Source organism: Bubalus bubalis, chromosome 21, assembly GCF_019923935.1.
Source record: "Bubalus bubalis isolate 160015118507 breed Murrah chromosome 21, NDDB_SH_1, whole genome shotgun sequence".
Classification (NCBI taxonomy): Eukaryota; Metazoa; Chordata; class Mammalia; order Artiodactyla; family Bovidae; genus Bubalus; species Bubalus bubalis.
Window position 1 is genome coordinate 52,809,560 of NC_059177.1, and position 70,726 is coordinate 52,880,285.

A 70,726-nucleotide genomic window follows, 5' to 3' on the forward strand; every position below is an offset into this window, starting at 1 on the left:
TCCCGAAGGGCTGCGGACAAGTGGGAAAGAAAGAGCATCCCCCAACTAGGCAGCGCTGGGGGACTTGAGAGGTGGGTGTGGGTTGGGTATTCTCTCCCCGAGCGCCAAGCCCCGCCCGGGCACCTTTCCCTCTCCCTCGGTCTCCGCCCCTCCTCTCCCCCCTTCCCCCCGATTTTTCCCCTCTAGGAACTTGCAGACCTCGGGAGGCGGGAGGAGGGAGGCTGGGGCGCTTATAGGACCACAGGGCGGGGCAAACCTCGTGAGGTCACCGAGCCCTGGATAAAGGGACGCAGAACGAGCGCAGGTGGCAGAGCCTTCGTTCCGGAGTCGTCCCAGGACCCCAGCCATGAAGCTCTTCGTCCCCGCCCTGCTGTCCCTTGGAGCCCTTGGTGAGTGCAGGTATGGGTGGGGGCAGGGGCATGCCCCTCCAGGTAGATGTCCCGGTCCCCACGCCCCGCTGTGGGAGCATCCCAGTCCCCTCACCCCTCAGTGTAGGCGTCTGGGTCCTCGCTCCCCGCCGATTGGGCCTCCTTGTCCCCCGCAGCTGGCAGTTTGACACGGGCACCTGCCGCAGAGGAGGCGCCCGGGAGCGGAGCGGGGCGGATCCCGCCCATTCGCCTGGGGAGGAGCCCGGAGCTGGGTTCCGAGAAGCCGGCGGGGTCCGTGCCCAGAGCTGCCGAGCTCCCCTAAGGGTCTTTCCCGGTCCCTGTCCCTTCTGTCCTACCCATAGCACTGGTGACAGGAGTATACAGAGGGAGGCTGGGGTGGTAATGAGATTCCGAGAGGGCGAGTGACTTGCCCAAGACACTCAGGAGACTGCAGATGGGGTTCCAGCCCCTGCAAGAACTGTGTAACTTGGGCAAGAGACAGTCTTTCTGAACCTCAGCTTCACTGAAAAATGGCTCAACCCTTTTTCCACAGGGCTGTGAGGAGGGCGCAGGGCCGCCTGCCCTGGTAGACGGAGGGGCACACAAGCCCTCCCACTGCAAAGGGGCGGGGGTGGGGGGAACAGACCCTGCTGCTGGGCCCCTTCTGTCAGAGGGTGCGAGAGGAATGCCTGGTGCCTGGTTTTTAATGTACCTGGACTAGAAGGGGACTAAGCAGAAGGAACTAAACCACCGTTCCTTCTGACCGCACCCCCCACCCCCTCAAGTGTCTGAAATGATTCCTGGAGTGCTCAGAAAACTCACCTGTGCTGGACGTTAGTGATGTAAATGTGAGTGCCGGGCTTCCAGCAGCGGAGGGGGAGGGTCCAGGACAGTGGCGGCAAGGGCTGGAGAGTGTCAGCGGTGAGATAGGGTGTGTGCAGGGCTCAAGTGAAAGCCCAGGTGTCACCCTCTGCAGCCTGTCCTGCCAGCAGCTCAGTGCAGCCTCCTTCTGTCCTCTGGCATCTACTCCGGGCTGGGAGCTTCCTGGATGAAAAGAGGTGTTTAGAGGATAACCGTGCGCTTTTGTTCCCTAACCTGTCCCTCTTTTCTGGTCCTCTTCTCCAGTTTCCCTCCCATGTTGCTGTTCAGTCACTCAGTCATGTCTAACTCTCTGCAATCCCATGGACTGCAGCATGCCAGGCATCCCCTGTCCTGTGGTATCTCCCAGAGTTGGCCCAAACTCATGTCCATTGAGTCGGTGATGCCATCCAACCATCTCATCCTCCCCAGGGCTGTGGATTATTTCTCTCTTCTCTAAGGCAGGACTGGACCTGGCCAGGACCACCAGCTCACGACTACCCTTCCTTCTGCTCCCTGACCCGTGGCCTCCTGGGCCCATAGCACAGGGTCAGGGCCACCTAGGAGAGGCCGGAGGGGCAGGAAGCCTTGCTTTCTTAGAAGTGGTCATGGGCTGCGGTCTGGAATCTGGCTCAGAGTTGCATCACTGGGTTCCATTCTCACTTGAATCTTTGGTTGTCTTGACCCCCACTGAGGTCTGCAGTTTAAATCCTGCTGTCCATGGGATGGTGGCCAACGTTCCAAAGTATCACTGAATCCCTTGTCCTACCCAGTGGAAGGACCGGCCACTGGCCTAGGGGGTTCCTGCCCTGCTCCCCATGGGTGTCATGGCAGGAAGAGGCTGGGTGGGCCGAGAAGAGTAACTCCACCCCAGCCCCTGCCTTTGAGAGACGGGCACTGTGTGTCCACACAGAAGGAATCTGAGCATGTGTCCTTTCAGGAGGGTGCCATCCAGGCTCAAGTGGGCAGCATGTGAGTGACTGAGACAGATCAGGGGCGGGGCTGGGGATACCGGAAGGGCCAGACCTAGATCTGCCTCGGGGAGCGTTTTGTCTTGAGAGAGACACACAGCTTCAGAGCTGGCTGCTGGGAGCTGTGGAGGGGAGGAGCAGAGCGCTGCATGCTGCACCCAGCACTGGTGTTTGGAGGGGCTGGGGGCAGTGCGTCTCAGAAAACCTCACAGTGGTGCTTTAGTTTCCTGGTTCACCCCTCTCAAGGGAGCACACAAGCTCGTCCCCTGGTTCCCTATTCCTGCCCCTGCTCATGCCTTCCCTCCAGCTTGACACACAGTCTTCGTTTTGCTCTCTCCCTTCACCCCCATCTTGTGACCCCCCCCAACTCCTGATTTCTGCTGTGTTCTCCCTCCTCGATGCTTTTCTGCCTGGTTTCCAGGTTTCAGCCCACCTGTCCCTGCCCTCCTGTGAGTCGCCGCTCCACAGCTTCTGAACGAGACCTTCTAGGACCAGCACGGGAGGCTTTCCATGACCTGCCCCCAAACCCTTTACCATCTCCACGGCACCCCGTCTCTAACCAGTCAGCTTACATAGGCAGGGCGCTTGGTGTCTGACTGCTTAGGTTCAAATCCTGGATCCAGACTTATTAGTTGTGAAGCCTTGGGCAAGCCATAAGTTAAAGCCACAATTTTCTCACCTAGGAAACGTGGATATCAGCAAAACTCTCAATAAAAAGGGATTGGGTGGATCGAGGGGGAACGGAACACATGAAGGGCTGAGGAAAGACCTGGCACAGATCGGCCTTGCAACCGTCTCTGTGCACAGGGCCCATTGTGCCCACTTCTTGGATTGCCTCCCCGCCCCAATTACTGGCTGAGGTCATGGGGACATCACACCTGGCTTGGCACTTGTTCTCTTCTAGGGCATTCATCACACTTGGTTGCACCCCTGGGGGCTTTTTGCCTCTCCCGATGAGACGGCTGCTGCCGTCTGCTTGCACGTTCCTCTGCATATCACCCAGTGCCGTGTATACAGAGGGCATCCAGGATACCCTGCTATATCCCAGTGGCTAAATCGGATAGTGCTGATTCTCACTTCAGAACAGATCCAGGAAGGCTTCCTAGGGTAGATTACAGCCCTAGAAATTTCCCTGGGACGGTGGCTGGCGAGGGGAAGGGTGTGGCAGCCACATCCTCGCCAGCTGTCTCAATACAGGTGCAGGGGGTGCTTATTAATAGGAGGTGGCAGAGAGCTGAATGCAGCCTCCTTCCCCACCAAATCACATCCAAAAGGGGAGTGGCTTTTGTAACCAAGAGGCTTTTTTTTTTTTTTTTTGGTAGCAGTTTTACTGATGTATATTTTTCTTATCATAAAATTCACCTCATCAAAGTATACAATTCAGCGGTTTTTAGTAACTTTATCAAGTGGTACAACCATCGTGGTAAATCAATTTAAGAACATTTCCATCCCTCCTTGAGAGTCCTCTTTTCGGTGCCGTGGTGAATGGTGTAACTCAGGCACACTGACCCATTTGGTACAGCACCTACGGCAGCTCAGCTCCCGACAAAGGGTGGGGTGTGTTTTCCTTCATTCCCTTGGCATCCTCTGGGGAGATGTCTGAAGCCTCAACAACCTAGAGGCACCCGGATTCCAGGCTGGACGTTGCCACTGCTGAGCACACTGTCACTCAGCCACCCTCAAGAGTCAGCTTCCGCACCAGAAAGACAGATGCAATACTTTCTCCCTGCCTACCTCCTGGGTTCCAGGGGATCAAAGCAGGTGGAAGAACTCCCTTAGCTGATGCAAGGGAGCATTGCTGGCTTTTTGTCGGGGGTAGGAAGTATGTCAGTCAGAGGAGGGAAACGATTCCAGAGGCTCTGATCATGTCCTCAAACAGCCCTCTGGCCAGCATGGAGTGGTCATTAGGCTAGCGAAACACCTCCATTGGAGGAGAGTGGCCTGACTCAGCCACAGAATGGAGAGGGAAGGGGAGGGCCCCTGCTTGAGAGGGCAAGGCCGTCTCTTCCACGGACAGTGATAGAGCCCTCGCTCTTTGGCCTCTTTCTCCCAGGACTGTGTCTGGCTGCCCCGAGGAAAAACGTTCGATGGTGTACCATCTCCCAACCCGAGTGGCTCAAATGCCACCGATGGCAGTGGAGGATGAAGAAGCTGGGTGCTCCCTCTATCACCTGTGTGAGGAGGGCCTTTGTCTTGGAATGTATCCGGGCCATCACGGTGAGTCCAGGCCATAGGCTGGGTGGGACCAGACTGAAAGGGAAGGGATCCAAGTGCCATGGAAAATGTGCTCGCCCTGCCCCCTCTGCTCTTCTTCCCGAGCGCCTGTAAGTTGGGAGCTGTCCTCTCTCCTAGGACACAGTGCTATTTTGGAAGCAGACGTTGCCATTCTAACATTTGAAAACCATCTGTAGGGAAACTGGCATCACCACACAAATTGAGAATACTGACGGCACAATGATGGTAGCTCAGACGGTAAAGAATCTGCCTGCAATGCAGGAGACCTGGGTTCAATCCCTGGGTTGGGAAGATGCCCTGGAGAAGGAAATGGCAACGCACTCCAGAATTCTTGCCTGGAGAATCCCATGGACAGAGGAGCCTGGTGGGCTACAGGCCATGTTGTTGCAGAGAGTCGGACACGACTGAGTGACTAACCCACCACCACCACACAACGAGGTGACAGGAGCGGTTGTATTGGGTGAATATGTAACACTGGCAAAAGTCAAGGTGACCCTAAAAGAAAATCTCCAGAGAAATTACCTGTGAACTTGCAGAGGAAAAAGCCCAGCCCATCATAGTCAGCACATCACACGCTGGGGCACGGCCTGCCAGGCCACACTGGAAAGACACTTGTCTAAGACGTTAGCAGAGAGAGAAAGGAAAGGCAGTCATGACTTGTGGATAACTTCAGATTCCTTTTGTTTTTTTCAGATGTAAAATCTATTGCCATCATTTTTATTTATTTGTTTGACAAGTATGTTGTGTGTCTGCCGTGTGGCATGGTAATGTGTATGTGATTTTAGCACAAAGTAGGTAATGTGTGTAAAGTTCCCATTAATATCTAGGGTTATTGGAACAGTTGCTGCTCCTGCCGCCAAGTCGCTTCAGTCGTGTCCGACTCTGTGCGACCCCATAGACGGCAGCCCACCAGGCTCCCCCGTCCTTGGATTCTCCAGGCAAGAACGCTGGAGTGGGTTGCCATTTCCTTCTCCATATTGGAACAGTACTTAAGGGAAAAATCTAGTTTGAATAATGTTTTAGACTGTTATTTTACGACTATGGCCTGTGGACAAATAACACCAGCATCTCCTGATGGCTTAAAATGCAGATTTGTAGGTCCTATTCGAACTTGTTCCATATCTGTGAATAAGACCTCAAAGTCTGCCTTTTTAATAAGAGCTCCATTTCAAATCAGTACTACATACCACAGACTTCCCTGGTGATTCTGTGGTAAGGAATCCATCTACCAATGCAGAAGATGTGGATTCAATTGCTGGGTCAGGAAGATCCCCTGGAGAAGGAAATGGCAACCCACTCAAGTGTTCTTGCCTGGGAAATCCCACGGGCAGAGGAGCCTGGTGGGCTCCTGTCGATGGGGTCGGAAAGAGTTGGACACAACTGAGCGACTACACAACAACAACTACATACCATACACCAAAATAGAGATAGATTAAATGCTTAAAAATGTGTATTATTGAAAACTAGAGAGGCAGATTCATTAGCAGAACTGTGGAGGGAAGAGAAGTCTCTTAGCTTTTAAAAAAGCAATGAACTAAATGACGAAGTAAAATGAATGATTAAAAATTTTAATTTATAGCCATTAAAAACATTTAAGCAAAACATTTGACAGCATTGCAAAGCAATTATCTTCCAATTAAAAAAATTTAGAAAGCACTGGAGTGAATACGCACCAGCTCTGACAAGTGACTGTATTCTATAAAGAACTAATTCAACTGATAAGAAATGCAAGATCACATAAGAAAAACAATATGGGGAGATGGAGGTAGTATTAATAAAAATACTATGAAATGTTCCCCGTAATAATCAAGAGACATACAAATCTAAGCAATTTGTTAGCACTTGAATTTTCTAAGTGATAGCACTTAATAAAATGAAAGCCTCTCACACTGGTGGTTCTATAGTGAGACTGGTCCTCACGGTAGGTGGCATTTCAAATTGGAAAGGAATGGCCTGGAAAGCAGGATGGCAATAATGGCCAAGGCCTTGAAGACAAAATGCCCATTGTCTGGGTGATCCTGCCCTCAGATGCCTGTCCCAAGGCAACAGGTCATCAGAAGGGAAAAAGTCTAAGAGGACAAAGCTGTCCATGCAAGTGTGATTTTAATAGCAAAAAGTTAGAAGGAGCCCAAGTCCCAAGTGGTGAACATTGGAGGGAATGTTTCAAATTTAGCTTAATAAATTAGAAACAGCCACATTATGATAAAATATCATGAAGTCAATACAATCAATAAAGCTGCTACAGGAGAAAATGTAGGCAGTTTTAGATGAATAAAGCAGTTCGGAAAATATTATTTCTACCAGGCTGCAAATATGAGAAATAAGTAAGCATAGGTGAAGTAATATGCCAAAGAGGATGAACATGGTTTATGATGATGATAACTTTAAGATATATTAATGGTTAAAATTTGTATTCAATAAAAACAATAGCTTAAATATAGAGGAAAAACAGGGGGGAAGCATCTGGAACTTTTTGTTTTTACTGAACTTTTAATTTTGTATTGGGATATAGATGATTGACAATGTTGCGGTAGTTTCTGGGGAACAGCAAAGGGACTCAGCCATACATATATATACAGGTGTCCACTCTCCCCCAAAATGCTCCCACCCAGGCTGCTATATAACATTGAGCAGACTTCCCTGTGCTGCACGGTAGGTCCTTGTTGGTTATCTGCTTAAGATATAGCAGTGTGTCCATGTCCATCCCCACAATTTATAATATAAAAGACAGTGAAGGATGCCATCGCGGAGTGATCTGAGGCATGTCTTGTGAAAAAGTGGCCACCTGGTGACTTCAGGAGTTACAGCAAAGGGGCTGGAGCTCATTACCCAAAAAGAGGGGCTCCGGGCTCATACCATCTCTCACGGCAACTGAGTGGGATGTGACTGGAAGCTGACCCTCTGGAAGATCCTTCCAGCCATGGAGCCTTCTGACATCCTGAGGTTCACTTGCCTGGCTTAGGGTAGGTTTTCTCCTGAAGCTGGTCTGGCCTGTGTTTTCAGGAAAAAAAGGCAGATGCTGTGACCCTGGATGGTGGCATGGTGTTTGAGGCAGGCCTGGACCCCTACAAACTGCGGCCAGTAGCAGCAGAGATCTATGGGACGAAAGAGTGTGAGTTCTCCCTGGGGACCCAGAAGTTGAGGTGGCCTGGACCTGGGCCCTGGGCTCTGTGGGGTCAGAGTGGACAAGGCACAGAGCTGAGGTCTCAGACAGTGTCACACGTCCAGAGAATGATGTCCCTGGGCTCTTTGGGCCGGTCACCAACACACTGGGGAAGCAGAGGAGGCTCTGGGCTGCAGTGACCAGATGGAATTCCCCTCCCACTAGGGGCTCATTCAGGGAGGGCTGTTTCTCTCTCTCTCTGGTTCAGGCTAAGAGCTCTCTATTGTCTCTGCCTTTTCTGCAGCTCCCCAAACCCACTATTATGCTGTGGCTGTCGTGAAGAAGGGCAGCAACTTTCAGCTGGACCAGCTGCAAGGCCGGAAGTCCTGCCATACGGGCCTTGGCAGGTCTGCTGGGTGGAACATCCCTATGGGAATCCTTCGCCCGTACTTGAGCTGGACAGAGTCACTCGAGCCCCTCCAGGGAGGTAAGACGCGTAGGGGTTCTGGTGATCTCAGGCTGGGGTCTCTACTCCAGTGTCACGTTCACACGCCACTTCGGGGTGTCCTAGGTGAGCATGTGGGGTGAATCCAAGGCAGGGGTCAGGTTAACTACTGTGAAGCCTGTGGGGATGGGGTCTTCTGTATCAGCAGCCCTGGGAGGTGGTAGCTGAGTCTGCTGCTGCTGCTAAGTCGCTTCAGTCATGTCCGACTCTGTGCGACCCCATAGATGGCCTCCTACCAGGCTCCTCTGTCCCTGGGATTCTCCAGGCAAGAACACTGGAGTGGGTTGCCATTTCCTTCTCCAATGCATGAAAGTGAAAAGTGAAAGTGAAGTCGCTCAGTCATGTCCGACTCTTAGCCACCCCATGGACTGCAGCCTACCAGGCTCCTCCATTCATGGGATTTTCCAGGCAAGAGTACTGGAGTGGGGTGCCGTTGCCTTCTCCAGGTAGCTGAGTCTAGTCTCAGCCAATGTACATCTTCTGAGCTCCTGGCTTTGCAAAGGCTATCAGGTGGGGGTGGACGGGAGGGAACACTGGGGGTGCCACTGGCTGTGGTCTAGTGAGCTCACACCTTGGTTCATTTCTCTCTGTTCAACAGCTGTGGCTAAATTCTTCTCTGCCAGCTGTGTTCCCTGCGTTGATAGACAAGCGTACCCCAACCTGTGTCAACTGTGCAAGGGGGAGGGGGAGAACCAGTGTGCCTGCTCCCCCCGGGAACCATACTTCGGTTATTCTGGTGCCTTCAAGTAAGTGAGACTGTCCTCTTCTCCCCAGTGGCCCACGTGTCCTCGGGCTAGGAGGCCCTTTCTCTGGGCCCAAATAGAGCTCAGTGAGCTAGTGGGGACCATGGAGGAGGTCCAGTTCTCCTGTGCAGAGAAACTGAGTCTGAAAAAGGTGCTGGCTCTGCCCAGTGCACGATCTCCTCCAGTCCCCTAGCCCCCCCGCAGGGCCCCCTCACCACTGCACCAGCCCAGCGAACAGTCACCTCGTCAGAGCCCCCTTCATACCTCCCCAGAGATCCCTGAATCTGGCTTTGTCCCTCTGCCGTCCTGGGCTCCTCCTGCTGACGGGTGTCCCCTCCCTAACTACCAAGGGACTGAAGGAGTCTTGTCATGAGCAGACCAGCCCCAGACCCCTGGCCAGGCAGCCGGACAGCCTGGTCCCTCTCCCTGGGAGGTAGTGATCTCTGCCTCACTGGGGAGCTCTCTCTTCCACCCCAGCTTCGCGCTGAAGCTGATGTTTCTCCTTTTACCCCATTTGCCTCTCGGACTCAGGCATTTTGTGTGTGTTGGGGAGGCCTCCCCGATTCTCTGCTGCTCAGGGCACGTTTGCCACTTAGCCCTGGGAGGGGAAAAAACCACGTGGCCGCATGTACTGCTTTTACCCTTTGGTGCAGAGGCTTGGAAACTCTTTTACATAGAAAGATGAAGTTTTGCCCTCTCAATCAACCCTTAAAGGGGAAAGTGGGGGTCTCTAGCCAGCATCCTCTGGTTCTTTCTTCCTCAGAATCCATCTGCAGGTGGCTCCTGATGCCTTCCCAGTGGGGGCCCCAGAGCTTCAGAGACCTGTCCTCTGCAGGTCAGGAGCCCACAGAAGACAAGCCCCAGGGCCCCGTTCCACAGGCAGGCTCGAGGAACAAGCCGGGCTGGCCGCTCTGTGCTGACCCTTCTGGTGCTTTCTCATCCCACAGGTGTCTGCAGGACGGGGCTGGAGACGTGGCTTTTGTCAAGGAGACGACAGTGTTTGGTAAGGGGAGGGAGAGAAGTAAGGGTACTGCCTCCTTTGCTTTGCTTTCCTTTCATTTCATTGTAAATCCAAGTAGTGAGCTAATTTGACTCCTCACTTCCTGGCACACGATTATCAAAGTTCTCTGTAGAGCACAGCTCTTATTTTTTTGTGACTTTATATTTTAAGCAATCAGTTTTCTTTGAAACTCCCGTGCCCGCTATCTTTCGCTTCTGCATCAAAGACACCCATGTCAAGGTATCTGACACACGTCCTCCGAGACAGATGTAGTCTTGCAAAGTGTATGGTGCTGATCTGTGTTTCTGGATTCTAAGCTCACAGAAGCTTTATTGATCGTTACTGATTATGACGTGATCAAGGTTTCCCACTCAGCATTCTGTTTTAGAGATTTACGTGTTGTTGTGCTGTACTTGTCTGGTTCAGTGGTTCTAACACTGAGACGTGCTCTGTGGAGAGCACACGGTACATTTATTATCTACGGTCGTAAAGCAGTAGATACGTCACTGTTGGTTTATCTTGCATTTCTCTGGCATCTGGTGAGTTTGATCATCTCAATATATTTGCTGGTAGTTTGGGCTTCCCTTTCTTCCTTTTTTCACCTTTGACTATCTTTCTATTGATTTTCATGCCTGTTTCTTCATGATTTTGATTCAAGGTGAGGCATTTCTCCTCTCTAGATAACCAGCCATGGTTGGTTCTAGACTTTAGGAAAATCTCTTCTCAGTAAAAAAAAAAAAATCTGTCAGTAACAGGTTTGTTGAACAGAAGTCCTTGATATTGATAAAGTCAAACTGGTCACTTTTGCCCTGCTGGCATATGTTTTGGAGTCTTTTATTTATTTATTTTTTAATCCAATAGCATTGACTTTTATTCATTCATGTTAAGTCACCTGAAATGGTATCTGTTGCATTCAAATGCTCATTAATGTAAATGGCTGAACAAATCCATTTTAATGGATATTCAATCCATTAAAAAAACTCAATATCCCACATAAAGTCACTTCAATATAGCCTCATGACAACTCCCACACCAAAACAGTACTTTATTTTGTAAATTTTGACCCATTATTACTCCCATGTTATGGTCTTTTCAGCTGTTAAGCGAACAAGGTGAAGAAAAGATTTAGTTAGATGGGGGTTGCACCTGGAAAATAAATTTCTTAAACTCCATATACGTGTTTCAAATCTGCTGGGTCCCAAGTGCATCTATGAATTCCCAGGCTGCCAGTATCATGTGCAGCATACTAAAGCTGCACTATCTGAATAGCTTATTAATTCTGCATAAATCAGGTCAACCAATGTGTCAACCTGTAACAGACTGCGCACTTTTAACTGAACATGGCAAAATATTCACTCTCTTGAACTTTACATCATCTTTGATATCAAACAATGAGGCAAATCCCAACAGTATATACAAAAAAACAACTTTGCATTTACAAAAGATTGTTTCCCATACTGATTAATCCAGGCAGCTAACTCATTGGTTTATGCAACTTTATTGAAGAAAAATAAATCAATTACTAGCAGAGCTATTAGTTGATCACTCATCCATGATGTTATTTTCCATCCAAATCATAAAGATTTTCTACAATACAATTTATAGACTCCCCTCCCTAACACATTCTTTTCTGTTCATATGTACCCTACCTAGGAAATTAGGTAGGGATTCCACTTCATTATTCTCCCCCTTTATAGTGAGACTATTTTCCTTACAATGCTGACTGTAAAAAATTCTACCGTTTTCCTACTGCTGTGTGGAGCCGTTTATACATAAAACTTGTTTATAATCATGGATTCTGAGCTATTTTGTATTACTCAGTTCAGTTCAGTTCAGTCACTCAGTCGTGTCCGACTCTTTGCAACCCCATGAACCGCAGCACGCCAGGCCTCTCTGCCCAAACTCATGTCCATTGAGTTGGCGATGCGATCCAACCATCTCATCCTCTGTTGTCCCCTTCTCCTCCTGCCCCTAATCCCTCCCAGCGTCAGGGTCTTTTCCAATGAGTCAACTCTTTGCATGAAGTGGCCAAAGTATTGGAGTTTCAGCTTCAGCATCAGTCCTTCCAATGAACACCCAGGACTAATCTCCTTTAGGATGGACTGGTTGGATCTTCTTGCAGTCCAAGGGACTCTCACGAGTCTTCTCTAACACCACATTAATTCTCTGGCGCTCAGCTTTCTTAACAGTCCAACTCTCACATCCATACATGACCACTGGAAAAACCGTAGCTTTGACTAGGACCTTTGTTGGCAAAGTAATGTCTCTGCTTTTTAATATGCTATCTAGGTTGGTCATAACTTTCCTTCCAAGGAGTAAGCGTCTTTTAATTTCATGGCTGCAATCACCATCTGCAGTGATTTGGAGCCCCAAAAAATAAAATCTGACACTATTTCCACTGTTTCCCCATCTATTTCCCATGAAGTGATGGGACCAGATGCCATGATCTTTGTTTTCTGAATGTTGAGCTTTAAGCCAACTTTTTCACTTTCCACTTTTACTTTCATCAAGAGGCTTTTTAGTTCCTCTTCACTTTCTGCCATAAGGGTGGTATTATCTGCATATCTGAGGTTATTGATATTTCTTCCGGCAGTCTTGATTCCAGCTTGTGTTTCTTCCAGTCCAGCGTTTCTCATGATGTACTCTGAATATACGTTAAATAAGCAGGGTGACAATATACAGCCTTGACGTACTCCTTTTCCTATTTGGAATCAGTCTGTTGTTCCATGTCCAGTTCTAACTCTTGCTTCCTGACCTGCATACAGGTTTCTCAAGAGGCAGGTCAGGTGGTCTGGTATTCCCATCTCTTTCAGAATTTTCCAGTTTATTGTGATCTACACAAAGGCTTTGGCATAGTCAATAAAGCAGAAATAGATGTTTTTCTGGAACTCTCTTGCTTTTTTGATGATCCATTGGATGTTGACAATTTGATCTCTGGTTCCTCTGCCTTTTCTAAAACCAGCTTGAACATCTGGAAGTTCATGGTTCACGTATTGCTGAAGCCTGGCTTGGAGAATTTTGAACATTACTCTACTAGCGTGTGAGATGAGTGCAATTGTGCGGTAGTTTGAGCATTCTTTGGCATTGCCTTTCTTTGGGATTGGAATGAAAACTGACCTTTTCCAGTCCTGGGGCCACTGCTGAGTTTTCCAAATTTGCTGGCATATTGAGTGCAGCACTTTCACAGCATCATCTTTCAGGATTTGGAATAGCTCAACTGGAATTCCATCACCTCCACTAGCTTTGTTCGTAGTGATGCTTTCTAAGGCCCACTTGACTTCACATTCCTTTGTATCACTGGTCTGTTTGTATTTTTCTACTTTTATTCTTCTGGTTTGTAGTGATTCTTAATAGCTATGGAGGTGGAAGTGGGAGGGAGAGAAAGAAAGAGAACCTTCCCCAAATAGTTTGCTATTTATTTCCTAACTAAGATTTTTGAATTATTTTCTTGATTGTTTAAAACATCATACTTTAAGTAGAATTGTATTGAATTTAAATTGATCCATGAAAAACTGATTTATGTCGAATTTTCTAATCCCTAAATCATAATAAATCTCTCCCTTTTGATCCCACCTCTTTTTAGGTTTTTTAATAGAATTTATAGAACTTAACCTTTTTCTGTTAGTCTCCTGCATTGTTTGTTATTGTCTTACTTTGGCTGCGCAGAAAGGCTCACGGGATCTCAGTTGCCTAACTAGGGATTGAACCCAGGCCACCACAGTGAAAGCACTGAATCCTAACTACCAGACCATCGGGGAGCTCCCTCCTGAATTTTTTTTTTTTTTTCTGCATTGTTTAAGGAAACTAATTGCAGTCACTCAGTCGTGTCTGACTGTTTGTGACCCTATAGACTGTAGGCCGCTGGGCTCCTCTGTCTATGGGATCTCCAGACAAGAATACTGGAGTGGGTTGCCATTTCCTACTCCTGTGGATCTTCCTGACTCAGGGATTAAACTCATGTCTCCTGCATCTCCTGCATTGGCAGGCGGATTCTTTACCACTGAGCCACCCGAGAAGCCAATGAAGCCAATTACCTGCTATTTAATGATTTTACCTGCTATTATAGTATATTATATTCTGTATTAGTTTCTGCTCTGTTGTTGCTAATGCGGGTAACACTTGATTTTTGTAGTGTTGCCTAGCCGGACTTTCTTGTTAGTTCTATTAGTTTTTTCTTGGTTTCACTGGCTTTTCTATGTAGGTGATTACATCATCTTTCAATGATTAAAATTTGTCTTTTTCCCTCCAGTGTTTATATCTCTCACTTCTTTAGTAAATTGTGAAATACAGGTCATCTGGTATTGTGTTGGCAATGTGACAACTGACATCTTTGCCTTGGTCCTGATTTTGAAGTGACTTTAAATTTTCTTCTTTTAGTATGATTTTTCTGTAGATATTTTGATAACTAGCATTTATCAAGTGTAATACCTTTGCCAAGTTCTCTATATTACTGGTTTTCCAAAACTGAAAAAAAAAAAGCACAAATAAATGTTGAACATATAAGTGCTTTTCTCTGTAGCTATTAAGATGATCTCATTGTTTTCCTTTAATCCATTCTTGTCATGAATGTCTTTAGCTTCTTTGGCATTCAGTCATTCTTTTGTGAATGGAATAAACCGATAAATGTAAGAGTCTGACCTATTAGTTTAAACATGTTCTGTTATATTGAGTTAGCTAATTATTTTAGATTCTTATGTTCATAAGTAAAATAGGTCTGTAATTATTCCCTCCTGTACTTCTTTTTCTGATTTTGAGATCCAAATTATACTAAGCTCATAAAACAACTTAGGTCAGTTTCCATCACTTAATGTATTCTGATGCAATTTACATGTGATATAGATCAACAGTTCCAAATCTGGATGGACTCACTCATACTGTCTTTCCTCCTTTTTTGGATACACCCAAGTGTTGAGAAGTGATTCAACTGTATTTTTTGCTTTAAAATTTTTACCATTTTTATTGTTTCTAGAGATGGGGGTTAAGGCAGCAGTCTCTGGGTTGTTTCCATCCTGCGTCCCTTTGTAGGTGGGGTTGTCGTGTAAACAGATAGGTCTGGTTCAGCCTCCTTGGCTTGCCAGGCAAGAGTTGCCACAATCCCAGAGCCTATATGATCCAATCAGAGGAACATGGGCTTGCCCTTAAGGCTTCCTGGGCACTGTCTTTACTTTTCTGCATGTTCTGGAGCAATCCACTGCCCTTCTGACCCCCAGTTTTGTCAACTGCATAAGATGTCTCCTCCAGCTCAAATTCTATGGGGAGAGGAGGGCCATGGCTCATGGCTACTGACTGGGGTCTGCTCATCTGGACCCTCCTCTGCTCCACCTCTCCCTTCCCCCAGAGAACTTGCCAGAGAAGGCTGACAGGGACCAGTATGAGCTTCTCTGCCTAAACAACACTCGGGCACCAGTGGATGCATTCAAGGAGTGCCACCTGGCCCAGGTCCCTTCTCATGCTGTTGTGGCCCGAAGTGTGGATGGCAAGGAAGACTTGATCTGGAAGCTTCTCAGCAAGGCGCAGGTACCCCACCCTCAGTACCCCCACCCGCTTCGGTCTGGTGGTGGGGAGGTTTCCTTCCTTCCTTCCCTAACTCCCTGCCACTCTGGAATATTCAGTGGCCTGCCTGTCTAGGCCGTACTCCATACAGCTGAAACAATGATGCGTCCTCTAGCATGACCCACTGGCGGTGTCTCCTGGGCTGGAACAGAAGTAGGTGGAGGATGATGCAATATTCTCAAGACTCTAAGGTGCTCAGACCCCAGCAACTTCATAAAGACGAAGCCATGACTGAGCTATGTCTCAGGGAGGCCATGAGACCCTCTACAGGAGGAGGTCAACCCAGGTTCCTGCTCTCAGAATCATCCCGGAGTTGCAGATACTCTGTTTCAACCTGGTGTTTCGGTTTCCTGTCTACCACTGACATCATAATTCTCTTTCCCTTAATTAGGAGAAGTTCGGAAAAAACAAGTCTGGGAGCTTCCAGCTCTTTGGCTCTCCACCCGGCCAGAGGGACCTGCTATTCAAAGACTCTGCTCTTGGGTTTTTGAGGATCCCCTCGAAGGTAGATTCGGCACTGTACCTGGGCTCCCGCTACTTGACCGCCTTGAAGAACCTCAGGGAAAGTGAGTGAGGACCAGGCCCTCCCTAAGGGCAGGCCAGTGTGGGCAGTGAGCCTTGGCTGGGGCCTTCGGGGAGCACCTCCCCACCCTCCACCCCCGCCCGCTATGGGCAGCTTGGCCCTGCTCTGCAGTGGTCCCTTGGTCACCTTCCAGCCCCTGGAGGTCTTCACCGTGGTAGGTGGGATGCGAATGTGAGCATCTTCTATGGACCAAATCGGGTGACAAGTGTCTCCAAAGGAGCATGTCGCCTGCTGATAATACTGCTGTAGGACGCCGTGTGCGTCAGGTTGCCCAGCCCTGGTAGAGCAGACAGTTTGCCTCTGGGGAAGTGAGAAGTACGAAGACACCCCGAGAGAGCCAGGGCCCTTCTGGGATGAATCCAGAGCCCTGGGCCCTGAACTTGGCCACGATACCACCCTGGGCCAGCTCAGCCGTGGCTCTTCCTCTGCTGAAGGCTTCAGGCGGACTCCGGGTGAACCGGGAGGCTGCACTGTTGTTCCAGCCTGTTGACCGCTGTGTCCCCGGGCAGCTGCGGAGGAGGTGCAGGCACGGCGCGCGAGGGTCGTGTGGTGCGCGGTGGGACCCGAGGAGCAGAAGAAGTGCCAGCAGTGGAGCCAGCAGAGCGGCCAGATCGTGACCTGTGCCACGGCCTCCACCACCGATGACTGCATCGCCCTGGTGCTGGTAGGGCGCCTGCCGCCCGCCTGCGAGCCGTGCGGGTGGGGGGCGCAGGTCACCGCATCTGGTTGGAGGGGAGCAGGGGCTTAGCGGTGCTCCGCCCCCAGGGGGGCAGGGTCTGCTTGTGCTGCCTGCCTAGAGTGGGGACAGACAGAGCTTTCTGTCCTCCAGAGTGTCTATTGTGGACTTACCACTCTTCTGACCTTAAGAACAACTCACAATGAATGCAGGTCCTTTGGAAAATTTAGAAAGATGTGATGTAAAAACAAACAGCAATGGAGACTCATACGGGGCTACCACAGTTCAGTGCGTGTTAGTCACTCAGTCATGTCTGACTCCTTGTGGCCCCATGGACTGTAGCCCTCCTCTGGCCATGGAATTCTCCGGGCAAGAATACTGGAGTGGGTTGCCATGCCCTTCTCCAGGGGATCTTCCCGAACCAGGGCTTGAATCTGAGTCTCCCCCATTGCAGACAGATTGTTTACCATCTGAGCCAGCAGGAAAGCACCTAGCACATAGTTAAAAGTTTCACTAATTCCTCACCCTAGGATTCATCAATTCATCTCAGTTTAGCCTCGAAACAGTAGTGGATTGTTTCGCTTATGTTGTTTTGAGTCCTTTTCACTTAACAGTATATCTTGGCTATTTTCCCATATGACATATGCTTTGAAAACACTTTAAAAAATTATTTCAGTGACTTTGCTGGTGGTCCAGTAGTGAAGAGTGCAGGAAGGCCTGTAGGGGGCCTTGATTTGATCACTGTTTGGGGAAGATCCCACGTGCTGCATGGTGGGGCCAAAAAAAAACTATTTCAGAATATCTTGTATATGGATGTGGTACAATTTAGCCATGACCCTATTCTTCTTTGTCCCCTTATTTTGATGTTATCAATAACCCTGTGCTGTGCAGCCTTGAATAGAAATCTTCATCAACATCTCTAATTACCTTCAATACAGTTGTAGAAAAGTTATTAGTCAAAGAGGGAGTTTCACAGTCTTGCTGAATCCATGTTCCAGTGCTGGAGTGAGGGCTTGCTCATTCTGATGGTGAGCGAATTTAATTGGTTCTGTTCACTTGCTGAATTCTTTGAGTGTAGTGCTAATGAGTGGAGACCAGACAAGACCAACCATTCCCACCTGTCTCCTCAGTGAGGGAGGCTGGTACAGGAGTACGTCCCAACAGTGCTCAAAGTACAGAAGGAGTTTTTGTTCCCAGTCTGGGGTTAAAGAATCCACCTGCCAATGCAGGAGACGTGGGTTCGATCCCTGGGTCAAGAAGATCCCCTTGGAGGAGGAAATGGCAACCCCCTCCAGTATTCTTGCCTGGAGATCCCATACACAGAGGAGCCTGGTGGGCTACAGTCCATGGGGTCGCAAAGAGTCATTCACATCTTAGTGACTACACAGCAGCAACGACTGGGCTGCCTGTTCCCGGTCTTTGCAGTGGAAGTGACAGCGTGAAAGGCATGCACGGCCGGTAGAGAAGTAATAGTGCACGTGGTGTTTCCTCGGGCTGCTCAGATCAATCTTTGCTGCTTCACTGGGGCACCTGACGTCCGTTCTCTTAGAGCTGTAAAGACAGGCAGGATGGGAAATAGCCTCACCATGGTGCTGAAGATATGCTTTGTCTTGGCAGAAAGGGGAAGCGGATGCCCTGAGCTTGGATGGAGGATATATCTACACTGCGGGCAAGTGTGGTCTGGTGCCTGTCCTGGCAGAGAACCGGAGTAAGTGGAGAAGAGTACCCTCTGGCTTATTCCCTCTGGGCTTCGAGGGCGGGGTGGAGAGCAGTAACCCCACTCGGTGGGTCATGCGGAGACATTAAAATGAACAGATAGGTTCAAACAGGAGAATCAGGAGAAAGAATAGATGAACATGGCTTAGTGTGGCAAGTTACCCACATGGCCTAATGTGGCGAGAACTGACGGAGCCCAGATTGATTTCCTCTTTTTGATTTTTAAAAAGATTTTAGTAAGTTATAATATATATACAGAAAAGTGCATGTAAGTGTACAACTCAAGAACATTTCACACACTGGTGCATCCCCAAGCCCTAGTGCCCACAGCGAGATACAGTAGGTTCCACAAGTCCTCTTGTGTCCACCAGCCCTTTTACCTGAGCAAGGGTAACGACTTCTGAAGTCAAACGGCACAAATTGGTTCTGCCTATCTTTGAACTCAATGTAAAAGGAGTTGCACAGCAGGTACCTTTTAAAAAGTCTTTTGCTCAGCGTTATATCTCGTTTTGTAGTATTCTGTTGTGACTCTGCTGCAGTTACTTATTTATTCTACTGTGGGGAAGCATTTGGGTAATTTCCAATGGATGGCTGCCGTGGATAGAGTTGCTGTGAACATCTGGGTCCTTGTCTTTTGGTGAACACATACATGCATTTCTGCTGCATGGAACTGCTGGGATGGTCTGTTTGGATTTGATTCTGGACTGCTGAGATTTAAAAGTTTGTGATTTCTCAGGTGGAGAAAGACAGATACCTTCTGATTTCACTCCTATGTGGGATAGTTAAAAAATAAGTGAATGAACCAAATCAAGCAAAAACAAATACACAGATTCAGGGAACACAGTGGTGGATAAGAAAACAGGGAAAGAGATGTGGGGGAGAGGGAAATGGGTAATGGGGGTAGGTGATGGATGGAAACTAAAGTTTTGGTGGTGAGCACACGGCAGGTAAGGGGCTTCCCCAGTGGTGTGTGATAAAGAATACGCCTGCCAATGCGAGAGAGTCAAGAGACATGGGTTTGATCCCTGGGTTAGGAAGATTCCCCTGATGATCCCCTGAAGGAGGAAATGACAACCCACTCCAGTATTCTTGCCTGGGAAATTTCATGGACAGAGGAGCCCGGGGGCTACAGTCCATGGGTCACAAAGAGCACACACACTATAGGTATAGTACTCATAAAACTTACATAATGTTATAAGCCAGTTACAAAATGTTTTTCCAATAAAGCAACACCTACATTCAAATTATCCATCACATGAAGTGGGGGTGATGAGACCTTTTCCCAAGGAGAAGCCAATTCCGGAGTCCAAAGGCATGGATGGAGAGTGCTGCAAGGATGTAAACAATTCCACTTTATCCTTCGCCTTTCCACAGGGAACCAGAAGAGGCCAGGTGCCCCGCACCTCCGACCGGTGGGGATTAGGTAGGAGTCCTTTGGTTGCAAATAACACCAAGCAGTTGCCAAGTGGCTTAAACAAAAAAAGATAGTTGATTGAGCTGTCCAGATGTTCGTTTCAGCAGTTCCACCCCTGGGTACATCCCCAGACATGTGTGAAGATGTCAATGACCACAACAGAAGCAGTGAGCTTAGGAGCCATAACTCAGCTCAGTGAGTTCCATACGACAGTAAGGCGATTCAAACTTAAAGTCACAGTATTGGGGCAAATATCGTATGATGTCTCTTATATGTGGCACCTAAAATATGGCACAAATGGACCTATCTACAGACAGAAATAGACTCACAGACATACTGAACACACTGGTAGCCAAGGCAGGTGGGAGGAGGGAGAGGCACGGACTGGGAGTTTGGGCTTGGTAGATGCAAACTGTTACTTTTAGAATGGATAAACAGCAAGGCCCTGCTGTACAGTACAGGAAACTGTGTCCGGTTTTCTGGATAAACCATAATGGAAACGAATATAAAAAGACAAATGTGTGTATGTGTTTAACTGAGTCACTTTGCCATACAGCAAAGATTGACACAACACTGTAAATCAACTATATGTCAGTTTAAAAAAAGAACTTAAAAACACAGCATTGGGTTGAATTGAAAACAAAAACCAGAAAAGGAAGAAACATAGTGAAGTCTATTCTACAATGCCATTTATTTATGTTAAAAACAAACGTATACAAAGCCATGCCAATATGCGTTTTTCAATATATGGGTACTTTGGAAAATAAATGAACACACTAAACGATGTGTTTAATGACATTTTGCTTCTCTTTATTCTTTCAGAATCCTCCAAACACAGTAGCCTAGATTGTGTGCTGAGACCAACGGAAGGTGAGTTCAGGGTCAAGGGTACATTCTTGTCCCTGGAGGAGGAGAGGTTGGGAACTTAAAAAAAAAACCTCACAGAGATGTAGCTATAGAAGCTGTGAGTTCTTTCACAGATGCCAGTCATTCAGAGATGAGAGTGGCTGGGATTTACGTTCACATGGATCCTCACACATGGCAGAGGAATCTTAGAGTTCTTCACTTTGTCCTGAGCACAGGGAGGAGGGGTGGCCCATCCGCATCTCATACAGATGAGGAAGCAGAGCCCCAGATCTCACTCACAGCCATGGATAATACTGTGCAGATCCTGGCTGGAACCAGGGTCCCTTGTGCTAAATCCTATGCCCTGTTCACCAGCCAGCCCACCGCCCTCCAGAGCTGGTGCCTCCTCGGCTTCGGTAGAGAGTGACACTTGCCGGCAGCAAAGTCTACCAGGCGTGGGCTAGCAGGAGGGGAGCTGCACCCCACTTAAGCTTAAGCTGTGTTGGTCTATTTGACACTGACCAGTCATCTGGAGGGATCGTTGCCTGGCGATGCTTCTTAACCTTTGTGGGCCTGGGTTGCACGCTGTGCAATAGAGTCCACGGACCAGGCCCTGGGAGGTTAAGACTTGCTCTTCCATTTGTCCAAGGGTACCTTGCCGTGGCAGTTGTCAAGAAAGCAAATGAGGGGCTCACTTGGAATTCTCTGAAAGGCAAGAAGTCGTGCCACACCGCCGTGGACAGGACTGCAGGCTGGAACATCCCCATGGGCCTGATCGCCAACCAGACAGGCTCCTGCGCATTTGGTAGGAATCCTGAGGCAGTCGTGGGGGTGGGCTGGGGTCTGCTGAGAAAGTCAGGGCAGGGAGGGGTGGGGATTTGCAGGCTGGCTGCGGCCCACAGGCCTCGTTCGGTGTAAACAGGCCCCTGTGGCTGCCTCCTTCAGTTTCTTCATACAACCTGCCCTACGCCCCGTGCACCCCACACGGAGGCACAAAACTGCAGTGTCTGTCTGCCTCTCTGCACGCTAAGAATGGATGCAGGTACTGAGAAGTCCAGAAGTCTTTTTTTTTTTTTTCCACCTCCTGGAGCTCCAGATCTAAATTCCTCCCAGGTGCTAGCTCCCTACTTTGGGAAAAGCCACCTGCCTTCCTCATAAAAGGTGTCTTCTGCTACTACACAGAACTGACTTACAGAGGAAACCCAGTAAGACCTCCAGACTTCTGCCTCAGCCTCCCCTCTCCTGCCCTGCCTACTGCACACCATGCTCACGCCTCACACAGGAGCCACACCCTGCCTGCCGTGGGCCTGGTGGTGGGGAGGTGTGTGCTCCGTTCCTGTTGTGGCCCACGTCCCGGGCAGCCCTCTGCTCTGGTGGGGCCCTGCTGCATTTTGAATGGGTCTTTGAGATCCCGCCTTGGCAGGCTTTCATGTGGCTCTGCTCCTCCCCAGGAGTGCACCCTGGTATGGCTCTTTCTGACCCCAAGGCTGCCTCCAAGCTGTGGGGAGGCTGCCAGGACCACGGAGGGACACTCCCAGCATCACCTGACTTTGGCACGTGGTGTAGCTTTTCCAGTGGCAGGGAATGCGCAAGTCAGATAAGGGGTGCTGTTTGCTCATTGGGGCAGGGCTTCCTTGTCACTTTTATTTCCTCTCTCTTTAACCTGTTTTAATCCATGTTAACTCCTTGTTGTTCAGTCGCTAAGTTGTGTCCAACTCTGCGACCCCATTAACTGTAGCCCGCCAGGCTCCTCTGTCCATGGGATTTCTCCAGGCAAGAATATTGGAGTAGGTTGCCATTTCCTTCTTCAGGGAATCTTCCTGACCCAGGGATCGGGCCTGAGTCTCCTGCATTGGCAGGTGGATTTTTTACCACTAGAGAAGCCCCCACTAACTTCTTAATGTGGGCTAAATCGCATGATGAGTTGGTCCAGGTTTGGTTCAGCTGCAAGGGCAGAGAACCCCCAGTAGAAGTGAATAGAGGCTTATTTCTCTCTCATGTGAGTGAAGCCCAAAGGTGGCTTGTCCAGAGCTAACAGGACAGCAACATGGTATCAGGGACCTGGCTTTCAAATATCTGGCTGTTTTAACACGTATGTGACTTCCATGCTCAAGGCCACTCACAGCTCATGTCACATCTGGTGGTCCAGCCCGCGCTTCTGCTTTCCACGTGCAGAATGAAGGAAGGGAAGAAGGGGCAGAACATGTGTGCCAGCTGTCTTTTGAAGATGTCAGGACACTGGCCCCCAATACTCCCGCTCATGTTTCAGGAGTGAGTGCCTGGCCACATGGCTTACTAGCCACAGTCTGATAAGGCTTATCTCTGTTTTACCGGGTACCAGGTGCCCCGGTAAAAAGCAGGGTTCCTATTACTGAGGAAAAGGGGAGAGCAGAACCTGGACATTTTGCAGCTTCTGATACAATGGCCATGGAGTTCATCAGGCTGAGTCCCCTGCTCGAGGCTGCGAGGATGGGACCCTTTGTACAGTCACAGACTCTCTTCTCCAGCCCTAGTTAGGTTGCCTATAGTCTCAAAGTTTTGCTGAATCCTGTTGGGGCCCAGGTTGGTGGTAACTTGTTACTATGTGTTATAATGACTGTGTTCTGTCTGCCTTGGTCAGACCAAGCTAAGTCTGTCACCTGTTAGGCTGCTGCTGCTAAGTCGCTTCAGTTGTGTCCGACTCTGTGCGACCCCACAGATGGCAGCCCGCCAGGCTCCCCCGTCCCTGGGATTCTCCAGGCAAGAACACTGGAGTGGGTTGCCATGTCCTTCTCCACACCTGTTAGGCAGAGACCACTTAATCTTGACACAAGTAGGAAGAGCTGGCTCCCCATGTTTCTTCTCTGCAGATGAATTCTTTAGTCAGAGCTGTGCCCCTGGGGCTGACCCGAAATCCAGACTCTGTGCATTGTGTGCTGGCGATGACCAGGGCCTGGACAAGTGTGTGCCCAACTCTAAGGAGAAGTACTATGGCTACACCGGGGCTTTCAGGTGAGTGCTGTGGCCAGGCTTCATCAGGACAGGGCCTTGTCCCTCAGCCTCCAGGATCTTGGCACATCACATTTCTTTTTTTTTGTAAAATATATTTCCTTTATTTTTAATTGGAGGATGACTGCTTAACAATGTTGTGTTGGCTTCTGCCATAGAAAATCAGCCGTAAGTACCATAAGTATATGCACATCGCCTCCCTGGCTGCCCCCCGGAACACCCCTGAAGGTATCGCTGAGCACCAAGTTGAGCTCCCTGCCTGGTACAGCGACTCTCTGTTTCACACGGGGTGATGTTTACATTTCAGAGCTTCTCTCTCAGTTCGTCCCACCCTTTCCTTCGCCCTGCTGTGCCCGCAAGTCTTTGGCACCGCATTGCTAAGGGGCCCGATGTGGTCTGTCGGGGGCAGCCTGGGGATCAGCTGATGGGCAGGCTAGGGAGGGCTCCTCCCACCACACCCACCATCCCGCGAGTAGGGACTGACTCCGGGGCTGTCTGACCTCAGCTCTGCTGGGCCCCTTCCTGTGTCCTGGAACCAAGGTCGATCTCAGTGGACCTCAGTGGCATGTTCAGAATCAGAAAGGGAGAGGTTGTGGTATAAGTCCTTTAGGCAACTCAGTTCTATGGGGAGGATTCTCTTTCCCGTAGGCGCCACCTTCTCCCCCAGCCTAGGTAGTTATGTCTCACGTTTTTCTGCTCTCTTTGATTTTGGTCTTAGAAATGGCAGAGAGAGAGTGTTGCAGAGTTATTCTCCACTAGTGAAAAATAAACCAAAAGTGTTCTCAGAACTCACAAATTATAAACACTTAGTGAATTACAGTTGGAGAAGGCAATGGCACCCCACTCCAGTGCTCTTGTCTGGAAAATCCCATGGACGGAGGAGCCTGGTGGGCTGCAGTCCATGGGGTCGCTGGGAGTCGGGCATGACTGAGCAACTTCACTTTCACTTTTCACTTTCATGCATTGGAGAAGGAAATGGCAACCCACTCCAGTGTTCTTGCCTGGAGAATCCCAGGGATGGGGGAGCCTGGTCGGCTGCCGTCTATGGGGTAGCACAGAGTTTGACACGACTGAAGCGACTTAGCAGCAGCAGCAGCAGTGAATTACAGTATCTTTTCACAGCCCTCATTTTTTCAATCCCATTCATGCAGCTGTTACTTCTGAGTGATACGGTTAGGGGTTTGAAGGGCAGAGTTCTCCCCCATCTGTTATTTTTTGTCTTTTCGCCAAGAATATATTTCACCACTAGGTGGCGTCATGTATCTGAGAAACACTGCTCAAACTGGTCTTGGAATTTTTTTAATGTAAATTCAGTAGCCCTCTCTCCAGTGATGGGATGATATAAAAGTAGCTTTTGCTATACTCTGAGTGACTTATTAAATATTTCATGAATGTACAAAAAAATTTTAAGGGGCTAAATTTTTGCACATGAAAAAGTTGTGATGTGATTCCACTCAGAAATACTGAACAGACAACTTGTTTGATAAAAAACCACGAGGTTTTCCTTTTCAAACCTATGTAAGGCACTATTTCACTGAAAACACATACACTTTAGAATTCCTATTTATACTAGAAGGAAATGCTTTGTCTTTTGCTCAACTCGAAAGTTGGAACTGGAAGTTCTGTTCATCTCTCTGTTTCTAACATCCTCATATATTGCTGGTTCTCAATTTTTAAATGCCAGCCATTTTCTGCTGACTTTTCATTATGAAAGAAGAAAATCTAGCCTCTGTTACTGCTCCTGTGCCTCTTCCACTCATAACCACAGGTTTCACCTCCTTTTAGTATCCAACAAGAGTATGACATATTTAGGGTTTACTTTATTATGAATATGCAAATATTAGTCTCATATTAAATATGTGATATAATACAATTATATTCCCCTTACTGTACAAAGTTTTAGTTTACTCTGGAGTTGATAAGTGTCTTATTAAACTTTGCTTAACTTTCTATACTGCTTTTAAAAAATCACTCATTCATCCCCAAACCTTCCACTCGTAGCACAAATCTCCTAACATCCTGTGTATAAACAGACTGGGTGCTGCCCCAGGTTCATCATTTACCTGCAAATGTTGCATCTGAAGTTTCCACCCTCCTTCCCAGTCTAGATTGGCCCTTTCTAGGCCCCCCGAACATCTGTGGTCCTGAGATTCCCCTGAATCATCATTGTGGGATTTTCCATTGTCTTACTTCCTGTTAAAGGACTTGTTTTTTGGATCCCGCATCTTTCGCTTTCTTGATTTTGTTGCAACAGAACATATCTTCTTGAGAAAGAGTGAGTAGGAGTTGCTGGTTTTTGAGTATTTACATGTTTAAAAACATCTTTAGTCCACCCTTGAAGGGATTTATAGTTTGAATAAGTAAATGTAGCCTAGAAAAAATTTTCCTAGGAATTCTGGCAGGATTTCCACATCTGGGAAATGGCAGCATTAACTGGTTTGATCAACAGTCCCACAAAAAACAAGGAAAAGTGTTGGATTCAGCACACACACACACACAGACATGCTCCTAAGAGCATTGAATAACTGACAAAGTAACAAGGGATTATTAGACTAAAATCTAAGGCAAATAGGGACTCAGGGAGCTAAGTGGAGCCACTTTGTCCTGAGACAAATTTACACTCAGAGGTTACATACACCTTTAGGGTAGGAGTGGACGAGAGGTAGCTTCCCCTCCAATCCCATAGGGCTTCAAGTTGCCTAGATGCTGAGGAAAATACACACCATCCCTGAAAAAGTGAAACCATGGGCCAGCTCTTACATGAATTTGCAGCTCCAACTTATGTCTCTTAGGATGGTTCAGAAATTCTCAACTCATAATTCCAAAAAAAGTGACCCTAGACTAGTGAGATCACTGCTCTAGGAACCTGTCTGGAAGACAGAATCTTCAGGTTAGGCCTCAAAGACTGCTCAGAAATAAGCTTTGAATAATAATGAGCCAGACACAGTAAAAGCAGTAACTATAACAATGTTAAACCAACACACAGGGAAGAAGTTGCCAGAAGTGGAAAACAGAAGAATCAGCAGGTTAGTGTTCTTCAAAGGAATAAATAGAACTTCTAGAAAGGAAAAAAAGTACAGCGATTGAAATTAGCTACGCAGCTGACCAATTTAACAGATTAAACGTAGGTAAAAAGAGAAGTAGTGATGTGGAAAGTATATGAAAAAATTATGCAGAATGTAACATAGAAAGAAAATAAGCAAATTCAGAAATTTAAGAGCATCAATCCATTGTCTTCTAAATCTAAAGTTTCCAATGAGAAAGCTGATAACGGTTTTTGATCCCTGCTGCTGCTGCTAAGTCGCTTCAGTCGTGTCCGACTCTGTACAACCCCATAGACGGCAGCCCATGAGGCTGCCCCGTCCCTGGGATTCTCCAGGCAAGAACACTGGAGTGGGTTGCCATTTCCTTCTCCAATGCATGAAAGTGAAAAGTGAAAGTGAAGATGCTCAGTCGTGTTCGACTCCTAGTGACCCCATGGACTGCAGCTCACGAGGCTCTTCTGTCCATGGGATTTTCCAGGCAAGAGTACTGGAGTGGGTTGCCATTGCTTCCTTAATTCTTTGTATATGACATTTTTTTCTTCTTGAAAAGAAAATTGTTTTTAAGTTTTTAGCAGTTTATTTTTGACTTCCTAATTCTGAGAGAGAAGTTTTAGAAAGCTCATGAGATGTTTTAGTAAACAGATCTACACAAAGAATATTTTTTTGAAGAGTAAATAAATCAGACATATTTGATGCATATTTATCTCTAAATTTCAGAGATTAAACAATGAATGAAAAATACTCTCTAGGAAAAATGAGTTCGGGGTTTCGTCCAATGCAAAATGCCTTGAAAGTTATTTTCTTGAAAAGTTTTTGATTTTAAAAAATAAAAGAAATAAGCAATAGTTGTAAAAATTATTTTTCAATCTCCCTCCAGTGTTCTGAAACTTCAAGAGGTTATATATGTGGGTCTTCTTTTAATCCATTGGATGCACATGTGTATTTACACTGCATGTATATAGGCTCTATTTAGTCCTCCTGTTCTCAGCTACTTTCAGTGGTACCTCGTACTTCTAAATGTTGAGTTTTTCTGGAGTTCTGCTGTGCACATCAGCTTTCTCCTTGGGTGTTCCCCACCCAAGTTGGACACTTGGGCGTCCAATTTATGTCACAGTTTTCTTTGCTCTGTTGGGTCAATTACCGCTCACACATTTGATCTCTGACTTCCAAATGACATTATTATCTTCCCTCTTTCCCTCTTGCCTTCCTCTCACTCATGGATTTGTGGCTTAAAAAAAAGAAAATCTCATTCGTGCCATGTTATTGGCATTTTACAAGGAGGGAGGGTACTCAGAAGTCTTTGAGCTACTATTTTAAACTCTAAAGTTCCTGGACATATTTGTCTTTCTTTTTTCTATTTGCTTCCATGTTGCAGTTTTTGGAATGTGTATTATAAATAGCTATGAAAATTCTAATAGTTTTTCCTCTCTGGCAATGTTTTATTCTCTGGAACAATTTAGGTGCCTGGCTGAGGATGTTGGGGACGTTGCCTTTGTGAAAAATGACACAGTCTGGGAGAACACGAATGGTAGGTAAAGGTGTTTTCCTTTCCCCTTCAGAGCACGATCCTTGCCGTCACAACAGAGCCTACTGTTGTGGCAGTCCCAGCGCGGGTTGGAAAAGAATTTCCTGACACCAAGTATTTCAGCAAGGAGTGACTTTATAAGAACAAGGAGCAGAGATAACGAGGGTGCTGCAGGCACAGCGGGCCGACCTCCTGACCAGGCAGAGTCGACCAAACGCTGTTAGAACAGCAACTAGGCTCAAGGGAGAGCTGACTCTTTCCTGGGTTAGTAGCCAACTTTTATAACCTCGAGACGAAAATTGCTGCTGGAAGGGTGGCATTAGGTGATTGGTTAGGGCGCTAGAGGGTGAGTATCGGGGTAGGCATTTTTTCCTGTTAATAATACGGGGTCAGGAAACTGGTCAGTAAGGATCAGGTGGGCTTTTGGCAATGGTTGCAGTGGGGCTCAGTCAGTTCCAGAGGTGCCCTTGATTCTGGGCCACAGAAGCACGCCATCTGCCTGTCTCAGCCGATCGGAAGTTGAAAGTGAATGATACTTAAAAAAAAAAAAAAAATTGAACATATGCAAGTAAAAGTTTCCCCTTTTTAAAAAGGAAGTAGAAGGCTTCATTCAGACCCTGTGAGCCTCAGTGGGGAGACTCCTTGGGGAGTGAATGAGGGCAAAATCACAGGCAGATGATCAAGAGAAGATCCACCAGCCAGTAGAGAACTAGCCACTCTCTCTTCTGACCTCTGGTGAAAATAATAATGATAAATTCAAGACTCTCAGCAGTTTGCTACCTTCTAAACTGCACCTCTGTGCTCACCTCCCATCAGCCTCCCCACCCAGAGGGAACTACCACTTCCTCCCCTGGAGAAGGACCTGCCTCAACTTTCCACCTCCCTCCTTCAGTGACAGCCACAGTCCTAGCCGCTGCTTCCTCAAGTCCCTGGGGAGAGCGACTGAGGCCAGACATGTAAATTTTGGGATGATCTGAGTATCGAATAGACAAAGCCAAGAGGTTGGAGGAAGTATTTTCTTGAGGGGAGAGGACAAAAGGAGAGAAGCGGCCGTGTGACGGAGGAAGCCGTATTTGCATACACACAGGCGATTTGCATACACACAGGCGGGCATGCACACAACTGCATTTCGAATTCAGGAACCTTGAATCTAAGTGATCTCCAGGGCTCAGATGAGTATAGTTTTACGCTTCTCTGGGATTTTGCAACTGTATTTTATTGAAATTGATTTAAATATATTTGATAAACCCATAAGAGAAGTTCCTATCCTTCTTCTAGTTACATTAACAGTGTTGGAATATGAAAGGAAACAATTTCTTCTTGAACACAAACCAGCACTTTTATTTCTGGAACTTGCTGGAAAATACGGATTTTCCATATTTTTATAATACACATTCCAATGTAACAGCTTTATGGAGATATAATTTACATACTGTAAAATCCACCCATTCGGACTGTCTGATTCAGTGATCTCCAGCACATTCACAGAGTGGTACAGTTGCCAACAAAATCCAATTGGAGAACGTTCACAAAACCCCTTAAAAAAGCTCTGCCCCTGTTAGCAGTCCCTTCCCCACACCCCCAGAGCTGGCAACCACCAATTCACTTTCTATCTCCCAAAAATAGATTTGCCTATTGTGGGCATTTCACAGAAATGGAATCCTACGATAAGTGGTCTTCTGTGACTGGTTTGTCTTACTTGGCATCATGTTTTCATCCACCTGGTAGCATGTGTTAGAACTTGGCTCCTTTTTGTTGCTGAGTAAGACTCCATTGTGAGCATATGGCGCTGGTATTTGATAGGTTTGAAGTCTGTATAACTTGAGGAGCTTTATTTGTTCTCCTTCACGTGTGTGCATTTCAAGAGGCCCGTGGGTGGTGGTCGCAGCCCCAGAAAGGAGGCTTTGACTCAGCCGGGTAGCCGTGGCTGATGCAGCCTCCTCTCTGTCTCCAGGAGAGAGCACTGCAGACTGGGCTAAGAACTTGAATCGCGAGGACTTCAGGTTGCTCTGCCTCGATGGCACCAGGAAGCCTGTGACGGAGGCTCAGAGCTGCCACCTGGCGGTGGCCCCGAATCACGCTGTGGTGTCTCTGAGCGAAAGGGCAGCTCACGTGGAACAGGTGCTGCTCCACCAGCAGGTAAGGCTCACAGGGCCTCCTGCCTGTGCTTACCTGCAGGGGCTCCCCTCAGGTGGGCAACCACAGAGCTCAGCAGATCCGCTCATCTCCAGCCATTCTTCCTCGTGCCCCCGCTTGAAGCTGGAGATGACAGTATTTGTCCACACCGTGGGGCTGCCCCGAGTCTCAGGCCCCTGGACGTGTGCTCACTGCCCAGCCAGGAGAGGCTGTCTCTCCTTGAGCCTCCTGTTGTTCTTCTGGCAAATGAGGGAGGCGACTGAGCCTTCCTTTCACAGCCAGGTAGAGAGTTGAGTTTCTTCTGCTGATGTCTCCAGAGCCTGGGCTGGCTGGGCAATGTTCTCTGACAAGGCCCCTGCATTTGTAATCTCTAAAAACAGCCGACCCAGAACCTCTATAGATTTAAGGCTATCTAAGTGAAGACGTTTGAAAGAAATCCTATAATTTCCTTAAAGTCTGGAATTTTTCTATTAGCTTGTCTAGTTCTGTGTTAAAACGGCATTTTTTTTTTTTAATGTGCTTTAAAGACAGTGACCCTAGGATGTAAAAATAGGCCCAATTACTGGCATGTATGGAGCTCCCACTATGCATAGTCACAGGTGCTGATAAGAGGTCTGCCACCATGAAGGTGCTTGGTCCTTGCAGCTCACCTCTGGAGGAGCCCTGGGCACAAAGGAGGAACCATGGTCGGGGGAGGCTAAGTGACCCACCCAAGGCAATGACCTGGTCTGTGGCAGAGAGGATTTCCCATGCAGACTGCCCCTCTGGGAGAGCTGGCCTATTAGAATGTTAGAGGTGATTAACCTTGAGGACGGATCTCAAACTCCTCATCTGGTACCTAGTCACTCATAAGAAGTTCTGAGGGCGGAGGCCACAGATTTAAGAAGCAAGGCAAGATGGTGGGAGGTGAGATCAGAAGTGGTGAGGCACCTGGGCGCTGGCCTGGGGCATGGAGCAGGGGGACACAGGGCAGGGGAAGGCCCAGCCAGGGCAGTAGATTGATTCTAGAACTCAACTCCTTTTGCCCCACGGTCTTCCTGCAGCTGATCCTGCACAGCAGAGATTGCCTCCCAAGTCCATAATCTCTTTTCCTCAGCTGGTCTCTTACTGTCTGCCCTTCTGACATAGGCTCTGTTTGGGGAAAATGGAAAAAACTGCCCGGACAAATTTTGTTTGTTCAAATCTGAAACCAAAAACCTTCTGTTCAATGACAACACTGAGTGTCTGGCCAAACTTGGAGGCAGACCAACGTATGAAGAATATTTGGGGACAGAGTATGTCACAGCCATTGCCAACCTGAAAAAATGCTCAACCTCCCGTAAGTGGAATATAAATAACATCACTGAGAAAGCGTCTTGCATGAAGGTCAAAGTTGGAGGGTCAAACATTTTAGGGGTGATGTGGGTTTAAAAACGTTAAGGCAATACAATGTCTCTGCACCTCAGAGATGGAGATGGTAAAGGACAGGGAGGCCTGGTGTGCTGCAGTCCATGGGGTTGCAAAGAGTTGGACATGACTGAGCGACTGAACAACAAATACCTCAGGAAATTATGCTCTCATTGATAAAGTGAAAGAATTAGAGAGTAAAATAAAGCAGTAGATAATATGCTAAATTTTTATAATGCTGATAGCAATTATAAATATATTTATGCATGTAAATATATCCATGTGCATAAATATATGTATGTATGCATATACATGGGCTTCCCAGGTGGTGCTAGTGGTAAAGAACCTGCCTGCCAATGCATATAAACATATGTACACATGTATATACATGTATATTGAGAAATGGCAAATTCTGATTTCTAGGCAAGTTACCATAAACAGTAACCATAGAGAATATAAATTCTCAAAAACCATTTTAGCCAGGAAAATGTATTGACAACAATTTTAAAATGTTTAGAAGACATAGCAGAGTGTTGTAAGGCTCCAGGCAATAATTCCCAAATCTTAGTGAGTTCTACTTCCTCTGTGCACTGGAGTCATCCAGGTTCCTGTTCCTGGTCCCTCCCCAGGGGAGTTGGAGGCATGGGGCTTGTGTGGTGGTCCAGGGGGAGGGGGAAGGCTGGGAATCTCTACATCAGTGGTTTTCAACCGAGGATGATTTTGTCCCTGAGGCATTTGGCAATGCCAAGAAGTATTTTTAATTCTGATAACTTGGGGTGGGGGTGCTGCTGGCATCTGTGGGTAGAAGCAGGGATGCTTCTAAACAAAGCACAGAACAGCCTTCACAATGAAGAATTCCCCAGCCCCAAATATCAGTAGTGCCAAGGCTGGGAAACCCTGCCGTATCTACAGATATCTCGGGGAATCGTGATGCAGGTGGATCTAGGGCTACACTTAGAAACCCTGCTCCAGGGCTACTCTCAGAGCAGCCCGTTCAGGACTGCACAGACTATGTGGCTCTGGAGGGCAGGGCTCCTCTGTCTGTGCTGAATCCCAAGCACTTAACAGAGACTTGTACAAAGCAGGTGCTCAGGAGGGATTCATGGATGAATGAGTGAGTGAATAGGTAGACACTATTGCAGGCAGATTTGCACGAAGATGATCAATTGCTCGCAAAAGAAATTTGAGGACCATGTGAACTTGAGAGTGTGACAGCTGGTTCACCTGCAGACAAGTGGGTGGGGGTCGTGTTACTCAGGCCAGAGCAGGAAATCTCGAAGCTCAATGAGGACCAGAGCTTCTGTGTGCTCCCTTGGGCCCTGCTGCTCTTAGCAGGAGGGGTCACTGGGAAATATGGGGATGGCAAGCTTTGACCTACAGTGGGGAAGAAGGGCAGAGGGAAGTCTGTTTTAGTGTCTTCTTTGATTGATGTATTGATTCCAAGAAAAAAAAAAAAGGAATCCTTTTCTGAATCTCTGGCTTCATTGTGTCCCACAGCGCTTCTGGAAGCCTGCGCCTTCCTGACGAGGTAAAGCCTGCAAAGAAGCTAGCCTGCCTCCCTGGGCCTCAGCTCCTCCCTGCTCTCAGCCCCAATCTCCAGGCGCGAGGGACCCTCCTCTCCCTTCCTGAAGTTGGATTTTTGCCAAGCTCATCAGTATTCACAATTCCCTGCTGTCATCTTAGCAAGAAATAAAATGAGAAATGCTGTTGATTTTCATTCTCTATAAAATGCCAATTATCTTCTCTCAAATGTCATACTGAAATCATGTCTGACCAAATACCTGCCCAGTGGAACCTTTCTTTCCCTGTTTTCCAGGTCGCACCCGCCTCCCAGTTTCCTGCAGTTTTGTGTTTGGTGTCTGATGGTCTGGAATCTAAGTTCAGGCCAAGAAACTATTTTCCTCTAGGGCACCTGGTCGGTCAGTTACATAGTTGTCTGTGTAAGTGTATGTTTGAGTGTGTACGTGCATATATGTTTGTTTCTAAGGTGGGGAAGAAATAGAGAGTAGGAATCAAGTGATCAGTGGAAGAAAGTGGGTGCCAAGAAGGTTTATGAGTATTTGGTATTTTGAGTAAATAGCATCAGGTGTAATAAATGTACAAATATAGACAAGCAGGGGAAAATGTGGAATACATTGGGCCCTCCATGTCCCTGGGTTACACATCCTTGAATTCAACCAACAGAGGACTGAAAATGTTTGAAAAATTTCAGAAAGTTCTAGAATGCAAAACTTGAATTTGCCATGAGAAGGCAATGGCACCCCACTCCAGTACTGTTGCCTGGAAAATCCCATGGACAGAGGAGCCTGGTAGGCTGCAGTCCATGGGGTCACTAAGAGTCGGACACGACTGAGTGACTTCACTTTCACTTTTCACTTTCATGCATTGGAGAAGGAAATGGCAACCCACTCCAGTGTTCTTGCCTGGAGAATCCCAGGGACAGGGGAGCCTGGTGGGCTGCCGCCTATGGGGTCGCACAGAGTCGGACACGACTGAAGCGACTTAGCAGCAGCAGCAGCAGCCAACTATTTACATATCATTTACATTGTATTAGGTGTTATAAGTAGCCTAGAGGTGATTTAAAATGTATCAGTTCAGTTCAGTTCAGTCGCTCAGTCGTGTCCGACTCTTTGCCACCCCATGAATCGCAGCGCAGCACGCCAGGCCTCCCTGTCCATCACCAACTCCCGGAGTTCACTAGACTCATGTCCATCGAGTCAGTGATGCCATCCAGCCATCTCATCCTCTGTCGTCCCCTTTTCCTCCTGCCCCCAATCCCTCCCAGCATCAGTCTTTTCCAATGAGTCAACTCTTCTCATGAGGTGGCCAAAGTACTAGAGTTTCAGCTTTAGCATTATTCCTTCCAAAGAAATCCCAGGGCTGCTCTCCTTCAGAACGGACTGGTTAAAATGTATAGGAGGAAAAAAAAAAAGATAAAATGTACAGGGGGATATGCATAGGTTGTATGCAAATACTACGTCATTTTACATAGGGACTTGAGCATCCTCGGGTTTGTCCTGGAACCAATCCCCAGGTATACTGAGGTACAAGGGGAAACTAACTGTGCATAACTGTGCATTTATCCCTTGACTTTATTGGTCCTCATTCTCCAGTTACCCTCTAGTCATTGGTTTATTCCTACTTTTCTCAGCCAAGCTTTTTCAAGTGTGGTCAGAGGGGGCTGCCTTCACTTCCTTCAGCAAGTAGGGTGGGTGGTTGGGTCATTCTCTCTTCACCTCCCTGTAATTTGATTCTAACCTATTCACTCCCTTGAAGTGAATAAGAATTCTGGAATAAGACAGAAGCTTAGTAGGGTTCCCATCTCTTTCCCCGAGCCCCTTACATCTCCGATTCTGTGGACCACGTGTTCCTTGAAGCCCTGTTTCCTGATCTTCCTTACTGTTCCTCCTCCTTCCTTTCTCTGCCTTTAACATTTTTAAAAATTTATCTTTAAAATTTATTATTATTGTTCTGTTAGTTGTACTGGGTCTTTGTTTCTGGAAGGACTTTTCTCTAGTTGTTGTGACCGGCTTCTCACTGCAGGGGCTTCTCTTGTTGTGGAGCATGGACTCCAGGGCTCATGGGCATCAGTAGATAACTTAAGTGGAATGAAAGGCCCATGAAATCCCCTTTTCTGGCTGAAATAAAGTTTCAGTCTAACATCACTATATCCATTGATGCTCAGTCATGTCTGACTTGTGACTCCATGAACTATAGTCCATGGAATTCTCCAGGCCATAATACTGGAGTGGGCAGCTTTTCCCTTCTCCAGGGGATCTTCCCAACCCAGGAATTGAACTGAGATCTCCTGCATTGCAGGCAGATTCTTTACCAACTGAGCTATCAGGGAAGCCCCTGTATCAATTAGCTCATGCTAAGTTATATCAACATCCCAGTGCCTTACATAACAAAGCCACATTCATGGGTCATGGGTCACATTCATGCCTGTCGTGAGTCATCAGAGACTCTGTTGTTCATCTCTTTATTCTGAGACCCAGGCTGAACCATCAGCTCCCACCTAGGGTGTGTTGGCTTATAAACAGGGGAAAATAAAAGAGTTGGAGGCACGACACAATAACTCTTAAAGCTTCCTCCTGGGAGAGGCCATATAATTTCCATTATTTCATCACCCCAAAACAAGTCAGGAGGTCATAGCATCACTGTGTCTGTGTGGGGGAGGGGTCTTTGGTCTCACATCCTTTCACTCTGACCCTGAATTGAGTGTGAACTCTATTTGGTGTCCCTGGTTTTACTTTCTGAAACCCCCAAGTTCCTTAAAATCTTCTAGGAAAGCTCGTGGCCTTGCATTCTGCATGGTTCCCACTCTAAGCTTTTTTCTGCCTGACACAGATATTAATGACCATCAGTTGTAATACATTTTAGCACATTCCACTTCAGATTGTACTGAATTAGTGTTTCCTCAGCTTTTTGGAAAATATTCTTGTCTATAGTTAACCATGCAGACTATTTACGGAGGCTAATTATTTACTCACTTCAAACACCATTAATTCCTCAGAAAGACAACAGTTTGCAGCATCTGTAACATCTGTTTACTCATCAAAAGCCAAGGAAAGCCATTCAGAACCATCTGCCTTGTGTTTTGACCATTGATATTGGTCCCAATGTCTTCAACTCTGTAAGCAAGAATTGTCAATGAAAGGTTAAGTCCTTTTTTTTTTTTAAATATTTATTTATTTTTGGCTGTGCTCAGTCTTAGTTGCTGCATGGGCTTTTCACTAGTTGCGGTGTTTGGGCTTCTCATTGTGGTGGCCTCATCCGTTGTAGATCATGGGCTCTAGGGCATGAGAACTTCAGAAGTTGCAGTTCCCTGACTCCAGAGTACAGGCTCAGTACTTGTGGTGCATAGGCTTAGTTACTCTGTGGCATGTGGGAGCTTCCCAGATGAGGGATTGAATTTGTGTCCTCTACACTGGCAGGCGGATTCTTTACCACTGAGCTACCCGGGAAGCCCTAACAGTCTTAAATAAGTTAATTTTCTCTGGACACATTTGTTTGCAGTTGCAATCAAATGATTTCTTTAATTCAACATAGTTAAAAGGCTTTTCTTGCTTGGTTAACAAGTGAGCTATTTAGAAACTTACTTTGCTTGTAGCCTTATTTCATTTTTTGTTCTGAAGAAAAAAATTTTTTTTCTTTTTTTGGTTTTGGCTGGACTGTACAGCTTGTTGGAGCTTAATTCCTTGACCAGGAATTGATTCTGGGCCCATAGCAGTGAAAGAGCCAAGTCGTAACCACTGAATTGCCAGGGAATTCCCTTGAAGAAATTCTGTTGTGATGAGATATTTCACTTTAAAATTTCTAAATTTCCTAATCATTTTTTTTCCCCCTCTGAGTTTGGAATGGTGCAATGAATGCTTAGACTGGAGATATCAACACATGTTGTATTCCTTTAGCACAATGACAGTTTCACTGTGTAATAAATACAGTGCTTTGTCATCTAATTTGATAACAAAATAATCCACAATTCATAGTGACATTTGAAGTTCACTTTTCTCTTTATTTTTGACATGCTGGATATGAACTGGTAATAAAAAGAAACTGTCTACTGAAAACATTTTTTTAAAAATTTACATTGTGTGTGTAAAGAGAAACTGTTTTCTCTACTGACAACACTTTTTTATATTGAAATATAGTTGATTTATGATGTGTCAATTTCTATTGTACAGCAAAGTGATTCAGTTATATATATATGTACATTATTTTACAAATATTTTTCCATTAGGGTTTATCACAGGAGTTTGAATATAGTTCCTTGTGCTGTACAGTAGGGCCTTGTTGTTTATCCATTCTATAGATAACAGTTTATATCTGCTAATCCCAAACTCCCAATTCATCCCTGCCACAACACCCTTGCCATTGGCAACCACAAGTCTGTTCTGTATGCATGTGTCTACTCAAACCATTTTGGATACTAAATATGTGGGTTTCTTACACCAAACAATTATCTAATTCTCTGTGGACACCAACTGTGGGTTTCCTGTAAGTCATTTCAAGTCTGACACTAACCACTTAGAGTTCACCACAGGTTAAAGGCCCAGGCCTACCAGACTGCCCTCTTCCTTCAGATGCCAATCACAAGTAGTGGGTTCCCAGGTTACATATACTTTTGACCAACTTGGCTATAAACCGAGGATTCCCACAACTTCCTCCTTACGTTTGATAATTTGCTATAATGACTCACAGAATTCAGGGGAACATTTTACTTATTGTTACCTATTATGTTAAAGGACCATATAAAAGATACAGAATAGCCAGATAAAGAGGTACATAGGCTAAGGACTGGAAGGGCCTAGAGCATAGGAGTTTCTGTCCCTGTGGAGTTGGGGTGTGCCTCTCTTCCAGCACATGAATGTGTTCACTAACCAAGAAGCTCCCTGAACCCCGTAGTATAGGGTTTGTATGGAAGTTTTGTAACATACACACAATTGATTAAGCCATTTACCTCTGGTGATTATCCAGCCACTCTGCCATCCCTGGAGGTTGGGAAGTAGAGCTGAAAGATCCAATCCTCTAATTACAAGTTGGTGCTGGGAACCAGCTCCCATGCTGAACTTACATAGGAAAGCAGCAAAAGTTACTTCACCAGCATACACTCAGATCTGACTGAAACTCAGGTATAAAGTTTATTATGAATAACAAAAGACACTCTTTTCACCCCATCAGTCTAGGCTGAAGATTGCATGTACATGTCATATTGTATTGTACCTGTACATGTACATGCCACTGTCGTATCACATCATCACAGTCTGCTACTTGAAGTGCTGCTGAATCATAACCACCTGACTGTGATTTGCAAGGCACCAAGGGGCAGCAGGAAGCCACGAGAGTTCCAGAAACCATCGCACAACCACTGGACTCAGCCATTACAGTGCAAAAAAGCCCACTAGCAATACGTATTTACAATGCCAATAAAACTTTGTTAATGGACACTGAAATCTTTATTTCATATGACTTACACATGCCATGAAATATTCTTTTGACTTTTTCCTAACTATTAAAAAAAAGGTAAAAGCCATTCTTTGCGCAGGTGCCCTGCCAAACAAAACAGCAGGTGGTAGGCTGGGTTTGTTCCAACGCTTGTAGTTTGCCAGTTCCTTTGGATGCCGCCCTTTGTCCTGTGGTAGGAACATCCCTGGCTCTTTCCATCTACTCTTACAAGTTAGGCTCTGCCTCTGTCGAGCAGGACAAGTGTCTGGAGGTGCTCTAGAAGCACAACAACGATGACTCTTGTTTCCACTGCACCACGTGTTGAAAGGGCCTAGAGCTGCTCTGGGGCAGCGAATTATCCACCACACCGATACCTGCAGCGCGGTGCTGCAGCGCTTGGTCAGTGCGATTGGGACTCTCGCTACCGCGCAAGAGTCCACGTGGCTGCCAGTGTCTGCGCCTGCGCTTGCGCAGTCCTTCCGTGGAGGGCTGCGCGGCAGAGGGCCCTAAGGTTATCGCGAGGGTTAGAAGATTCTCGCGAGGCCTCAAAAGTTCTCTGAAGGTCTCTAAGATTCTGTCAAGGGCTCGAAAGTTCCCGGGAGGGCTCGAAGGTTTTCCCTCTGGCTGCTTTCTTTGTTTTGTGGGTTTAGTTTGAGGGAAAAGCCCCTACCGTGTGGTGCCGGGAGCTTCCTCTCAGGAGGAGCGTCGTGTATTCTTAAGTTGGGAAACAGACTGAGGCTGCATAATTCTCTCTCAGGGAGTTAGCTGTTAGCCTTAGCGTATTTGGACTAGTTTAGCGCCGCATTGTTTCCAGAAATAATTACAAGTCAGGCCTGAGTGGGAAAGAAGTGGCCTGTGAGCAGGACATCTAGAGTCCAGGCCCAGCTCTGCTGCTGTGTGACCTCAGGTAAGTCCCTTAACTGTTCTTGCCTCAGCTCTATTTGTGGGTGAAATGAGGGGCTGGGCCTTGTTCTCTCTGACTCGAACAGATTGAGTCTCATCCCAGTCATGAGGGACCAGAAAGGAGACTTTTAAAATTTGTGCTGGGGAAGGGTATCATACTTTTTTCTTTGTTTTTACCTGTGGTGGTCCGTGTGCAGGTTAGAAAAGAATTTCTGGAAAGGCAGAATGAGAATACAAAGGCAGAATGAAATGAGAATATAATTTATTAGAGTGCACTCCTATTAAATAGAGTGTCTAATAGACGCAGCGGGCAGGCTCAGGGAAGAAATGACAACTAACACGGGTCATCTGCCTGTCTTTTCTAGCCGGGGAACAAGGAAGGGAATGGGATAGAAATCTTGCTGCCATTTACTAATTAGGTACCATATGTATGCTTTCCTTTTACGGGGGAGAAGAACAGGACAAATACCCTTCCTAATATGGGGTTAGGAAAGAGACAAGCTATACTCCCCAGGATGGCGCAAAAATTGCGACATGGGTGGGAGGGTGATAAGGGTCTGATGCTTTCTGTTTCTGCCTTCTGAGGCCCTTCTAGCTCAGCTTGTTCTTTTGTCCTCTGGCCACTATATTATCCAGACAATATCAAAGTTAGTTTTCTAACTAACTACCACTCGTGGCTCGGTGGTAAAGACTCTACCTGCTAGTGCAGGAGATATGAGATCCATCTTGGGTCCAGGAACGTTCCACAAGCAACTTAGTTGCAGAGCAACTAAGTCTGTGTTCCTCAACTACTAAGCCTGTTCCCAGAGCCAGGGAGCTTCCACTGCTGAGCACAGGTGAGAAGCCACTGCAGTGAGAAGCCCATGCACCACAACTAGAGAGCAGCCCGTGCTCCCCGCAACCAGAGAAAGCACACAGACAGCGGTGAAGACCCATTGTGGCCAGAAAATTTAAAAAAAATCAGTTTTCCTCTTCAGCTTGGTCTTAGGAACATTTCCCTTTGTGCAGTGAGAGTCAAAGAGGGCTCAGTGGACATCTACATACCCACCATGTGGAGCTGACAGGTGTTAACATTTTGATGTGTTTTCCTCCTCGTTTCCTTTATATGACCTGATGTGTGTGTGTGTGTGTGTGTGACATTAAATTATTTGAATGTGTGTTGTGACCACTGTGACATTTCATTCCTAAGTTGTTTTTTTTTGCATTTTTTAAAACAAATTATTTTTGACTGGAGGATAATTGCTTTACAATATTGTGTTGATTTCTGCCATACATCAGTATGAATCAGGCATATCATTCCTAAATTCTTGAGCATGCATTCTCTAAGAGTAAGGACAGTGTCCCACATAATCCCAATTTTATTGTTACTCTTGAAATGATAAATCTATAGCATCTGATATGTTGTTCATAGTCATATTTTTCAGATTTTCCCTGTAATGTCTTTAGCCTCTTTTTAAGGAAGTGTTCCCATTACCCATTGGTAGTCAACCCCTCCTTCTTACCTTCCCTCATGGGCATGAGTGTCACTTCTCTCTGTGGGAATAACAGCACCTGTGTTGGCTGCAGTCTTTTTCTTGGCCACCTCCTCATCTGTCACTGCATCCCATCTCCTCTAGTCCATTTGGAGATGAACCTGACCCTCTGCCTTGGAGTCTTTCAGAGACAGAGTGGAAACAGTGAATATGTGTGCAGATCATCGTCAGACAGAGCTGGCGTGTACTTGGGGACTTGGGTTGTGTGCTTTGCAGAGGAGGGCCGGCCTGTTTGCACGGGGCAGCTGGGGAAGGTCCTGAGCCATGGTGAGCAAGCTGGGTGCACCCCCAGGAAGTGTGCGGTAGGTGCGCTGCAAAGACAGACGCCCGAAGTAGCGTGTGGGCGAGGGCTTGGTGGGGAGGGCTGTCCACAGACTCACAGCAAAACTGTTGAGCTGACCATGTGGTTGAGGGCAGAGGAAAACACATATTGTCATAGGCGATACAAGCCAGATGGTCTGATCCTCCCTACCACTCCTTCAAACAAAGAAGTGGGGATGAGCCACATGTCCCCAGATCCTTTTGTTAAACATAGTCATTTACCTGGCAGTTGCAGGAGGCTGATATGGGGAGGAGGAGGCCCATGAGAACTGAAATTCAAACACCATCAAGGTTCAGGCAGCGTCTGTGGAGGGTGTGAGGAAAAGTGCTGTGTGGCAGCATCCAATGGGCCAGTCACCGTGTTGCTCACTAAGCCCTCATCCTGGCCATCAACCCTGCCTGGGGAGGAGTCTTATTCCCAGTTATCTGAAGGTCAGGGAGGCTAGGTGGCCTGTGTTGGGTCCCACTGGAAGAGAGAGACACCCCTTCTACCCTCTCTCCAAGTAGGCACGGCAGGGGGCTCTAGGGATGTGACTAATGGCCCTGGTAGATCAAAGGATTTAGAGTCTGAAATTTAGATCAAAGATTTTCTTCTGTTAGATGTGCCAGAGATGGTGGTTTGGAGAACTCTGCTTTTCTCAGTGTTGGTAAATGGTTGGCTGACGGGACCAGCAATCCTCAGACCCGCCTTCCCCCAATCACTTGGTATATTGTAAAAAATCTGGTGCAGTTATATACAGGAACTCACTCTATAAACCAGGCTCTAGAGACTAACCAGGAAGTACTGGGTGGAGGAGAGGAAGGAGCATAAGATTTGATATCAGAAAATGTCAAGCCCAGATTCTGACCCCTGAGAGCTGTGTGATTTAATTCTCAGTTTCCATACTTGCAAACTGAAGCTGATGATTCTCAGTTTTCTTTGACTTTTCTGTGGTGCAGATATGTCTGTGAAGGCAGTTGGTAAACAACAACAACAAAGTCTTATTGAAATTCCAGCTTGGTGGGGGAGCCTGAGACCAGCAAAGGATGAGCAGCTCTTAGGAAGGAGGATGATTGGGGCTGATGTGGCCCCAGAACATTTGGAAAAAAAAAGGGTATTTGTTGGTTAACCAAACTTCAAAATTAATTGGCATCCTATGTTTTTTTTCCAACCTCAAATTTTATTGCTTTCTCATTCACTGTATCAGTTGTTTACTATTTTACAATTTGTTCCATTTATACCCACAAATACATAGAATTGAGATGAACAAGAGATTTCTTGTGAGATTTCAGCCTTTCTCTCAAATGTCCCAAATCAGAATTATCTTGACTTGATAGGAAATTCTTTTTGCATTAGAAAATAATTTAATTTACAGGCAAAACATAAACGTCAATTTTTCTTAACTATGCTAACTATCTTCTCTTTGGCTTTTTAATGATTGTTAGTTTTCTAATGCAATAGTTTGTAGAAAAGTACAAAAGCATGTGTTTTTTTTTTTAATTGAAAGATAGTTGATTCACACTATTTTAGTAGTTTCAAGTATATAGCATAGTGATTCTGTATTTTTGCAAATGATACTCCTTTATAAGTTATTATAAGTTAATGGCTATAGTTCCCTATACTATGTAATACACCTTTGATACGTATCTATTTTATACGTAGTGGTTTGTGTTTGTTGATCCCATATCCCTAATTTGTCCCCTGCACTTCCCTCTCCCCTTTGGTAACTACAAGTTTATTTTCTATGTCCATGACTGTTTCTGTTTTTCATATACACTCATTTGTGTTATTTTCTAGATTCCACGTATAAGTGATGCCATGCAGTATTTGTCTTTCTCTGTCTGACTTATTTCATGCAGCACAATATTCTGTAGGTCCATCCACATTTCTGCAAATGTCAAAATTCCTTCCTTTTTATGGCTGAATAATATTTCATTCTGGGTGTGTGTACATTCGTCTGGTCTGCACTTGATGGGCACTTGGGCTGCTATCATGTCTTGGCTATTGTAAATGGTGCAAACCTGAATCATTTTTATCTTTAGAACAACTGTCCTCTGCTAGGGGAAGAAGATCTTGCTGGATTATCAGTGTTCCAAATATACTACATATGTGTGTGAGCTGTTGTAACTGGATCATCCTTCACAAACTTTTGATTTTCAGTAATGATTTCACTCTGAGTCACTGTCAGAATTTATATATGCCCATGTTTTCATTCTGAAAATTCTGAAAGGATTTGTTCTGTGAATTCAGCACTGTGTGTATGAACATCCAAAACCAATGTCATTTTGTCTGAGATTTCTGTTCCATATGTGGTAGAGGTGAATGGAGAGTCCAGACCTACTCATATCAGCATGTGAAGAGCATTCCCACATGCCTTCTCCTTCTCCTCTTTTCATATCTGCTGGGGTACTTTCTTCTGAGGTCTTGCTCTTAACTTGTCATGGTGTTTTTATTTGCTATTTAATGTCATTCAGGATGAGTCCTATCTTAGCTCAGGCTGTCACAACAAATACTACAGACTTGGTGGCTTAAACAACAGAAACTTATTTCTCACAGTACTCAAGGTTGGGAGGTCCAAGATTGAGGTGCCGGTGGAATTCTGGTGCAGGCTCTCTCCCTGGCTTGCCAATGGCCACTTTCTTGCTGTGTCCTCCCATGGTGCAGAGAGAAGACATTCTCTAGTGTCTTTTCTTAAAAGGCATTAATCCATTACTGAGGGCTCCACCTCATCTAAACCAAGTTACCCCACAAAGTCCCCATCTCCAAACACCATCACACTGGGGCTTGGATTGCAACGTATGAATATTTTTTAGGACACGATTCATCCATACTACCCTGTGAGGACATGGAAGATCCAGGGATTGGTATAGCTTGTGCTTACTATGAGATTTCTCCCAGGTGCCACCTCTTCCTCCTCCCTCCTCTGTAATGGAGGTGAGAGGTTGTTGTCCATAGTCATCCCAAATTTAAGCTGTCACCTCTACTTGGGATATGTAACAGAAAACGGGCACTAGATAGCACCCGGCAAACGTGTATTGTGGCATTTTGTAGTTACATGTGGTGAGGCCTAAGGTGTATGTTACACTGAAAAGAACAAAGCATGCCTTGTGTTAAAGATTTCTAGACACAGTCTTACATTTACTATTGTTAAATAGGAGGAAGTATTAGAAACCTTGGGAGGCTCAGCGGTTGGGGTTGTCTGGCCTCATTGGGGGTGTGGCAAGTAGCCAAGAAGACCCAGAGTACTTTCCACAGAGAAAGTCTGTTTTCTTCTTTTTATCCAGAGCCTCCAGCTAGCCAGCTCTTTCAATTACATGAAAGGAAAGGTGCCTGATAAATTGCTTCTGTGGGAGTAGGTTGCTTCTCTTTCAGAATGTGGTTCAGTTGGTTTTAAAAGTACATATTTTCTGTATGTATTTTCTCACCTGAATTTTGAAAGTTTGGTGTGCTGGCCACAGCATAGATTCTGGAGTGAATGGCACTGGGTTTGTGTCCCAGCTTTGCCACTCTCTAGCTGTGTGATCATAGACAAATTTCTGAGCCTGTTTCCTCCCCAGAGAAAGGAGACTAATTCCACCCATATCATGAGCAAACAGTGAGATGTGGAAGAGCTCGCGTTTGTCAAGAGCCTAGCACATTGCCTGAGACAGATTCAATGCTTGGTGGATGTTTGTTCACCACCCACTTTTCTCCCTGTATCCTATTTTATATACAGATGTGTAAAAAACGACTGGACAGAACAAGATGATGAGTGAAAAATCGATGTTTATTTATCCTGCCTTTGACAGGAGCTAGTTTCCATTTAGCTAGAAAGGTGATATTCTTCCCCTGAGGTGCCTTGGGCAGGTTCCTCAGTGGGTTGAGGTGCAGTGTTACAACACAGGTAGCAAAGATGGCAGAGGTGTTTCCTAAATGCCTTGTCAAGAAACACGTAGAGGAGAGGGTTGATGCAGCAGTGGGTGGCGGCGATGATTCTCGTGATCTGAACGCTTTTGTTCAGGTTGTAGCTACTCCCACAGCCATGCAGGGAGAAGTGTTTGTTGAAAGCAGACAGGAAAAGTACAATATTGTAGGGTCCCCACATCAGAAGGAAAACTGCCATTATGGTGAAAACAAGCTTGAAAAGGTCATAGTTCCTCTCCCTGAACTGGAGTGTTTTCCTCATTCGCACATAGCAATATACAAAAGCAAACAGTGGCAAAAGAAATCCCAAAATGTTCATCTTTAAGGTCAGAAAATGCTTCCAGAATGTCTCATTGGCTGGTAAGAAGTGAAGTCCGGTAAAGAAGCACTTGTATTTCTGGCTTTCCATCTGAGGTTTGTAAGAAACAAGTTCAGGCAAAGTGACCAGAGTGGCTGTGACCCACACTAGAACACTTATGAAGATGCTGCCGGCCACAGTCCTGCAGGCTGAGAAACGCCTTCTCACATGGAAAAACTCCTTGTACCTTTGCACAGTCAGAAGGACATTGAAAAATGCCTCACTGTACAGGCCTATGGAGTAGAGCACCAGGAGAATTTTACACAGAGGGTCATCAAAGCCCTCCCCGTGAGAGGCTGCGTAAGCCCAGAATGGCAGAGTGAGCAAGAAACCCAAGTTCGAAAGTGCCAAATTGAGGAAAGAGATATTTTCTGCTTGCTTGAGTCCTTTACATTTTACCAGGATAAACACAACCAAGATATTGTCCAGGAGGCCAACCAGGAACACTGTGGTGTAGAGGTAAGGCACCAGCTGGGCTGAGAGAATCTTGGGGTCGTATGGGGTGCATGGTTCTATTTTGTTATTACTCACATCATCCTTTATGAAGACATCATAGTCATCCTCTGGTGCTGACGTGTAATTAGCCATCTTTAGGCTGCCCTGGGGAGAAATGAAAGGTTATTTTCCCTTCATACAGCTTTGTGGTCCTGGATGAAACAGCACACAGGACTAGAGCTCCTGCAGCCACACTCGTCCTTTTCTGGTGTTTATTTTAGCCAGAGCAGGTCTCAACTCAGAAGATTTAAAATAAACATTTCTTTAACATGCCCCTGCATCCTGAGCACAGCTGCTATAATTCATCCCTTCATTAAGCACTTAGGTGTTTAGTAGTATGCCAGCTACCACAGGGAGACAAAAGTAAACGTTACCCTTCTTCATACAACTTCATTCTCTTGGTAGAAACAAGACTTGCCTACTTGAAGCTATATAAGAAAAAACAATTAAAGAGAACTAAGTACCTGGGTTTAGTTCCACAAAATTGGTGTCCGTCACAGTTCCTATGTGTTTAAAAAGTTTGCTCACCCTCTGTAAACAGCTTCCTGTGATAGGCAGAGAAGTCTGAGTTCTCTCGAAGGATATAAATAAATGTTTGCAAAAGTGAAACCACCCTAAGTATCAAATGGACACAACTGGTTAAATACGTCGATGACTTACCACTGACTGAGTTCCTGGGAGGGGAGGGAACAGCCTCCTGACCTACGAGTTGCTGTAGGAGCCGTCTGGCCAGATGAAAGACTTAACTTCCTTCTGAATAGCCGGCCCCTGACCCTTTGGGGCAAGAGAAACCACTGTTTATCCCCCTGGTGGCTGTGTCCCACCAGTCATAGGTCTCGGGGACTAAGCGAAATAAAGCAACTTGAAAGCTCCCACTAACCCCTAGGTAGTTTCTCAAGCTGCAAAGAGAAACCGGGAAGTTGTTTGCTCCTGCTGCTGCTCTCCCCACCCCCACCCCGCACCCCGCCTTTGATTTCCCTGTGGCCATCCTGCTGGCTGCCCCAGATAAGGAACTAAGTTATTGCTGCTTCTCAGTGATACTGAGGGAGGGATGGAAAGTGCTCTGATGTGCAACTCTGAGCAGGTAGTGGGTAGCAGCAGAGAAGTGTCACACGCAGTGACTGGCGGTGACTGTGCATCCGGACCAGGGGCTGATGCTCCCCTGGAGCATTTCATCAGTATTAGCATATGGGTCAGTCTTCAAGAACTTGTAGTGAGCAACCCTGCTTGGACTTGTACTGTTACTTTTGAAAGTAGCAGTAGCTGAGAGGAACAGTAACAGGGCTTTCTTCAGCTCAGCTGGTAAAGAATCCGTCTGCAATGTGGGAGACCTGGCTTCGATCCCTGGGTTGGGAAGATACCCTGGAGAAGGGAATGGCTACCCACTCCAGTAATCTGGCCTGCAGAATTCTGTGGACTGTATAGTCCATGGGGTTGCAAAGAGTTGGACACGACTGAGTGACTTTCTTTATTCTTTCTGAGAGACATTTTTTGTGTGTCAGATATTTGGCTGAAGAATGGGGCCCCAAGGGAGGATTTGGTGCCATTGGAAGCCACAGAATAATGTCATTTGGGAAGAGAGTGGGTTCAGAGATGAGACCTCAGTACCAGTGAGCCTGGGGGAAATCGATGTGATGGAACCAAGGAGTTAGGAAGGATGTTAGAAGCTGACCCTGCTCCTGTAAGAAGGGCCTAGTGCAGGAAGATTCCATGGTGAGGACACAGAGGCTCTATCAAGATGCTGTGCAGAGAATGTGAGGGGAACAAGTTCAACCCTAGACTGAGGCTGGGGTGGGTGACGTTTAAGGCCAGAGAGAAAGGAAGCTGAGAGTCCACATTTGAAGGGAGATGGGGGTGGTTGGGAAGAAAGATGAACTGAGAAAAATAACTTGAAATAACTGGAAAATCTGTATGAACTCCTGGATTGACTCTTTGTACCTGTGATGGACCTAATTTGGGGACCAGTCTTACATGTTGGCTTCCTGTTCATTTCACTGGTTAAAAGACTTCTGTTAATGCCAAAGATGTTTTTGAGGTGATAGTCAGTGCAGAATGTGGATCTGTCAGAAATATAACTGAGGGAACTATTAAGGGAAAGGAAAAATAAACAATAAAGGCCTGGACAGATATGTGACAAGCATTAAATTTAACCCAGAGGGAAACTCGTGATGTTCCTCTGTATGAAGGGGTTGGAAGGGGTTGGGAGAGATTGGTGCTGCTGGGAACCTGGGTTGTGAATGTTTCCCAGCAAGTCTTCCTCCATCATCCCCCAGTATGGCTTCTGTGAGTCAGTGAGGGTCACCGCGCCCTGGGGGTTCTGACCCCTGCAGCTGGGCTATTTGGAGACACATCAGTCCCCCCACAACTTTGACTAAGTGATGGTGCCTCATGGTGCCTTATTGCCTGATGCTCACTGGTCAGTCTCCCAGAGGGGAGTGAGGGTCAAGTCAAACTTTGAAACTTAAAAAACCCCATGAATATACACACTGCACATTGTGTGGTTAAGTGGAGGAAAATAGCAGCAAGCAGGTGCCTCATCTGTATCACAGAATCATGTGAAATTTGAAGTTTCCTAGAGAAAAGCATTGTTCGGTAAATTCCAGATCACCCTAATTTCCTGATATTCAAATGGACTTCACTTTTGGAATTATTTTATTTTGGCTTGATTCCCAGAATTCTGCTTATTTACACCCAGACCTTGGAATTCTTTTTTTTTTAAATTGAGATATAATCGACGAAAAGCATTCTAGAAGTTTAAGGTGTGCCATACTGATACATTTATATTGCAATATGATTGCCATGGTAGTGTTAGCTAACAAAATTACCAATTTTTTATGTGGTGAAAACAATTAAGTTCTGTTTTCTTAGCAAATTTAATGTTTATAATACAATTTGGTTGTCTATAATCACTATATTGTATATTTGATCTTGAAGACCATGGGATTCTTGAAAATTAGTAGGAAGGAGTGGTTTAAAATCTAAAGTTGAAGCAGGAGGAAGGTTTTATTACCATTTTAGTATCTGGAACTGTAATAGGGTCATCATTATTGGTGAAACTTCACTACATTCTAAGGTTTGTGAGCTGCATGCTCAATTAAAAAAAAAAAAAGAAATCCAAGGTCTGGGTGTAAATAAGCAGAATTCTGGGAGTCAAGCCAAAATAAAATAATTCCGAAAGTGAAGTCCATTTGAATATCAGGAAGTTAGGGTGATCCTTACCGAACAATGCTTTTCTCTAGGAAACTTCAAATTGCACATGATTCTGTGATACATATAATTAAACCCCAGTTTTTTAGACAATTGAAGTATAGTTGATTTACAATGTTATATTAGTTTCAGGTGCATAACATAGTGATTCAGTATATTATACATTATACTCCATTTAAAGTTATTCTTTAGAAGGACTGAAGGTTCAGCTGAAGCTGAACCTCCAATACTTCAGCTGCCTGATGTGAAGAGCCGACTCATTGGAAAAGACCTTGATGCCGGGAAAGATTGAGGGCAGGAGTAGAAGGGGGATGACAGAGGATGAGATGGTTGGATAGCGTTACCAACTCAATAAACATGGGTTTGAGCAAACTCTCAGAGATAGTGAAGGACAGGGAATCCTGGTGTGCTGCAGTCCTTGGGGTTGCAAAGAGTTGGACATGACTTAGTGACTAAATAACAGCAAAATTATTGCAAAATAATGGCTATATTTCCTTGTGTTGTGCAACCTATCAATGTTGCTTATTTATTTTATACATAATAGTTTGTATCTTTTCATCCTTTACCCCTCTCTTGGCCCTTCCCCGAATCTTCCCTCTCTCCACAGGTAACCACTAGTTTGTTCTCTACATCTGTGAGGCTCTTTCTGTTTTGTTATATTCGTGAGTTTGCTTTTTTAATTTAGATTCCACATATAAGTGATAACATACAGTGTTTGTTTTTCTATGATTTATTTAACTAAGCATAATACTATGTCCATCCATGTTGTTGTGAATGGCAAAATTTCATTCATTTTTACGACTGAGTAATATTCCATTGTACATGTATGCACCACACCTTCCTTATCCATTCATCTGTTTATGGGCACTTAGGTTTCTTCCATATCTTGGCTAATGTAAATAATGCTGTGAAAGTTGGGGTTCTTATATCTTTGAAATTAGTGGTTTCATTTTTTTCAGATGTATACCCAGGAGTGTAATTGCTGGGTCATCTGGAAGTTTTATTTTAGTTTTTTGAAGAACCTCTATACTGTTTTCCATAGTGGCTGCATCAATTTACATTCCTACCAACAGTGTACGAGGGTTCCCTTTTCTCTACATCCTCACCAACATTAGTTATTTGTGGCCTTTTTGATAATAGCCATTTTAACAGATATGAGGTGATAATACCATTGTGGTTTTGATTTGCATTTATCTGATGACTAATGATGTTGAACATCTTTTCATGTGTCTGTTGGCCATCTGTATGTTTTTAGAGAAGTGTTTATTCAGGTTCAGTCCCAGTTTCAGTATAGGAGGCTATCATGTTATAACTCTTACTCCCCCCATAACATGTAGATCATTCATTTGTTCAACGAATGTTTATAAAATGCCTAGCATGTGCCCAGCTGTGTTTAGTAGACAAACATCCTGACCTTCATGGAGCTTACGTTGCAGACAAAAACAAAATAAGTATGTAAGTTAAAGGTGGTAGGAGAGAAGTTCTGTGGCAAAAAGTAAAGCAGGGAAGGAGACTAGGAGGGGCCAGGGTGGTTTGGGGGTTCACATTTTATGTAGAATAGTCAGAGAAAGCCTTGCTGACAAGATAATCTCTGATGAGATCAAACAGCAAATGATTAGGTCCAATAATTTATACTCATCTCATTTTTTTCTTGTTACTGAGTTCTTGTATCAAAGAGATCAGAAAACACACTGAGCAAAGGCACACAAAAACACACTGGAAAACACACTTAGCAATAACTTTACAGGAGATGCGGAAATATTCTTCGTGTTACATTGGTTTTCCATTAAAAAAAAAAAAGCTGAGGGTGCAGTGCATCTGTTAGTAATTCATTGCCTTTTAGCCCCTAACCCACCTTCCTTCTTTTGCTTTGTGATCCTCAAGCTGAACTCTGTAAACATTTGTCCTTTGCCAGCTAGTACAGAAGGCGCTGAGAATCACAGGAAGAGGCAGGGGCTTCTCATTCTGGTTCCAGGATTTTGTTGTTTGTTTTTGCTCCTTGGGATGACCTGACAGTGCTGTGTGGAGACTGAGTGATGCCCACCCTCTTGTGTGTCTCGCTGGTACCCTTACAGGCAGTTTCCTACTCACCAGCCCCAAAGGGCAGCACCTTGACAAATTTCCTGACCATCTAGAGGGTTGCAGTCACCCTCTCTGACAAGGTCTGAATCTCAGATTTTCGAGGGAAGGCATCTTCCAGGTGTGTTCCTTCTTGGGTGCTTTGCCTCAGCCTGGAGGCCGCTCCCTATATCTGCTTCCTCCTCCCTTGGGTTTTCAGTCCCCTTTGACTGGTTAACAATTCTTGGTAGTGAATTTTCTTTGTTCAAATTGCTGGTATGATTCCTGTCTCTTAACTGGATGCTGATTGATTGATAGAACATTAAATTAGTTGAGTGAAGGGACGGGAGAGTGCTAGGATGCTTAATGCATCCTAGTGTGGTGGCATTTCAGGGGTCTAATGATACTGAGAAAAGGTTATTCAAAAATTTAGAATTACAATAATTTATCTATTTCTTAAAATGGCTTCAGCAAATATCGATGCTGTCAGATTATCTAATTTTTATTAGCAAATATTCCAGAAAACTTGATAAGTATAGGAAAAAAAATCTTTGATAATGATATTCCCAAATAGCAGCTATTATAATTTTTAAATAGAACTACTTCTTGATGGAAAGTTTGTAAAACCTATTTTTGGAAAACCATCAGTTTTCCTCTGGGTTCGTTGTTTGGTGCTGAGCAGTAGATTGAAGGGGAACATACCTTCATGTTGTAATTTTAGGGATTCTGAGAATGTCTCATCCTGCCCCCACATTTTCTCCCACATCCTGGCCAAGCTTACAGCATCACTTTAGTGCTTAGTCCTCGTACTACCTGGGCTACCTGGGAGGGCAGCAAGGGGGAGACAAGACTTCCAAAAAAACAATTGGATTGATGACCAACTCTGAAATACAGATTTTATATGTACTTACTGGAAGAAAAATAGTTAATTATATCCTTAAAAAAGACTCTTTCAACGTATGTTTGGTTTATTCTGCATTGTGCTAAAAAACGTAAAAAATGGGGGAGGGTGACTTTGCTCACAGATGTTTAGAAGATAGGTGGACTAAAAATATAAAGCAAGTCTTTAGTACAGTGCTTCTCAGAGCTCTTCAAGTGCTGATAAGCATTTGGACCCTGGAGAAAGTATGTGGCATTTCCCAAAGTTGTTAGATCATGGAGCCCCCTTGTTAATTCTCTTGCAGTTACGTATGGACTAACTGCTCTGTAGGACATGTTTCGAGAAATGTTACCTCAGACGTGCAAATATTGCTGTGCTGTGTGGATCAGATCAGATCAGTCGCTCAGTTGTGTCCGACTCTTTTCGACCCCATGAATCGCAGCACGCCAGGCCTCCCTGTCCATCACCAACTCCCGGAGTTCACTGAGACTCATGTCCATCGAGTCAGTGATGCCATCCAGCCATCTCATTCTCTGTCGTCCCCTTCTCCTCTTGCCCCCAATCCCTCCCAGCATCAGAGTCTTTTCCAGTGAGTCAACTCTTCGCATGAGGTGGCCAAAGTACTGGAGTTTCAGCTTTAGCATCATTCCTTCCAAAGAAATCCCTGGGCTGATCTCCTTTAGAATGGACTGGTTGGATCTCCTTGCAGTCCAAGGGACTCTCAAGAGTCTTCTCCAACACCACAGTTCAAAAGCATCAATTCTTCGGTGCTCAGCCTTCTTCACAGTCCAACTTTCACATCCATACATGACCATCCATACATGACCATAGCCTTGACTAGACAAACCTTTGTTGGCAAAGTAATGTCTCTGCTTTTGAAATGCTATCTAGGTTGGTCATAACTTTCCTTCTAAGGAGTAAGCGTCTTTTAATTTCATGGCTGCAGTCACCATCTGTAGTGATTTTGGAGCCCAGAAAAATAAAGTCAGCCACTGTTTCCACTGTTTCCCCATCTATTTCTCATGAAGTGATGGGACCAGATGCCATGATCTTCGTTTTCTGAATGTTGAGCTTTAAGCCAACTTTTTCACTCTCCACTTTCACTTTCATCAAGAGGCTTTTGAGTTCCTCTTCACTTTCTGCCATAAGGGTGGTGTCATCTGCATATCTGAGGTTGTTGATATTTCTCCCGCCAATCTTGATTCCAGCTTATGTTTCTTCTAGTCCAGCATTTCTCATGATGTACTCTGCATATAAGTTAAATTAACAAGGTGACAATATACAGCCTTGACGTACTCCTTTTCCTATTTGGAACCAGTCTGTTGTTCCATGTCCAGTTCTAACTCTTGCTTCCTGACCTGCATACAAATTTCTCAAGAGGCAGATCACGTGGTCTGGTATTCCCATCTCTTTCAGAATTTTCCACAGTTTATTGTGATCCACACACTCAAAGGCTTTGGTATAGTCAATAAAGCAGAAATAGATGTTTTTCTGGAACTCTCTTGCTTTTTCCATGATCCAGCGGATGTTGGCAATTTGATCTCTGGTTCCTCTGCCTTTTCTAAAACCAGCTTGAACATCAGGAAGTTCATGGTTCACATATTGCTGAAGCCTGGCTTGGAGAATTTTGAGCATTACTTTACTAGCGTGTGAGATGAGGGCAATTGTGCGGTAGTTTGAGCATTCTTTGGCATTGCCTTTCTTTGGGATTGGAATGAAAACTGACCTTTTCCAGTCCTGTGGCCACTGCTGAGTTTTCCAAATTTGCTGGCATATTGAGTGCAGCACTTTCACAGCATCATCTTTCAGGATTTGAAATAGCTCAACTGGAATTCCATCACCTCCACTAGCTTTGTTCGCAGTGATGCTTTTTAAGGCCCACTTGACTTCATATTCTAGGATGTCTGGTTCTAGGTCAGTGATCACACCATCGTGATTATCTGGGCCATGAAGATCTTTTTTGTACAGTTCTTCTGTGTATCCTTGCCATCTCTTCTTAATATCTTCTGCTTCTGTTAGGTCCATACCATTTCTGTCCTTTATGAAGCCCATCTTTGCATGAAATGTTCCTTTGGTATCTCTGATTTTCTTGAAGAGATCTCTAGTCTTTCCCATTCTGTTGTTTTCCTCTATTTCTTTGCATTGATCGCTGAGGAAGGCTTTCTTATCCCTTCTTGCTATTCTTTGGAACTCTGCATTCAGATGCTTATATCTTTCCTTTTCTCCTTTGCTTTTTGCTTCTCTTCTTTTCACAGCTATTTGTAAGGCCTCCCCAGACAGCCATTTGCTTTTTTGCATTTCTTTTCCATGGGGATGGTCTTGATCCCTGTCTCCTGTACAATGTCACGAACCTCATTCCATAGCTCATCAGGCACTCTATCTATCAGATCTAGTTCCTTAAATCTATTTCTCACTTCCACTGTATAATCATAAGGGATTTGATTTAGGTCATACCTGAATGGTCTAGTGGTTTTCCCTACTTTCTTCAATTAAAGCGCAGGCGGCTGCCATGGGCGCACTAAAGCTCAGGCGGCTGCCATGGGCACCCTAAGCATGGCTGAGAGGAGCTACCCCACGTCCGAGGTCAGGGGCAGCGGCTGAGAGTGCCAGACTGCGATGGTGCAGGAATGGCCGAGAGGAGCTACCCCACGTCTGAGGTCGGGGGCGGGGGCCGGCCGAGAGGAGATACCCAGCGTCTGAGGTCAGGGGCGGCGGCCGGGAGGAGATACCCCATGCTTTTAAGCCCCAGGCCAGAGGCGGTGGGTGGGAGGAGCTACCCCACGCCTGAGGCCAGGGGCAGTGGCCGGAAGGACCAACCCACGCCGTGGCTGCGCGGGCACAGGAGGGCCTAGAGGAGCTATCCCACGTTGAAGGTCAAGAAGGGCGGCGGTGAGGAGATACCCCTCGTCCAAGGTAAGGAGCATTGGCTGTGCTTTGCTGGAGCAGCCGTGAAGAGATACCCCACATCCAAAGTAAGAGAAACCCAAGTAAGATGGTAGGTGTTGCGAGAGGGCATCAGAAGGCAAACACACTGAAACCATACTCACAGAAAACTAGTCAATCTAATGACACTAGGACCGCAGCCTTGTCTAACTCAATGAAACTAAGCCATGCCCGTGGGGCAACCCAAGTCGGGCGGGTCATGGTGGAGAGATCTGACAGAATGTGAATGGCAAACCATTTCAGGATTCTTGCCTTGAGAACCCCATGAACAGTATGAAAAGGCAAAATGATAGGATACTGAAAGAGGAACTCTCCAGGTCAGTAGGTGCCCGATATGTTACTGGAGATGAGTGGAGAAATAAATCCAGAAAGAATGAAGGGATGGAGCCAAAGCAAAAAGAATACCCAGCTGTGGATGTGACTGGTGATGGAAGCAAGGTCCGATGCTGTAAAGAGCAATATTGCATAGGAACCTGGAATGTCAGGTCCATGAATCAAGGCAAATTGGAAGTGGTCAAACAAGAGATGGCAAGAGTGAATGTTGACATTCTAGGAATCAGCGAACTAAAATGGACTGGAATGGGTGAATTTAACTCAGATGACCATTATATCTACTACTGCAGGCAGGAATCCCTGAGAAGAAATGGAGTAGCCATCATGGTCAACAAAAGAGTCTGAAATGCAGTACTTGGATGCAATCTCAAAAACAACAGAATGATTTCTGTTTGTTTCCAAGGCAAACCATTCAGTATCACAGTAATCCAAGTCTATGCCCCAACCAGTAATGCTGAAGAAGCTGAAGTTGAACAGTTCTATGAAGACCTGCAAGACCTTTTAGAACTAACACCCAAAAAAGATGTCCTTTTCATTATAGGGGACTGGAATGCAAAAGTAGGAAGTCAAGAAACACCTGGAGTAACAGGCAAATTTGGCCTTGGAATACGGAATGAAGCAGGGCAAAGACTAATATAGTTTTGCCAAGAAAATGCACTGGTCATAACAAACACCCTCTTCCAACAACACAAGAGAAGACTCTACACATGGACATCACCAGATGGTCAACACCGAAATCAGATTGATTATACTCTTTGCAGCCAAAGATGGAGAAGCTCTATACGGTCAGCAAAAACAAGACTAGGAGCTGACTGTGGCTCAGACCATGAACTCCTTATTTCCAAATTCAGACTTAAATTGAAGAAAGTAGGGAAAACCACTAGACCATTCAGGTATGACCTAAATCAAATCCCTTATGATTATACAGTGCTGTGTGGGAACAAGCATAATTGACTGTGGAGCCCAGCTTCCTCACTCCAAAAGTACATCCTTGCATCCATGCCAAGGCCTTGCCTGCCAAGGGCTGCTCCCAGCCCAGTGGCCCTATTAGGGCCACTGGGATGGGCCCATTCCTAGATGATGGACTGGTGCTTCTCCCTCACTCCACTTCTTCTTCTGTCTTTGCTTTGGGTGAGACTTGCATGTGATCTGGTAACTTTCCCAGCTTTGCCCACCAGCCTTCGCAATCTCTCTCAGAGGTGTTTCATCTAATACATTTATTTTATGCTGAGTCACATATTAGTGTCTGTATCTTGAAAGAATTTGGGTAAACACAGCCTTGGAAGGGAGACATCAGTCTTTAGAGAGTCTTGAGTCCTTTGCTTACTGAAGAATGATACGTTCTGCAGCATCTTAAGTGTTAGTAGCTCAGTCATGTCTGACTCTTTGCAACCCCATGGACTGTAGCCCACCAGACTCTTCTGATGGAATTCTTCATAATAGTGGAGTAGGTAGCCATTTCCTTCTTCAGGGATCTTGCCAACGCAGGGATCAAATCCGGGTCTCCTGCATTGTAGGCAGATTCTTTACCAGCATCTTAATCCCTCCCTCATTTTTTTAGCCACTGTCTACCTGACTTCCCTGGTGGCTCAGATGGTAAAGTGCCTGCCTCCAATGCAGGAGACCTGGGTTTGATCCCTGGGTCGGGAAGATCCTCTGGAGAAGGAAATGGTAACCCATTCCAGTACTCTTGCCTGGAAAACCCCATGGATGGAGGACCCTGTTAGGCTACAGTCCATGGGGTTGCAAAGAGTCGGACATGACTGAGCGACTTCATTTCACTTACCTGTGCTCTGCTGGGGTCAATCTTTTTGAGACACATAAGGCCACTTGATGTCATTATGCCCCCATCCATGCCATCTTCAATCAGTGTGCCAGGTCAGTTTCTGATTGCCATTCTTCCTGTCTCCTCTGCCCTCACCTCCCTTCCTAACGCTCCCTTTTCTCCATTGCTCTCCTCTGTGCCCTCTGAAATCTGAATTCCCCTGCAGACAATCCTCCTGACATCCTCAACTGAATCCCAGAACATTCCTCAACATGTTCCTTGAGGATGCTCTTTCCCTTTCACACATGCCTAGTCCTTGAGGGTCAGAAGGTGATGTTCCTGGCTCCAGTGCCTCTTGCTGACCATTACTCCTGCAGATTTCAGTAGGTAGATATATAACAGACTGCTGTGGTCTTCAGCCCCCACCCTGCCCTCTGCTTATCATTGCTGATTACCACTGTCTGCCTGATTGCCTCTTCTTTTATTAAGACAAGGGTATGTGGATAAGGAGCTTCTCTTCACCTAGTTTTCTCCATCATCCTGGTGGCTTAATTGCCCATGTTGACTTCCACTCAGGACCCAGGGCTTTCAGCTCATTAACTCCACTGGCCTTCAGTTTCACTCCACTATCATCCACACTAACAGTCAGATGTGGGGTTTGTTAAATTGATTCCGCACTGAATTTTCACAGTAAAATTGCTCACTCTTCTGATCACAGCATCTACTCCTTAGATCTTTCTCACTGCATTTGCTCCTTCTGTACTGTTGTTCTCCTTCATCAAGCCCTCTAGCCTCTGCGTCTCAGCCCTTCCTATAGCCACATCCCTCCTAGTCTCGCTAAGATCCCATGGTCTATCATGTAGTCATTCTCTGGTCAGTACCTTGGGTGCCCTTAATTCCCAGCCTTAGATCCCATCACTCTACTTCTCCCTGCCATTCTTTCTTTGAGAATGTGTTTCTGAGAATAGCTGGTTAAAACCACTTAGCCATGAAGACAGAATTTGTGACTAATTTATGGTCTCTAGTCTCAACTGGCTTCCAAGGATTTTTCTAGTTTTCCTTCTAACTCTTATAGGTTATGAATGTCCCAAATTGCCAATTTCTCCTATTTTCTGTTGGCTACTTTGAGCAATTTAAAACTCTTCGATCTCTTCAAATGCCCATTCCTGTCACCTACATTTATGTTCAGGAAATGACCTCACCTTCTACCTTTCTTGAACTCCCTCAGCTCCCTGGTCCCCAGCTTCAGATTCTCCTTTCTTCCCTCTTTCCGCGGACTCAGTTGCTCCTCTTTTATCAAAGGCTGATGTCTCCTTCTGCACTCTGGCTTCTCATTCTGTCTGACCTCCGTTAGAGTATTCCATGTTTTGCTTTAGCTCCAACCTCTCTTTCTCTGTTGGTCTCTCCAGAATTTTTAAATGCTCAGGTCTCTCAGATAAAGACTGTAATCCTGCCCTTATCCTCACATGTTGCTCGAACTACTTATTCTCCCTCTTCCCAGACAGCTTTCATTAGTTGTCCAGCTGCTTCATGTTGTTCACTCCCTACTGAGTCCCCTCTGGCCTAGCGTCTGTCCCCACCATTCCAGTGAGGTTGGTTTCCCGGGGCCACCAGCAACATCTTGTGGTGAAATGTAATCGGTTGCTCTGCTGAGTCAGGACAGCTAATGCCCCATAAACAGGTGTCTAATATCTCCCTGCTGCCCAACTATAAACAACAATCCCACCAACCAAGCTCCAAAGTCAGCACACAAATACCACTACATACATCTAGGGCCACCCAAGCTGAAGCAGTGCTTAAGCTTTTGAAACCTCTATAGAAATCTCAAAATCGTTTCTGTGGGGCTTTCTAGTAAAGATGGCAGAGTGAAATAGGGTCATGAACTCTTCCTTCTCCAGTACCTTGTAAAATGACTAAAAGATAGTTTCAACAAAAATTCTAAAACATGGCCAGTAGCAACTGAACAAGAAATAGGGTATGATCTTGTACCACAACTTTGAAAGTGATGCATCTGAGCTGTGCATGTGTACTCAGTCATGTCTGATTCTTTGTGACCCCATGGACTGTAGCCTGCCAGCCTCCTCTGTCCATAAGATTATCCCAGCGAGAATACTGGAGTGGGTTACCATTTCCTCCTCCAGGGGATCTTCCTGACCCAGGGATCGAACCCATGTCTCCTGTGGCTCCTGCATCTGCACATGAATTCTTTATCACTGAGCCACCTGGGAAGCCTGAATTTGAGCTGTACATAAACCTAATCCTACCACAGATATGGTACTGAAGAAAGAAGGAAAATCGCTAAGTCCTGAGAATTATTTCAGTACTCTTCAATTAGCAGACAAGTGGACTCAGAAGGCATCCACTTGTGAATGTGTATCCCTGGGAAAAGAAAGGGAAAACGTCTACTGAGTAAATGTCCTCGTATTTCAGAGCGGTTTCTAGGATTTTTTGTATCTGAGATAGTATGCTGAGTTAGGGCAATAAGAAAAATTCCACAAGAGTAGCATATACTTTTATAACACTGTGTGGGTTCTGGTAATAATACTTTGTCTATGTTTTAGGATTTTGATTCCTCATAAAAATGCTTGTAATCAAATCATGATTTAATCAACCCTGAAATTCAGAGTTCTGATCATATTAGGATTAGGCTTGCCAGCTGTCACTCACAGAGGTCCATTTCCTTGTATATTTTGTAGTCTCAGTGTGAGTTCATATTTATTGGAGAATATTTTCGTGACCTGAAGTGGGAGCACTGCCTTCTGGAGGATTTTTGCCTTTGTTCCAGCCAAGAGCACTAAGAATATGGATGGCCTGAGACAGGGTTTCCTGGCCTGTTTGGGTGGGTGGGTGGGTGGGGGGGTCTCCCATTTTGAGGGTATTCTAAAATTAAACCTTAGATTTTCATGAAGCATTGGGTTTTGGATTCTTACAGATTTTTCACCAATCAGTTAGAGCCTAGGTGAAAACAAATAAGCTTCCTTATTGTCATCTACCTTTGAGAGAATTTCTTCTGGTTCACCTTTTCCCAAGCACTAGCTTTATGTCAGGACCTCTCAGCTGCAGAGCCTCATTTCACATAGCTTAAGGCTTTATTGTCTGCCCCCAGGTTGGAGTTATGCTTAGTGTCCTTTTTATGTGTGTGGCCTTTGATTTGTCTACCTGAGACAGTGATCAGAATGACAAATATCCACTGAGTAGTGTTTCAACACATATTTGTTGAAAAATGCTATTCATATATTCCTCTCCCAGGTATTTATTGTCTACTGATTATAAATCTTCCTTTTGCTCTGCTGTACCCACTCTCTACTCACCTCCACCTTGGTTTATGTCCAGGGAGCCTTATCTTATAATAGCAGTCTCCTCTGTCCTCTGAGTATCAGCTGCATTTGGCCAATGGGGAGTTTTAGGCAGGAGATAAGAGAGTGAGGTCAGGGGATTTAGCTCCCTGGCTCCTTCCTGGTGGTTCTCAGGGGTCGTCTTGCTGGTGGGACTGATGTGTCGCTTGACCTGTGAGTGGCTCTTGTCAGCCTCTACCCACGCCTGTGCCCTGCCCCTTGTTCCTAGCAGTGGGAATGGCAGCCTGCTCTCACTGCCACCAGGTACCACACTGTACACTGTGGTTTCCTCATGCCCTGTCTAAATCTTGTAAAGAGTCTTCTTACCAAACTTGCCTCAGTTGCCCTACTTGTATGTGCCGTTTATTTCCTGCCAGGACCCTACAGGACATGTCTCCCAAGTGCCGGGAGCTTTGCCAGGTCCCTGGAGAAAATGGCAAGCAAAGTAGACCCTTTCTCTGCCCTCATGGCAGTAACTTTTTGGGGGGAGATGGTCAGGTGCACACCCAGCTGTAATTCAGGGGGTCACGTGCTGTGTGAGGGGAGCACACAGGAGCTGTAGGAGCTGTCAGCAGGGGCACCGGGCCAGGTTTTCCAGTGTGGGAGTCTCTAAGCCCAGTCTGAATGCGAGTTAGCCAGGTGAAGTGTGTGGAGGCCTCTTCCCCTCTCCTCCCTTTTCCTCTTGGTGTCTTCTTTTTCAGGTTCCTGAGGGACCATCTACTTGGATCCCAGAGATGGAGCAAGGGAAGGGAAAGTAACAGAATTCAAGGTGGAGACATCTTATTACTTACTGGCATCTGTGACTGAGTTTCAGTGGAAGAAAAAGTTGTACCCCAGATCAGGCTATCTTAGATCACGTTCCTGGCAATCCAGAGCTCTCAGAGGCAGCGGTCCTGTTAGGGTAGCTTCTGGGACACTCACGTGTAAGGGAGTGAGTGAGGCAGGACTGGGCAGAGGGAGAAGCCACCACGACGTGGGTACAGCACACACCTCCACACAGTGTGAGGGCTCGGCTGATCTCTGTGGCGCCCTGGGGTGGTCCTTGAGCACCGTGCCACGGGGAGAGCAGGGGCCCAGCCTTTTCAGTCCCGCCTCAGCAGTCACTGGCCTTAGTCGCCCTGCAGACAGGCAGGTCCCAGTGGCTGAGTGTGGTTTCCAGTGATGGGGGCAGCAGCCCCATCCCTAGGACTGAAGTGGGCATCTGGGCAGAGTAGGGCACAGGCTGAGGGTTCTGCTTTTCTGCAAATGTCGTTTACCCTGGATGACAGGAAATGGAAACTGGAATTTTAAACACCATCATGTTGTAAGACTATGAAACCCACGTGTATGGTGGACGGAAGGAGTAGTCATGTGCAGAGGGAGGCCATGCTGCGCACTCACTCCATCTGACCGTCTCCCTGGTTCTCACCATTGTCCACAGGGTATGGAGAGCAGAGTGGAAGAGGAAGTGGCTCGTCCTCCCGCCCCACCCCCCAGCGCACCCTTCTCCTCCTCGCCTTCCCTGCTTCAGCTTTTGTAGGGTTGGTTATGCTGGACAGTCACTGTGATTGTATACTAACCATACCTTAACTAGATAAAAATATTTTTCTTATAAAAAAAGTTAAAGATAATTAAGTAGCATCTCACTTTAAGAATATTCCTTTAGAATTAAATCCTGACAGATTTTAACTGTGCAGGATGGGATTTGCCTTTGTCCTCAGCCTGGGTGATTGCTCTGGGCCCCTCCGAGGGCCAGCACCCATGCGAGCCCCCGTGTTGGAAACTGAAGGCAATGCTCCCTCCTGCCCAGTGCTCCCCCAGGCTGGTCCTTGAGGCTCCTCAGAGGCTCTGCAGCCAATCCCTTCCAGGCCCGGGGCCCTTGAGTGGGCTTTTATCTCTGCATCAGAGTCCATGGTCCCATCCCTTCCTGTTCCAAAGGAGTCAGCTACACCCTCTGGAAAGGGTCATTGGAAAGGGCACTTCCCTTTCCCAGTATACAGGACCTTCAGACCACAAAGGCCGGTCCTGTCCTTGAGAGAGCCCAGAACTTGGGGACAAAAACCATGCATTTCTGTGGGAAGGAGGAAATACGATTCTGTGCCCCTTTGCTACATGAGTTGGCCCAGGAAGAGACATGGCAGGAGCTTCTAAATTATTGTGCCTTTCTGATTGTGTCACAGGATCAGGAGATGTGTTTTTCTGCTCTTATCTTGCTTGGCAGTATTAAACACCACTGACATTTCCTGTTCCGCCCAGAGCTCTCTCCTCTGCAATTGTCTTTGTCCTGCCTAGTACACCTTCACCTTCTCCTCTGGGACTCCTTTGCTGCCTCTATTCCTCTGGGTCCTGTCTTGAGCCACTTTTCCATTCCCACAGTGTTCACTTCCTGTGACCCCCCAATGTGGATCTCCACCCATTTGCTTTGCTAATTCAGGGCCAGCACATCCAGCTTCTCTTGACACTGCCACGTCCAGGAGTTCTAACTCAGCCTGTCCTAAAAACAGAATTCCACATCCTGGAGTCAGTGCTCCCCATCCCTTTGGGCTGGGCCCAACCCTCGATCTTCCCCACTCCCTAAATTGCAGTCCTGATGAGTGCTTCTCTATGGCAGAGGGCCAACACAATACTGTAAAGCAATTATCCTCCAATAAAACAAACAACTAAAAATGTAGCTTTCAAATATGTTAATTTCTTTCCACACAGAGCTCTTTACCTTGGCAAAGCCCTCCATTGTGTCCCAGAAGGAGCACTGCCAAAACCTCTGCCCAGAGTCCCTGCCCCGCTTCTTGTCTTCCTCCAGCACATCCACCACTTGCCTGGGCCATTCAGGGCCCAAGTATGCATTTATTCCCTGGCTTCAACAGGCCCAGACTCCTTTGGGAGTCTGTCCTCATTTGTCGTCTACTCTCCAGCCACCAGTCCCATTTCTTTCCATTCCCTTCTCACTTTCCCTTCGCATGAAACCACTCACCATCTATTCTGTGAAGCTACCTCTTCTCTGTGACTCTGTTTTTTCTCATACACTGTTGCCACTGAAATTCCTCCATTCATCACACATATATACACTTTCCCTTATAATTTCTCCTCATCTAATAGCCCCCCACCGCCCCATCCCTTCCCATATGCGCACAGACTGGATTGCTGAGAAAGATAACCTAAAACTGCTGTGTTTTAAAGTCACCTGGCCGAGGAGGGTGGGGTAGGGAGACAGGGATCACCCCCCCCCCCCACTAGATCTGCACGTGCTGTGGGGAAGCGGAGAGCACCTCTGGTGGGACCCACTATGGGTTTGTCTTGCATCAGCAGGTGTGGAAAGGCTGTGGAAACGGTGGAGTGACAGGAATGGGTGTTTGTGGACAGCCTGAGTCTCCTTTGGCCATGTAAAGTATCTGGAATATTCCATGAGTCTGGAGTCAGCTGCAGCCATCTGGGTGGGGCCTGATCCAGAGTCGTCCTTGCTGAGATTGGAGGAGGGTTCTCTGCCATGGCACTGCTGACAGATGGGGGCTGGGGTATGGTTTTGTTGTGGGGGATTCTAGGCCTCTTTCCAAATTGTAACAACCTGAATGTCTTCAGACATGGCTGGATGGCCTCTGGAGGAAAGTCATCTTCTAGTTGAGATCTACTACACTAGAAGAATCAACTGTGGGAGTGAAGGGAAAGGGGAAAAGTTTTTGGCAAGGGAGCACTGAACAGAAAATGAATGGTATGTATCCTGAATTTGGCTGAAGAGTCATGAGGTTGGATTGAACATGCTAGGAAGGATGGAATGGGAACTTTGCATTCTGAAACAAATGTAACTTAGAATGAGGAAAAGTATGTCTGGTTATAAAATAGTTTCTTTTATGCTTCTGGGTGGGGGAGCTGATTTAATCCTGAGATGTCTTAAGGCCCTCCTTGATCCTCAGGCTTTCTCTGAGCCATCATCTCTGCCAGGAAGTCAGTTCTGACAGCCCAGCACCCGGCTGGGGAGTCCTCCTTGGTGCTGGAGCATGCCTCACTCTATGCTCTGGGATAGTCTGTTTATCTCTCTGGCTCCTGTCTCCAGACTCTTAAATCATTTGGTGAACACAGGAACTTCATTCCAAATGTGGTTTGTGACACTGCTCCTGCTCTGAGTCTCTCGTTTTGTCCTACAGACTTTTTCTGAAAAGCAAAGCTGAGGGTGTCTCATGGTATCAAGGATTTCCTGTGGCTGGCAGGATAGACTCCACACCTGAGAGCTGGATATAGATGTTGCATACAGTAGGCACTCATTAAATGTTGAATTAATGAGTAAATGGGGGATATGGAATCATAAATAGCTAATGCACTTGTGTACTGTGTTGGGGAGATTCCTGGCTCCCCATCACCTTCTGTTTTGCTTCTGCTCAAAGGAAGTGCCTGGAGGGGACACTACCTGGTCCTGCCCTCCCTCTGTACTGGCCACCACTCCTAACCTCCCTTGAGAGGGATGCCCCCCTCCCCTCCTCTCACACACTCACGTGGTTTGTCTTTACAATCCATCTAACCATCCATCTACCTCTCTCATCAAGTGGCTGTGCCACTTGAAGCCCCTGGCCTATGCCATTTTCTTGGTCGCCTCTGCGCACTTGTTCCCTCCCTGGTGATCTACTTGAGGAGCTTCTCTGCAGCCCTTGCTCAAGTACACATTGCCTCCTGTCAGCTTACTTCCCTGGGCTCCTGTGCTTGGGCTGGGAGAGCTACCCTCCTCTGACTCTTAGAGCCTCCTTCCTGTACCTCATTGCCTTCAAACACCAGGCCACTTTATTTGCTTGCCTTTCTCTCTAAACAGTGAACCTAGTGAAGGCAGGAACTGTCTTTTGTGGAATGGTTGCTATCTTGCATGTAGAAGGCCCTTGTAATGCTTGCTGAATGAATACATGTTGAGTTGCAGATGGTTAATGCACAGCTTTCTTCAATTTGGCAATAAGAAGTCCATGATCTGAGCCACAGTCAGCTCCTGGTCTTGTTTTTGCTGACTGTATAGAGCTTCTCCATCTTAGGCTGCAAAAAATAGAATCAATCTGATTTCAGTGTTGGCCATCTGGTGATGTCCATGTGTAGAGTCTTCTCTTGTGTTGTTGGAAGAGGGTGTTTGCTATGACCAGTGTGTTCTGTTGGCAAAACTCTATTAGCCTTTGCCCTGCTTCATTCCGTATTCCAGGGCCAAATTTGCCTGTTACTCCAGGTGTTTCTTGACTTCCTACTTTTGCATTCCAGTCCCCTATAATGAAAAGGACATCTTTTTTGGGTGTTAGTTCTAAAAGGCCTTGTAGGTCTTCATAGAACCGTTCAACTTCAGCTTCTTCAGCATTACTGGTTGGGGCGTAGACTTGGATTACTGTGATATTGAATGGTTTGTCTTGGAAATGAACAGAGATCATTCTGTCGTTTTTGAGATTGCATCCAAGTACTGCATTTCAGACTCTTTTGTTGACCATGATGGCTACTCCATTTCTTCTCAGGGATTCCTGCCTGCAGTAGTAGATATAATGGTCATCTGAGTTAAATTCACCCATTCCAGTCCATTTTAGTTCGCTGATTCCTAGAATGTCAACATTCACTCTTGCCATCTCTTGTTTGACCACTTCCAATTTGCCTTGATTCATGGACCTGACATTCCAGGTTCCTATGCAATATTGCTCTTTACAGCATCAGACCTTGCTTCTATCACCAGTCACATCCACAACTGGGTATTGTTTTTGCCTTGGCTCCATCCCTTCATTCTTCCTGGAGTTATTTCTCCACTGATCTCCAGTAGCATATTGGGCACCTACCGACCTGGGGAGTTCCTCTTTCAGTATCCTATCATTTTGCCTTTTCATACTGTTCATGGGGTTCTCGAGGCCAGAATCCTGAAGTGGTTTGCCATTCCCTTCTCCAGTGGACCACATTCTATCATTGCCAAATTCAGACTTAAATTGAAGAAAGTAGGGAAAACCACTAGACCATTCAGGTATGACCTAAATCAAATCCCTTATGATTATACAGTGGAAGTGAGAAATAGATTTAAGGGACTAGATCTGATAGATAGAGTGCCTGATGAACTATGGACTGAGGTTCGTGGCATTGTACAGGAGACAGGGATCAAGACCATCCCCATGGAAAAGAAATGCAAAAAAGCAAAATGGCTGTCTGGGGAGGCTTTACAAATAGCTGTGAAAATAAGAAAAGAGAAAAGCAAAGGAGAAAAGGAAAGATATAAGCATCTGAATGCAGAGTTCCAAAGAATAGCAAGAAGAGATAAGAAAGCCTTCCTCAGCGATCAATGCAAAGAAATAGAGGAAAACAACAGAATGGGAAAGACTAGATGTCTTCAAGAAAATTAGAGATACCAAGGGAACATTTCATGCAAAGATGGGCTTCATAAAGGACAGAAATGGTATGGACCTAACAGAAGCAGAAGATATTAAGAAGAGGTGGCAAGGATACACAGAAGAACTGTACAAAAAAGATCTTCATGACCCAGATAATTACGATGGTGTGATCACTCACCTAGAGCCAGACATCCTGGAATGTGAAGTCAAGTGGGCCTTAGAAAGCATCACTGCGAACAAAGCTAGTGGAGGTGATGGAATTCCAGTTGAGCTATTTCAAATCCTGAAAGATGATTCTGTGAAAGTGCCACACTCAATATGCCAGCAAATTTGGAAAACTCAGCAGTGGCCACAGGATGTTCCAATCCCTAAGGAAGGCAATGCCAAAAAATGCTCAAACTACTGCACAATTGCACTCATCTCACACGCTAGTAAAGTAATGCTGAAAATTCTCCAAGCCAGGCTTCAGCAATATGTGAACCGTGAACTTCCTGATGTTTAACCTGGTTTTAGAAAAGGCAGAGGAACCAGAGATCAAATTGCCAACATCTGCTGGATCATGGAAAAAGCAAGAGAGTTCCAGAAAAACATCTATTTCTGCTTTATTGACTATGCCAAAGCCTTTGAGTGTGTGGATCACAATAAACTGTGGAAAATTCTGAAAGAGATGGGAATACCAGACCACCTGATCTGCCTCTTGAGAAATCTGTACGCAGGTCAGGAAGCAAGAGTTAGAACTGGACATGGAACAACAGACTGGTTCCAAATAGGAAAAGGAGTATGTCAAGGCTGTGTATTGTCACTCTGCTTATTTAACTTATATAGAGAGTACATCATGAGAAAAGCGGGGCTAGAAGAAGCACAAGCTGGAATCAAGATTGCCGGGAGAAATATCAATAACCTCAGATATGCAGATGACACCACCCTTATGGCAGAAAGTGAAGAGGAACTAAAAAGCCTTTTGATGAAAGTGAAAGAGGAGAGTGGCTTAAAGCTCAACATTCAGAAAATGAAGATCATGGCATCTGGTCCCATTACTTCATGAGAAATAGATGAGGAAACAGTGGAAACAGTGTCAGACTTTATTTTTCTGGGCTCCAAAATCACTGCAGATGGTGATTGTAGCCATGAAATTAAAAGACGCTTACTCCTTGGAAGGAAAGTTATGACCAACCTAGATAGCATATTCAAAAGCAGAGACATTACTTTGCCAAGAAAGGTCCGTCTAGTCAAGGCTATGGTTTTTCCAGTGGTCATGTATGGATGTGAGAGTTGGACTGTGAAGAAGGCTGAGCACCGAAGAACTGATGCTTTTGAACTGTGGTGTTGGAGAAGACTCTTGAGAGTCCCTTGGACTGCAAGGAGATCCAACCAGTCCATTCTAAAGGAAATCAGTCCTGGGATTTCTTTGGAAGGAATGATGCTAAAGCTGAAACTCCAGTACTTTGGCCATGTCATGCGAAGAGTTGACTCATAGGAAAAGACTCTAATGCTGGGAGGGGTTAGGGGCAGGAGGAGAAGGGGACGATAGAGGATGAGATGGCTGGATGGCATCACCGACTCAATGGTCCTGAGTTTGAGTGAACTCCAGGAGTTGGTGATGGACAGGGAGGCCTTGCGTGCTGTGATTCATGGGGTTGCAGAGTCGGACAAGACTGAGCGACTGAACTGAACTGAACTGAATGCACCGCTGAATGGTACTAGGGTGACTCCCCTCATTTCCCATTTCCCCAGGTTTCTGGTTCTGGCCCAAGGAAGGCAGAGCCTCTGCCCATGTCCCTTTTCCCTGTCAGTGGAGGGCCAATGTGGACCCTTTCTCTCACCCCTGATTGTCCCAGCTTCCACGGGAGGAGTATGGGCTGGAGGGGGGGGGGGGGTCTCTCGATTGCGATTTTTTCCTACTGCTACACCTCTGGGTGAAGGTCCTGGATCTTCATGAGGACAGTGGTGAGAAACCCCATTGCCTTCCTGCCTAAGCCATATCTGCCCATGTTACTTTGCCAGAACTCATTGACTATTATCTAGTTCTTGATTCTCCTTGTGTATACGCTTCTGTCAGAATCCCAGGAATAGGGGAGAGGAATTGACCTGTCATCCACATCCCCATCTCTCACTTTGGTTTGAGCCATAGGGTTTGGATCCAGCCAGAAACCTGATCAGATTCGTCATCCTTAAAAGACTTTTCAGAGGAGATCCATAAGGTTGAATGGATTGAACATACTGCCACAAAGTTGGGAGGCCCTTTCTGTCTATTACTCTAAACCCTTGGTGTTTGATTTCACACCCAAAGAGCCCTCTCAGGTGTGCAGTGCTTCTGTTCCCCTGCAGAAAGCAACCTGGATCACCCACCATGGTGAAGAGCATTCTTTGCGGGAGTGGGATTCTAATCTAGAGAGCAAATAGCTATTATTAGGAAAGTAGCCCCGGAGAAGGCAATGGCACCCCACTCCAGTACTCTTGCCTTGAAAATCCCATGGATGGAGGAGCCTGGTGGCCTGCAGTCCGTGGGGTCGTGAAGAGTCAGACATGACTGAGCGACTTCACTTTCACTTTTCACTTTCATGCATTGGAGAAGGAAATGGCAATCCACTCCAGTGTTCTTGCCTGAAGAATCCCAGGGACGAGGGAGCCTGGTAGGCTGCCGTCTATGGGGTTGCACAGAGTCGGACACGACCGAAGTGAGCAGCAGCAGCAGGAAAGTAGCCCACAGTTACAAGAGGTTCCTTCTGTGTGCCAGGTACTACATTAAGTTGTTAGCATGCAGTTTCTATTTAATCTTCTCAACCAATCTATAGGGAAGGTATTGTTATTAGGCCCATATTACAGATGAAGACAGTGAAGCTTGGAAACATTTAGTAATGTGCTTGAGAATTTAAACATAGGAATCCTTGATGCCAGAGTCCAAGTAATACCGATATTTATGAGTATCTATTGTATGCCAGACTTGTACTGTCCATTAATGTAGTCATTGGCCATCAGTTCAGTTCAGTTCAGTTGCTCAGTTGTGTCTGACTCTTTGTGACCCCATGGACTGCAGCACATCAGGCTTCCCTGTCCATAACCAACTGTCCATCACCCTGTCCAACTCCGGGAGCCTACTCAAACTCATGTCCATTGGTTGGATGGTGATGCCATCCAACCATTTCATCCTCTGTCATCCCCTCTCCTCCTGCCTTCAATCTTTCCCAGCATCAGGGTCTTTACAAATGAGTCAGTTCTTTGTATCATGTGGCCAAAGTATTGGAGCTTCAGCTTCAGTGTCAGTCCTTCCAATGAATATTCAGGACTGATCTCCTTTAGGATGGACTGGTTGGATCTCCTTGCAGTCCAAGGGACTCTAAAGAGTCTTCTCCAACACCACAGTTCAAAAGCATCAATTCTTTGGCACTCAGCTTTCTGTATGGCCCAGCTCTCACATTCATACATGACCACTGGAAAAACCATAACTTTGACTAGAGGGACCTTTGTTGGCAAAGTAATGTCTCTGCTTTTTAATATGCTGTCTAGGTTGGTCATAACCTTTCTTCCAAGGAGCAAGCATCTTTTAATTTCATGGCTGCAATCACCATCTGCAGTGATTTTGGAGCCCAAGAAAATAAAATCTGTCACTGTTTCCATTATTTTCCTAACATTTGCCATATTAAAAAAATAATTAATTGAAATAAAAAGCCTAGTTCCACATTCGCATTAGCCACATTTTGCACTGCTCTGGTGGCCGCTGTTTTGAACAATGCAAATACAGAGCATTTCCATCATTACAGAAAATGCTACTGGACAGTGCTGGTCTAGACACAATATTCCAGCATAATTCCCAGT

General features: G+C 46.0%; 2 protein-coding genes across 6 annotated transcripts; one reads left to right on the plus strand and one right to left on the minus strand.

The window, feature by feature from the left end:
* Window positions 1-231: 231 nt before the first annotated feature.
* LTF (lactotransferrin) lies at window positions 232-33,367 on the plus strand. 2 transcript variants are annotated; one of them, XM_044933449.1, is made up of 17 exons: window positions 232-389; window positions 4,251-4,414; window positions 7,436-7,544; window positions 7,840-8,022; window positions 8,639-8,786; window positions 9,731-9,786; window positions 15,122-15,300; window positions 15,728-15,902; window positions 16,429-16,631; window positions 18,213-18,303; window positions 20,548-20,595; window positions 21,221-21,376; window positions 23,421-23,562; window positions 28,064-28,131; window positions 30,083-30,267; window positions 31,393-31,582; window positions 33,148-33,367. In XM_044933449.1, exons 1-17 carry the CDS (start codon window positions 347-349, stop codon window positions 33,180-33,182), a joined length of 2,175 nt encoding a protein of 724 aa, XP_044789384.1. In that variant the 5' UTR covers window positions 232-346; the 3' UTR covers window positions 33,183-33,367.
* An 11,715-nt stretch (window positions 33,368-45,082) lies between these two features.
* CCRL2 (C-C motif chemokine receptor like 2) lies at window positions 45,083-47,014 on the minus strand. Of its 4 annotated transcripts, XM_006071557.3 has the most exons (3): window positions 46,751-47,013; window positions 46,555-46,635; window positions 45,083-46,195 (listed from the first exon to the last, which is right to left on the minus strand). In XM_006071557.3, exon 3 carries the CDS (start codon window positions 46,181-46,183, stop codon window positions 45,137-45,139), a length of 1,047 nt encoding a protein of 348 aa, XP_006071619.2. In that variant the 5' UTR covers window positions 46,184-46,195; window positions 46,555-46,635; window positions 46,751-47,013; the 3' UTR covers window positions 45,083-45,136. The 4 variants fall into 4 exon arrangements, with proteins under 4 accessions (XP_006071619.2, XP_006071620.2, XP_025127971.2 ...); XM_006071558.3 differs by lacking the exon at window positions 46,555-46,635 and having other exon boundaries at window positions 46,751-47,014; XM_025272186.2 differs by lacking the exon at window positions 46,751-47,013 and having other exon boundaries at window positions 46,555-46,728.
* Window positions 47,015-70,726: the final 23,712 nt, after the last annotated feature.

Coding starts and splice junctions, on each gene's coding strand:
- LTF (XM_044933449.1), top strand. CDS start 347: ATGAAGCTCTTCGTCCCCGCCCTGCTGTCCCTTGGAGCCCTTG. Junction 4,415..7,435: donor AATGTATCCGGGCCATCACG/GTGAGTCCAGGC, acceptor CTGTGTTTTCAG/GAAAAAAAGGCAGATGCTGT. Junction 16,632..18,212: donor CGTGCGGGTGGGGGGCGCAG/GTCACCGCATCT, acceptor TTGTCTTGGCAG/AAAGGGGAAGCGGATGCCCT.
- CCRL2 (XM_006071558.3), bottom strand. CDS start 46,183: ATGGCTAATTACACGTCAGCACCAGAGGATGACTATGATGTCTTCATA.